This window comes from Gossypium arboreum, chromosome 5, assembly GCF_025698485.1.
Source record: "Gossypium arboreum isolate Shixiya-1 chromosome 5, ASM2569848v2, whole genome shotgun sequence".
Taxonomy (NCBI): domain Eukaryota; kingdom Viridiplantae; phylum Streptophyta; class Magnoliopsida; order Malvales; family Malvaceae; genus Gossypium; species Gossypium arboreum.
The window spans coordinates 84,259,180-84,320,127 of record NC_069074.1 but is presented as its reverse complement, the minus strand read 5'-3'; the positions used below and the strand labels follow the sequence as shown (position 1 = coordinate 84,320,127).

At 33.3% G+C, this 60,948-nt stretch overlaps 3 protein-coding genes and 1 long non-coding RNA gene across 4 annotated transcripts; 2 read left to right on the top strand and 2 right to left on the bottom strand.

The window, feature by feature from the left end:
• The first annotated feature begins 1,176 nt into the window (after positions 1-1,176).
• LOC108451429 (probable disease resistance protein At4g27220) lies at positions 1,177-2,782 on the top strand. Its single transcript, XM_017749121.1, has 3 exons — positions 1,177-1,791; positions 1,901-1,986; positions 2,083-2,782. Exons 1-3 carry the CDS (start codon positions 1,177-1,179, stop codon positions 2,780-2,782), a joined length of 1,401 nt encoding a protein of 466 aa, XP_017604610.1.
• An 8,165-nt stretch (positions 2,783-10,947) lies between these two features.
• On the bottom strand, positions 10,948-11,667 carry LOC108452870 (amino acid permease 2-like). Its single transcript, XM_053028828.1, has 2 exons — positions 11,550-11,667; positions 10,948-11,436 (listed from the first exon to the last, which is right to left on the bottom strand). Exons 1-2 carry the CDS (start codon positions 11,653-11,655, stop codon positions 11,240-11,242), a joined length of 303 nt encoding a protein of 100 aa, XP_052884788.1. The 5' UTR covers positions 11,656-11,667; the 3' UTR covers positions 10,948-11,239.
• A 1,690-nt stretch (positions 11,668-13,357) lies between these two features.
• LOC108452867 (uncharacterized) lies at positions 13,358-22,168 on the top strand. The gene is made up of 8 exons (XM_017750646.2): positions 13,358-13,906; positions 14,012-14,080; positions 15,106-17,954; positions 18,047-18,793; positions 18,886-19,020; positions 19,699-20,478; positions 21,095-21,541; positions 21,918-22,168. The coding sequence occupies exons 3-8, from the start codon at positions 15,891-15,893 to the stop codon at positions 22,041-22,043; spliced, it is 4,299 nt and encodes a 1,432-aa protein (XP_017606135.2). The 5' UTR covers positions 13,358-13,906; positions 14,012-14,080; positions 15,106-15,890; the 3' UTR covers positions 22,044-22,168.
• LOC128293071 (uncharacterized) lies at positions 21,939-22,770 on the bottom strand. The gene is made up of 2 exons (XR_008283109.1): positions 22,688-22,770; positions 21,939-22,497 (listed from the first exon to the last, which is right to left on the bottom strand). It is a non-coding gene; the product is annotated as an uncharacterized LOC128293071 (long non-coding RNA).
• Positions 22,771-60,948: the final 38,178 nt, after the last annotated feature.

Here is a 60,948-nt window from a genome sequence, read left to right as displayed (position 1 = left end):
AGCCATTTGGCTAAGGAAAATCTTATCAGATTTGAACCTTTATCAAAAGGAAGCAACAGAGATACTTTGTGACAACAAGTCTGCTGTTGCAATTGCAAAGAACCTTGTCTTCCATGGTAGAACTAAGCACTTTGACATAAAGTTGCATGTGATAAGGGAGATGGAGCAAGCTTGTGAAATAAAGCTGGTTCATTGCAATTCGGAGGATCAAACCGCTGACATTTTGACCAAGGGTCTTTGTGCATCGAAATTTAACAAGCTAAGAAGACTTATGGGTGTTTGAAGCATGGAGCTCAAGGAGAAGTGTTGAAGCTGATCTCCATGCAGCTGGTATGAAAAATGTGCAGCTGGAAGTTGGCCATGCAAGCTCGTGACAAGCATGCAGCAACTTTGGTTTCTTGTTGCTATTGGATTTGAACTAATGTTTTGTTATTTTGTAATCTAGTTTGTATCTTCAACTTAGTTGGTAATTTTTTGATGTAATCCATTGATTGATTGACTGAAATTTCAGCAATACAACTTGGACAATTAACTTAGCTATTTTCAATGTAATAGAGTGGGGTTAGGTATGTGATTTGGTAGTCTTTTTTACTTGTACACTTCATCTTTAGTTTTTCATATGTAATGGCAATATGCTGATGATGTATTATGTAATTACACATCTTTTTCATCAAGTTTTCTTAACTAATTCCATTGCTTCTTCTTCTGTTTTCTTTTTTCTTCTTTTCTTTTTGCTCGAATTCTTCTTGCTTGGTTAGCAAGAATCGTGACTTGTTGCTAAAGCTATAGTTAGACCAGTTTCTTGCACGCTCATTGACACCAACAGAGGGGTGGGCAAGACCACCTTGGCTCGTGAAGTTAGATGTCAAGCTCCAAAATTGAATTTGTTTGACAAATTTGTGATTACGATTGTGTCTCAAAAGCCAAATCTTGAGAGAATTCAAGATCAAATTGCACAATACATAGGCTTTGATATGAAAAATGAACGAGGAAGAAGATCCGAGCAAGAATTATGGTTAAGGCTGAAGAATGAACCGAGGATTCTTGTCATCCTTGATGGTACAACTTGACTGTTTGGATGATGATGAAGCTTGGACTCTGTTTGAAAAAAAAAGCAGGTCTAAATGACTTTTCTGATGATTCTATTAAAATCCTAGCAAATCAAATTGTCAAAAAATGCAGGGGTTCGCCTATAGCTATAGTTCCGCTGGGAAGTGCCTTGAAAGTAAAACCCATCATGAGTGGCAAGTTGCAAACTGGAGACTCAAAGATCGTAGATTGACTAAAATTGAGGATGTTAATGAAGAAAATACCTATATATGTCTTGAGGCTAGCTTCGACTACTTGAAGAATATGGAGACCAAGACATGTTTCTTGTTGTACTCTTTATTTCCTGAAGATGATAAGATTTATGTGGAGAACTTGGTAGGATATGCATGGGGACTGGAGTTGTACTCAATTAAAGATGTTAGAAGTGAAGTGCTTGCATCAATTGAGACCCTCAAGAGCTCCGGTTTGTTGCTAGATTGCGGAAAAATGCATGTCAAAATGCATGATGTGGTTTGCCAATTTGCTTTATGGATAGCATTTTCAAGAAAGGAGATATCTTTTGGGACTGTTGAAACACTCCTGATGGATGAAAGTTTCAAGCATTACATAGCAATCTCCTTCGAAACTGATCAAACGGATAAACTTCCTAAAGGAGTGGGTTTTCCATACCTCAAACTTCTTTTAGTTGGCAGTTTCATGGAATGTTCAAGCAAATTCTTTGAGGGTGTGAAAGCATTACAAGTTTGTGCTTTGGAAGATCATATCTCTAGATGCGTTTAAGTTTAATATGAACATTCGAACTTTGTGTTTGATTGATTGTGAACTCTCTGACATCTCAATGCTTGGAAAGCTAAAGACACTTAATAATCTCTCTTTAAGTCAATCTGATATCACTGAATTGCCGACTGAAGCTGGTGATCTGGAAAATCTAAGGCTGTTGGATTTATCGCATTGCTATGAACTATGAAGAATCGCTCCTAATTTAATACGAAGATTGTCCAATTTAGAAGAACTATACTTGCATGGGTGTAGTTCATTAAAATGGGCGACTGAGAACACAACTCAAAGAGAAAGCTATTCTAGCCTGTCGGAGTTGGATTTATTGCCAAAGTTGGTTGTAATATCATTGGATATTTCTTCTAAACATCTTCTGGATGGCTTTGTGTTTCGTAGATTATGGAGCTTTGATTTTTGCATTGGCATAGAAAGAGAAATGTGGTACCAAAAGGGGGAAGCTTATCCAATCTCAAGATCTTTGAGAATCAATAACTCTATAGATGCATGCAAGCAGCTATTTGAAGATGTAGAATCTCTTCAATTGAATGATGTGGAGGGTCACCCAAACCTTATTCCAAGCTTGGACTTGAGATTTAGTAAGTTGAATTTTCTAGATCTTGATTGGTGCGACTCTATGCAATGCCTAATTGATGCATCAAAGCAACTGGTGCCAATCACTGTATTCTCTAATTTGAGAAAGTTATCATTAATTAATATGTTTGATTTGGAAGAGATGTGCAATGTTCCCCAGCCGCAAGGTTTCTTACAAAAGCTTGAAGAGGTTATAGTTTCAGATTGTGATAAGATGCAAATGTTATTCCCAATTGCTGAATTGAGGAGCCTAGAACAAGAAGCGCCCAGCCGTCATTTAAGCCTCCAAAGTCTGAAGATCGTTGAAATAGAGAGATGCAATAATTTGAAATATATCTTCCCAGTTGCTAATAGCCCTGGGTAATTGCATGCTTTGAAGATAAAGAGTTTTCGGAGCTTGGAAGGTATAATCCAAGACTCACAAGTGCCATACATAAGTATTCAAAGTTTAATGGAAATTGAAGTTGAAAAATACGATAATTTAAAGTGTCTCTTCCCAATGTCTGTTGCTAATAGCCTTGGGCAACTACATACTTTGAAGATAAAGAGTTGCCGGAGCTTGGAAGGCATAATCCAAGACTCACAAGTGCCATACATAAGCCTCTAAAGTTTAAGAGAAATAGAAGTTGAAAAATGCAATAATTTAAAATATCTCTTCCCACTTTTTGTTGCTAATAGCCTTGGGCAAATGCATACTTTGAAGATAAAGAGTTGCTAGAGCTTGGAAGGCATAATTCAAGACTCACAAGTGCCATACCTCCAAATTTTAAGGGAAATAAAAGTTGAAAAATGCGATAATTTGAAGTATCTCTTCCCACTGTCTATTGCTAATACCCTTGCGTAATTACATACTTTGAAGATAAAAAGTTGCTCGCAATTGGAAGATATAATCGAAGATCCACAAGTGGCATACATATGTCTACTCCAAAGTCTAAGGGAAGTATGTGTATCTCATTGCAAGAACTTGACATCTGTTTTCCTTATTGTCCTATGGTCAAAGATTGAGAAATTTGATTATGCTTTTCATTTCAAGTTTCGTTGATTGGTTTGCCTCGAAGGGGTTTGAATGACATTATACTCACACAATCGTCTTTGCAAAAGTTAAAAGTGTACAATTGTTCTCAATTGACACATTTTATTATTTCGACTAAGATACAAATAAGATTTTTCTTTTTGTTTTATATTATTTATTTATATATTTGTTTCTCTTTTTTTAATAATTCGTTGTTTGAATAGTTATTTAAAATAAATTTTATTCTATAATTTATTGAGATCTTCACCTTTTCATAATTTGTTGTCCAAAATAAGTAAATGTTTGTATAACACTTTAAAAGATAGTTTTCATTTTAGAATTTTAGTTTAAAAACTAATCTAATTAAACCTTTTAAGTAGTTTAGTTAATTACAATACCAATTAGTAACATAAATAAAATTTCATTGAATAAATGGTTAAGACATTTTATTCTTATGTTGCAAACTCTATCTAGTATGACATAATATTATTTATGTTGTGTTTTTGCACCATTATTTTGGTGATTTTTCATTTTTCAAAAACAAAATTGAATTCTTTTGACTATAAAAGATTGAAAAAGAAATCTTGGTTAATGTTCAAACTGTAAGAATCTAATAAGTAAAATAAATTAAACCTTAATTCTTTTTAAAAAAGTTAAAATAGGAGTTACATAAGTAAATGAATTAATAAAATGATAGGTGAGATGTTAATCGCTTTGAATACTTCGAAATTGATGATTGATGATATGTTTATAGGTATTGGAGTTGTCGGAGATGACAGAAAAGTTAGTCCCTGAAATGAGAGGAGAAACATCAACAATTTCCAATTTTGAAGAGTTATTTGATTTTAGATATAATCTTTCAAGTCTGAAGATCCTAAACTTGTCCGAACTAACTGAATAGCGGGTGATATGGAGTGCTCCCATCCAAGTTGATTACTTTGAAAATCTCTATCAATTGACAGTCCAAGATTACAGAAGGTTAAGATACATCTTCTCACCTACCATCGTTCGAAATTTGCCACAATTGTCCAGGTTGGGTATATTTAACTGTGAGGAATTGGAGCAAATAATTGATAAGGATCAAACTCCGTCACAACATCATCTCCAACCTATTTGCTTCCCTAATTTGAAGCAGATTACAATCAAGAGGTGTGAAAACTTGAAATGTTTGTTCCCAATTACTCTCGCTGATGGCTGCCTTCAAAAACTAGAAGAACTAACGCTTAGCGGGGTCTCCAAATTAGAGCATGTGTTTGAAGGAGATGAGGGAAATGTGAGTAAGGACAAAGAGAAAGTGATACACCTACCTCAGCTCGGCTTCTTAGAGCTAGATGGGATACCAAACCCCGTGAGCTTCAGCCCTGTGGGTTATCATTTTATTTTCAAATCTTTGTGTAGTTTGGAAGTCACATATTGTCCCAACATAACCACAAGATTTAGTGTTGATTCAGAGAAATCAGTGCATGCCAGAACACAGGTACACTACTCTTCCAAACTCAATAATAAGCTTTAAAACAGAAATTCATCCATCGAATTATTTTCTCTATGCATTCTCTCAAACTCTTTATTTACTAAGCTTTAATTTCTATGCATTAAAACAATATTTTTATTTTGGTTGTCTGAGAGAAATTCTTTTCTTATGCTTTAAATGACTGTAAATGGTTTCTGTTGGCTGTCAATATTTCTTTATAGATATCCTTGTTGCATTATTATTTTCATTTCACAGTTCTTGGTCTTAATACGTCATCCTTTGTCCAATTTTGGAAAATTGTCTTTTCTTTCTTCACCACCAATCATCAGAAGCAAACCGTAATAAGTCAAGGTTTACATTGTGTTGCAGGCAAGCCAATCAGTTGATGAAGTTAATGGAGAAACTCCATTTCCAATTGGTCGTGATATAGATTGGTATAAAATTTTCAATTGAATGTCATTTCTTTATTAAAAGGAGTACAAAAGTGGTAGCCATATAGACTGGCAGAAGCATTCAATTGAATGCCATTTCTTTCTTACTAGATTAATTTCAATGATTAATATATTAAAAAACCCTTAAACATGTCCTTAAATTTTTTATTTGCCTTCATCCTCATGAGTTGCAGTTTTCTCACCTTCTTCTTTGCTCTCACCCAACACTGCCGAGAACAACTTCTCATCTTCCATCCTATGCTGATGACTAAAATTTGAATCCTCTTCAGAATCCAGCGGCTCTTCGACTAAGTCTAGCATTACGGAACGTAAATATAAATATTTTGTTTCTTTACAAGTCCTTCCAAAGGATAACAAAGTCTTTGCCGATTTTCTTAGCGAATATGGACTCTTCCCAGCGTTAGAAGAAAAGAAGGCTTGGTTAATGACAATTTCAGCCTTTTGTCTAGCTTTCCTTTAGTACTCTTGGGTTCTTCTAAGCTACCTTCAAGTTTCAAATAAATGTGAATTAATCCATATGTTTTAAAAAAAAAGGGTAAATTCCACTACTAGTCCCTTAATTATATCTCATTTAATAAAAAAAGTTATAATTTGATGACTAACATTTTCAAAATTATTTTTTTGTCGCCGACCAATAAATGACTAAAAGTTACACTTTTTTAGTTTCTCCATTTTTGTTCCCTAGGCCTTGTGGAAACAACCGAAGGTTTTGTGATGCGTTCCATGCTGTTGAAAAACATATTTCAAAACTAATCTCATTTAGACTTGTGAAATTGACTTTGATGCCATTCTTTTAATAAAAAAAATACAAAATATACAAAAAAAAAATTCTTTTTCAAGTTCCATAAAAAAAAGTAATTTTTGTTGACTTGAAATAGTTGCTAAGCAACAAGCAAAGTATGAGCATAAGTGACTGCAGAAGTGGTACTTTTGCAAGCATTGTGATTAGCAAAAAGAAAATATGAAACAATTACAATAGTGAACCTAAATATATCACACTCCAATGATGATTCCTTACTCTTATTCCTTCAAAGATTAGATCACTCGCCACTAAATTCTCCCTTGGAGAACGTTGCTTGTAAAATCATAATGCAAAAGTTTACAATCACAAATGCACTTTCACAAATAATGTTCCTCACATATAAATGGTCTTAATAATTAGTGCATCAACCTATATAAGTCTCTTAATTATATAGAAATTTTGAGACTTGCTAACATAATAAAGATTTATCTTCGTCCCTACTAAATAATAGCTAAACACAATATAATATTAACAACAACGGAAAACATGGACTATTCGCAGCTAAGTCTTCACTTTTTCGATCCGATCCAACTTCCTCTATCCATAGGATCTGATATAAGTGATCTAATCCGATCTGATCTTCTAAATAAGTTTCTCCAAGTGATATGATCTTTATTGATGAGTTTGATTCATCCCACAATATCATCTTAGCCCAAAGATACAATTCAATAAATTGTCAGTCTTCCAAATATGACAAGTGTTTGTTTTGTCGTAGTGGTTGGGTTAGTGGGCAACTCCATTGACACATTGCAAGAATTTCAAATATTTCAATATTTTTCAAAACTCGAATCGTAAAAACAAGTTATATTCCAAATTTGTTCACTTTCTTTTCTTATACAAAAAAATATTTTCACTAATTTTCTCAGTTAATTTATTTTTAAAATTTTTATCTATTTTATTTAATTCTATTTAATTTTCTATATATTTTAGAATTTTATAAATTTTTAAAAGTCACTTTTTATCGTTTTATATAGAATGAAGGTCAAATTGATTGTCTGTTCACATTTAGTTGGTTTGATGTAAAAGAGGAGTATTTTGTTAAATAACATTCAAGTTCCATAATGATGAATAAGAGATAGATTCTAATACATAAAATTGTTTGGTTGTTGAAAATTGTGATATATATATATATATAGGGCGGAGTAAAAAAAAATAGGAGGCAAAATTAAATTGTAATTTTACCATAATAAAATATAAATTTATCATTTTAATAGTCTATATCTTTATAATTATTAAATGATTAAATCAAACTTTATCATTTTTAGAGGGTCCAAAGTGCTTACCTTTATTAATTTAAAATTTTAAAGAGCTTAAACGAAAAAATTTCTATTTTAGGAGGAGTAGACCCTGCTAGCCCCTTAGCTACGCCCTATATATATATATATATATATTACTCTTCTTACCATGTGTTTACAGCTTTATTTTTATATATAGTTTAAAATAAAATATAAAAAATATTTACATTAAAATATATATAATAAAATATAAAATATTATAACATTTAATTTTACTTAAATTAAAACAATAAAATAAAGTTATTATTGTTTAAAAATAATATATTAATATTGTTACTTTTAAAAAAATAAAATATTTATATATTAATGTATATAAATAAAAAATTAAAATATATGATTTTATATTAATATTAATGCTAATATATTAATATAAATATTAAAATGCATAATTTTAATATTGATATAATAAACCGAACATAAACATAAAACGGGATGGAGAATAACAAAAAAATATTTATATAATTTTATATTAAATATATAAAATAATAAAACATTACTTTTAAAAATAACTAGTTTTTTAAAGGAAAAATAACTTAGTTTTAACCCCTCCTTTGTATATGAATATATAAAATAATATTGATATATAAAAAAATAATATATAAATAATAATAATAAATTTAAAATTTTATATTAATATTAATATTAATATTAATATTCAATACAAATCATAATATTAATATTAATAAATTAAAAATATTTATGTATTTTATTTAATGTTAATATAATTATTTGTATTTAATAATTATATCCCTTTCTCTCTCCTCCTCTGCCACTCCAATTTTTTCCTTCCCTCCCCTAATCTCTCGACTCAAATGAAAAGAAAAGAAAGAATAACAAAATCGGATCAGATCTAGGCTTAGTTTGGATGGGCGTTGTATTTACCTTCGGTGAGGTTAAAAACAGCGGTGGCGGTGAGATTAGTTACTGTAGCGGTGAGATTAGAAACAATGGTGGAGTGTGTATTTGGATTCAAACGCAGTTGTAGCGGTGATGTGAAAATAAAAAATGACTATTAGAATTGATATATAATAGAAGTTGTTAAATTATTTTACTTATATAAAATTATTAAAATATGTGAATTTATAAATTCATTTAATAAAATATTAAAATTTATCTTCCAATATTTTATTATAAATATTTTAATAAATTATTGATAAAGGTTGAGAAGGATGAACGCGAAAGCGGATCGTAAAGTTTGTCAAAGTCGCGGATTTGACTTAGGGCTCTAGACGTTCGAAAAGAAACTTGGATTTTTCTTGACACAACCTGAAACGAAATTAAATCCAAGTTAGATAAAATAATTAAAACAAATAATAAATCAAGGATTCAGGAAGTGAATAAAGAAAATAAATGGAAAGATAGAACGTGGCGTGTAGAAGTCCTAAGAAGCCTTGGAAACACGAAGAATCCACAACCCCCTTCAAGCGGCTCTAATTTCCCCTCCAAGATAAAAACCTTGGCAAGAAAAAGTTTGAAGATGATCCCCACAATCTAAAAAGATTGTTAAAACTCTTCTAAAAGAAACTCAAGAGAAATTCTTGAAAAGAAAAACTCAAAGAGAATTTATTAACTCAAAAGAGAAATAGAATAATAATCAATTGTCCTCCTGTACAATGCAAAGGCCTATATATAGGCTAGATAAATAAATCTAAATAAAACTCCTAAGTATACTAGAACTCTAATTTAATCTAAACAAGAAGTAGTTTTAAACTAAACTTTCTTGTTAACATAAAATTCTAAATAACTTAAAATACTTAATAATTATCAAAATTCGGAATAAAATAATAATAAAATAATAAGAGCTAATAAACAAAATATTGTGCTTATATATAATAAAAATAAGCCTAAAACTTAAACCCAATATGAAATGTCTAAGCTTGTAAGATCAATTGGGGTTCTTAAAGTGAAATGCTTAAGCTTGTTAGCATTTTCCACATGGGCTTGTCGTCATAGATTGAGATTTTAGGCCCACAAACATAATTAGTCTCTTCTAATTCATCATTACTCCGAATTTATTGTCTTGAAACTTCAACTCTTCTTCTTGAATTTTTTCGTGATAAAGTCTTGAACCACTAAGTTGAGTTTTGACTTTATTTGTTTGGATTTGGATCTCGTAATTGGGCCTTGAGGAAAACTAAACTCATCTCTATTATGGCCTTTGAATTGGGCTGAGTTACTCGTATCAATTATATAATCAATTTAAATTATTTATTAGATAAAATGATAATTATTTTAATTTTTATAGTTAAATATTCTTTTATAACAATGATAAATATTATTTTCACAAATAGTAACATTATACTTGGATCAAATTTTGAAGTATCTAAACGAATGATTTTAATTAAAAATAGTAACATAAGACATAACAAGTTTCATTATTACTAGAAATTAGGTTATGATACAAAATTGTTTTTACAAATATTGATTCATTAAACTATTTGCAATGGTTTCCCTTAACATTGATAAAGAAATTTGGCTGCCAAATCTGAAAAAAATTAAGATTGATAAAGAAACTTTCAAGGATAAAATGGTAAATTAATAAATAAAAGTAATACCTCTGCTGCACCAGTGAACTTATTGCTGCTTTCAGCTCCAGTTGGTTTTTGGGATATCAGTATGGTAAAAATTGATTTTGGTTGCATTGAAATGCTCAACCAAATAGGTTGCCAGTGAGGTTGGTAGCCCAACTGCACCTCGTTGGCGTTAATCGGTGAACCAAAGGCAACCCTAGACAACTTACGCTTCCCAGTTTCTAGATTTGAAATAACGATTCATCAGAAAACGGATGATTCGACAACGAAAATGGAAGAAAAGTGGGCAATAAGGGTGCGACAATGGCAGAAAAATCAGCAAGAAAAAATCGGCCAAAGAGATAGAAGAATAGATGATCAAGAAATAGAAAACAAGATGAGAAGATGAACAATGGGGCAACACAATAACTAAATTTTGGAGTTTTAGGGGCGGCACAAAGAAGAAGAAAAGAGAGAAAATTGAGAGAAACAGAGAGGAAAAGGGAGAGGACGGCAAGGAGGCAACAAAATTAGAAAAAAAATTGACAAAGAGGAGAAAAAATAACATTTGTACCTAGATTTCTTAGGGAGGGGTGTCACACTAGGGTTTTTAAGGAAAAATACAGTAAATAAAAATTATACAAGAGAGGAGAATCAAACAAAGGTCTAAACGGAAGTTACATTACTTTTTCACCACTAAGCCGGAACTTATTCTTATTTTATTTCTTACAACATTTATTTTTAAAATAGGACTTCATGCTCATTAGCGCTTGAAGCAAGGGAATAGATTCAAACTTAGGTTTTATGGACAATTTCACTAACAATTAAATCATTAGACTAATAATTCATTTTTATAACAAATGCACAAAGATAACCTTAAAAATTCGGGACACGATCACACTCGATTCTATTAACTTGATTTTTTAGATGTGACATTTTATCTTTTTATATTTTTATAAATCAATAAAAAAATTGTTCATAATGAAATTTGAATAATGTAGACCATCCATATAAATTATTTTTATTTACCATTTGAAATAAAGTAATTTTTTAATTTTACATAAAAGTTTAATAAAAATATTTTGGTACATTATCCTAATTTTTCCAACACTTGTCCAAGTCAGTCTTTCCCTAATTTTACCATTCGCTGGTATATTATCCAAACAAAGCACCTTAAGTCAGCTCAACCATACCCATTTTGCTTTCTAAAAAGTTCACCTCAACAACATAGGCTGCTTGCATTTTAAGCGTCTAAATGAAAGCTGTTAAGACCTACTACTTATAATATGAACAAGAACATAACTGCTGGAACAAGCAGCAAGAAGAGTAGAGGTATAGTAAGTTGCAAAAGAGAACAAGAACATAACTGCTGGAACAATCCATCCAAGCTGAGCAGTGGCCAAGCCAGAAAGAGGACGACGCCTAAACCAATCACAGCTGTTATAATATGAGCACTTGCAGTCGATACAGGTCCTCCTGGCAAACGAAAACAGTGACATCATTCACTTTTCCATCTTTCTTCTAACAACTGTGATAAAAGCAAACATAAGGCAAAGGGATATGTTGCCATAAAACTTGATGGAATTTACCAGTTTGGGTTGTGAGTCGGCATTTGAAGCCACCTTGTGGAAGCACGGAGAGATCAAAAACTTGGCTGCTGTGAAGGTGAGTTTTCCCAGCACACTTCTCTCCCATCTTTGTTAAGTAACACTGAGATTTACAGACAAAATATATAATCTGACAAAAAAATATTTACTTTTCTAAAAAACTAATATTTTCTGGTGTTTAGATGAATCTGTGTAAAATATTTTTATTGTTTGGTAGATTTCTTAAAAATATTTCATAAAAATTGTTTTTAATTAAACAAACATACATTTGACATTTTTTTATTTTTCATTGTTTAATTGAATTCATTTTATCTATAATTTTATATTTTACATTGTTTTTGCATATATTAAAAATATTATGTTAAATTCAGATTCATTACAATCTCATTTTTTAATTACATGACTACTAAGTGAGTATTTTTATTTAAAATGTGACATCAATAAAATTGACAAAAAAATTAACGATGTCAACAATTATACTTGATTTTCAAATTTGACAAAATAAATGAATTAAATTCTTGAAAATAAAAGTATAAACACTAAATTACAAATATGTAAAGTGTACATAAACTTATGACATATTTTAACCATTATACTACAAAATATTTATTATTAATATATTTATAATTGTAATAAATATTTATTATTAAAATATTAATATAGAATCTTTTCAATAATATGTAAATAATATTATTTAAAATTATTATTTTTAAAATTTATTTTAATATTAAATAATTTATTAAAATAATAAATTATATTTATTATATTAATAATTTATTATATCACTAAATATAAATACTTAAATATGTATTTTAATAATATTAAAAATATAATATTTTAAATATTTTTAAAATAAAAATAAAAATTATTATTAATATAATAATATTAAACTTAATTTAAAATAATTTTATATAAAATAAAATTAACCATAAATAAACTCTTTCGTAATTCGTCCTCATCATTTCATGTCATGTGACTGTTAATTCCCAAACAAATGCACAGGTCATTGGCAAACCAATCAGAACCAACTTGTAGCAAAGGAAGATTCCCCTTTCCTTTTCAATCCACTAAAATACAGAAACAAAAACAAATACTCAGATTTAGATCCAATATTGTAACAATCTCATAATTAAGGCACCAAATCCACTCACGCAATTACTGAAACTTCAAGGAAAATGTGAGAGCATCGATTTATTATTTTTTAATGACTTAATTGCAATATAATTAATCCATAAACTTTAAATTATTTTAATTATATATCCAAATTAATCGGATTATATCAATTAAGTTTTTTATTACTAAAATCATTAATTTAATGGAAAATTATCTCTCGAGACTCTCTCTCAATTTTAAAATTGAGTAAACTAATCCCTCTCAAAAAATTAAACCAATTTAAACACTATTAAATTTGAAAGTAAGCAATTGAAGACAATTAATCACAAATTAAATTACTTTGATTTTTTAAAAGGGACTACTGAGGTCGTTTTAGCCAATTTAATCGTTAAATTACATGTTAGATCTTATGTGACATGATTTAAAATAATTTTTTAAAATGAATATTATAAAACATAGATGTTTTATAAATATTAATTTTGAGATTTTGAAATTTTTACATTGTTTACTTTTTTTTTTAGTTTTACTTAAAATTGTTTTTATTTTTAAAAATCATGCAACATCATTCTATTTATTTAAAATTTTCATTTTAAATTTCTTTACATAATATTTGATGTGTCATTTAATAATTTTAATAATAGAAAGACGTAATTGATATATCCAATTTAAATCCCACTTCAACAATTTTTTTATGACAAACACTTCAATAATATTAGTTTGCGGTAAGTGGGGCCATTTTTTCAAATAGGAAAAAAAAAAAAGCATGGGGTGACTGGTAAACCAATCAGCACCAACTTGTTGCAAAGGAAGATTCCCCTTTCCGTTCCAATCCTCTAAAATACAATTAGAAAAACAAATCCTCATAATTTAGATCTAAGACTGCAGTAATCTCATAACACAAATCCTTTGGCTACTAAACCAAGAAAACCCAGTTGTGTTTCCGAGTGGTTGAATCTTCCAGGCAGATAAACTTCCATTTCTTTCTGAAAGTTTCTCCTTATTTCTGAAAGTTGTGTTTCCATTTCTTTCCGATGGTTCAACCTTGATTTCTACTTTGTTCTTTTTTCTTTTTATTTCGCTTTCTTCAAGTTCCTTTCTTTTTGTATTCAGTTTTACTTACTTTTGCTCAAAAAAGAAAAAAAAAAAAACCCAACCTTCAAATCCCTTTTGATTGATTTGAAGTAGTAAGAATCTTCTCAACACAAAGTGTATAGTTTGATTTTGAGGTAAATCAATTTATATTTGTATTTATATATATATATATATATATTAAATTTGTTATATATTTTTTTGATCTCATCTCATCTCATCTTTTTATGTTCTTCTTGAAGCAAATTAGAGGTAAAGGAGTGTTTGGATTGACGATCAAATTCTTGGAGTTACAACTTCATATTGAAGTGGTAAGTGGATATGTTTCCATCATTCTTATAACTAATTATATGCCTTTTTTTATTTATAATTACATCACATTACACACATGTATATGATTTTTATTTAGGGATGAAGGTTGGATCAAATTGAGTCGAACATTTTTAAATTAATCGAGTTGACGAGTGTTATTTTATCATCCTCAAATCGAGTAAAATTATTAGAGTTAAATTAAAAAAATTAAACATATCAAATTAAAATATTGTTACCCTATGACTAATTACATGTTAAACCAATTAAATTTAAAACTATATATATTTGAAATTTTTTAAATTAAAATAAATAAAACTTCAATCATTAATTAACTTATTTAGGTTACAAAATTATTATTTTAGAAATTTTTTAAAATTATTAAAAAATTAGAAATTTTATAAATATTTTAAAATTTTGAAAATTATTTTATTTTTATTTTTGTAATTTTTTAAAGAAACTAATATGTTCATTTTCAAAATTGATAGGGATTAAAGATGTATTTATACCAATCTATTATTCGAATTGTAAAATTTAAATCGATTCAATTAACTTAAAATTTAATTTTTCAAATCGAATCGAGTTTTACCCACTATTAATTTTATAAATTTAAATGAATTGACAAAATAAAACAAAGAAAATGAAATAAAAGCTATAAAGTTCATTTCATTAAATAAAATAGAGAAACCAATTCTAAATGTTCTATATCTACTAGATTTTATCACAAAAGAAATATTTTATATTAAAAATATATTTATAAATATGTCAACTGGTTTTGTGATTGATTCTTAAATATTAAATAAAAGTATGAAAAGATAAAATATCCTTATAGTAATATTAAAATAATATTAATTAATTTTTAAAGTAAAAGTATTTTAATTATTTTACGATCGAGTTAGTATTTAATTGACTTGTGACACTAACTTAATCAAACACGATATATATAATTATTTTACATTTAGTTTTCAAGTCATGATTTTTTTTATTAAGTTTCTAATAATATTCGCATTTTGTGTTATGTTTTCAGCTGGACTAAGCTGGAAGAATAGCCCATTGATTCTCATACTTCGAATCCTTCTTCAATTTGAGCTTGTCAAGCATGGGTTGCGGATTTTGTGAGGCTGCTCTTTCTAACACAGTTGGAACACTGGTTGTGGACTGTGTGGTGAAGCCGGTAGGACGTCAACTTGATTATGTCCGTCGCTTTCAAGACAATGTTGAAAAGCTCCTAAAGAAAAAGCGTGAACTTGCAGATGCACGAAAGCGTCTACAACATGAGATTGAGGAAGCTAAAAACCGGCTTCTACTAATTGAAGATGATGTACATAACTTACAATCAAGGGCAGACGAAACACTGTCGGATATGGGAACTCTGGAGGAGGAAATCCAACTGAATAAGAGGTGTCTCAATTGGTGTCCTAATTGGAGTTGGAGATATCAATTAAGCAAGAAAGCAATGAAGAAAATCCAGGATATCTCTGAGCTTTTGGACAAATTTGGTGAACTTGGACCAGTCGGTTACCGTGATCTTACTGCCCTTCCCACTATAGACTTCCTATGTTCTAAGGAATTTGTGGTTTCGGAATCTTCGAAGGCTGCTTTCAATCAAATCATTGAAGCCTTAAAAGATGAGAATATCAACATGATTGGGTTGTGGGGGATGGGAGGGTGGGCAAGACCACCCTGGCTCGTGAAGTTGGAAGTCAAGCTCAAAAACTGAATTTGTTTGACAAAGTTGTGATTACGGTTGTGTCTCAAAATCCAAAATTTGAGAGAATTCAAGATCAAATTGCACAATACATACGCTTTGATATGAAGAATGAACAAGGAAGAAGATCAGAGCAAGACTTATGGTTAAGGCTGAAGAATGAACCGAGGATTCTTATCATCCTTGATGATATTTGGGAATCTATCAACTTAAAGGAGAAGATAGGAATTCCAATTGGGGATGATCATAAAGGCTGCAAAGTTCTTTTAACAACACGCCGTCAACAAGTATGTCGAGCTATGGATTGTCAAAACGTGGTACAACTTGGCTGTTTGGATGATGATGAAGCTTGGACTCTGTTTGAAAAGAAAGCAGGTCTAGATGACTTTTCTGATGATTCTATTAGAACCCCAGCAAAGAAAATTGTCAAAAAGTGTGGGGGTTTGCCTATAGCTATAGTTCCGCTGGCAAGTGCCTTGAAAGGTAAAACCCATCATGAGTGGCAAGCTGCATACCGGAGACTCAAAGATCGTAGATTGACTGAAATTGAGGATGTTGAAGAAAATGCCTATGTATGTCTTGAGGCGAGCTTCGACTACTTGAAGAATATGGAGACCAAGACATGTTTCTTGTTGTGCTCTTTATTTCCTGAAGATGATGAGATTTATGTGGAGAACTTGGTAGGCTATGCATGGGGACTGGAGTTGTATAAAGGCATGGACTCAATTAAAGATGTTAGAAGTGAAGTGCTTGCATCAATTGAGGCCCTCAAGAACTCCGGTTTGTTGCTAGATTGCGGAGAAAGGCATGTCAAAATGCATGATGTGGTTCGCCAATTTGCTTTGTGGATAGCATCTTCAAGAAAGGAGATTTCTTTTGGGACTGTTGAAACACTCCCGATGGATGAAAGTTTCAAGTATTACACAGCAATCTCCTTCGAAACTGATCAAACGGATGAACTTCCTAAAGAAGTGGGTTTTCCATACCTCAAACTTCTTTTACATGGTGGCAATCGTTTCACGGAAACTTCAAGCGAATTCTTTGAGGGTATGAAGGCATTACAAGTTTGTGCTTTGAATTATCGATTGATATCTCTGGCTGCATTTAAGTTTAATATGAACCTTCGAACTTTGTGTTTGATTAATTGTGAACTCTCTGACATCTCGATGCTTGGGAAGCTGAAGTCACTTCATATTCTCTCTTTAAGTCTATCTGATGTCACTGAATTGCCGACTGAAGCTGGTGATTTGGAAAATCTAAGACGGTTGGATTTATCGTATTGCGATAATCTACGACGAATCGCTCCTAATTTAATACAAAGATTGTCCAATTTAGAAGAACTATACTTGCATGGTTGTAGTTCATTAAAATGGGCGACTGAGAATTCAACTAAAAAGGAAAGCTATTCCAGCCTATCAGAGTTGAATTCATTGCCAGAGTGGATTGTAATATCATTGGATATTTCTTCTAAACATCTTCCAGATGGCTTTGTGTTTCGTAGATTTTGGAGCTTTGATTTTTGCATTGGCATAAGAAGAGAAAGTTGGTATGAAAAGAGGCACCTTGAAATTTGTCCAATCTCAAGATCTTTGAGAATCGGTAAGTCTGTAGATGCATGCAAGCAACTATTTGAAGATGTAGAATCTCTTGAATTGGGTGATGTGAAGGGTCACCCAAACCTTATTCCGAGCTTGGACTTGGGATTTAGTAAGTTGACTTCTCTAGATCTTCGATGGTGCAACTCTATGCAATGCCTAATTGATGCATCAAAGCAACAGGTGCCAATCACTGCATTCTCTAATTTGAGAAAGTTATCATTAAGTTGTATGTTTGATTTGGAAGAGATGTGCAATGTTCCCCAGCCGCAAGGTTTTTTACAAAAGCTTGAAGAGGTTAAAGTTGAAGGTTGTTATAATATGCAAGTTTTATTCCCGATTGTTGAATTTAGGGGCATAGAACAGGAAGGGCCCAGTCGTCATTTAAGCCTCCAAAGTCTGAAGATTGTTGAAATAGAGGGATGCGTTAATTTGAAATATATCTTCCCAATGTCAGTTGCTAATAGCCTTGGGCAATTGCATACTTTGAAGATAAAGAGTTGCTCACAATTGGAAGATATAATCCAAGACAGACCATTGGCATACAAATGTCTACTCCAAAGTCTAAGGGATGTATGTGTGTCTCATTGCAATAACTTGACATCTCTTTTCCTTATTGTTCTATGGTCAAAGATTGGGAAATTTGATTATACTTTTCATTTCAGGTTTCGTTGATTGATTTGCCTCAATTGAAAGGAAGGGATGTGAACGACATTATGTTCACACAATCATCTTTGCAGAAGTTAAAAGTGCACAATTGTCCATGCATTAGCACAAGAAGAGAAAGTTGGTACGAAAAGAGGGACCTTGAAACTTGTTCAATCTCAAGATCTTTGAGAATCGATAAGTCTGAAGATGCATGCAAGCAACTATTTGAAGATGTAGAATCTCTTGAATTGGATGATGTGGAGGGTCACCCAAAACTTATTCCGAGCTTGGACTTGGGATTTAGTAAGTTGACTTCTCTAGATCTTGGTTGTTACCACTCTAAGCAATGCCTAATTGATGCATCAAAGCAACAGGTGCCAATCACTGCATTCTCTAATTTGAGAAAGTTATCCTTAAGTGATATGTTTGATTTGGAAGAGATGTGCAATGTTCCCCAGCTGCAAGGTTTTTTACAAAAGCTTGAAGAGGTTAAAGTTGAAAGCTGTTATAATATGCAAGTTTTATTCCCGATTGTTGAATTGAGGAGCATAGAACAAGAAGGGCACATTCGTCATTTAAGCCTCCAAAGTCTGAAGATTGTTGAAATAGAGGGATGCGATAATTTGAAATATATCTTCCCAATGTCAGTTGCTAATAGCCTTGGGCAATTGCATACTTTGAAGATAAAGAGTTGCTCGCAATTGGAAGATATAATCCAAGACCGACCAGTGGCATACAAATGTCTACTCCAAAGTCTAAGGGATGTATGTGTATCTCATTGCAATAACTTGACATCTGTTTTCCTTATTGTTCTATGGTCAAAGATTGGGAAATTTGATTATGCTTTTCATTTCAGGTTTCATTGATTGACTTGCCTCAATTGAAAAAAAGGGATGTGAAAGGCATTTTGCTGACACAGTCGTCTTTGCAGAAGTTAAAAGTGCACAATTGTCCTCAATTGACACATTTTTTTATTTCGACTACGATACAAGTAAGATTTTTGTTTTTGTTGTTGGAATAGTTGTTTAAAAGATAGAATTTATTTTATAATTTTGGTCTAAAACTAATCTAAATAACCTTTTAAACAAATTAGTTGATTATAATACCATATAATAAGATTAATAAAATTTTCAAAAAAATATTATCCAAACTATGTTTTAGATATGTTGCAAACTATTTATCTAATATTAAATTATATTATACCTATTATGTAGCTATATAAAATTATATATAAGTTTTAGTTTGGTTGGTATCGATATTGTTGTTTGAATAGGAGGATGTGGGTTTGAGCACACTCAAGCACATTTATCTTTCTATTTAAATGTGAGAAGGAATTATGGATGATTTTAGAATTTGTATTAAAAATAAACTAGAAAAATATATTTAAATTTTTTAAATATAGCTTTTACACAGGTGGTTTTTTTATTTTGTATTAATATATGAAAATGAGTTTAAGTAATTTTCAATTGCGTTGTTACACCTGTCCAATAATTTATATGTACAGATTATGTGATATTATTTATGACTATTTTTGTACCACATTTTTGGAGTATAATATTGATTTAAGGTAAAATAAATTTTTTTGTCAGGAAATTAATTGATGAAATGTTAAGTTAGTTGTTGACGTCTTTGAACATTTTGAAATTGAAAATTGATGATATGTTTGTAGGAATTGGTGTTTGGGAAGATGACAAATCAACAATTGAGCAATTTGCATTCATGTAAATACGAGGAATTGGAGCAAGATCAAACATCACCACAACATCATCTTCTACCTATTTGCTTTCCAAATCTGATTCTAATTGATATCTTGGAATGTGAAAGCTTGAAATCTCTCTTTCCAATTATTGTTGCTCAAGGTAGCTCTAAAAAATTAAATGCGCCCAATTTACAAATTCTGAAGATAAAGAGGTGCTTTGGAATGGAAGAAATAATTCAAAACTCACCAGTATCAACCATAAGCTTCCAATGTCTAAGGGAAGTACAAGTTACAGAATGCAATAATTTGAAATTTCTCTTCCCAATGTGTGTTGCTAATAATCTTGGGAGATTGCAAACCTTGAAGATAGAGAGATGCTTTGGAATGGCAGAAATAATCCAAGTCTCACAAGTATCAACCATAAACTTTCAATGTCTAAGGAAAGTACAAGTCACAGAATGCAATAATTTGAAATTTCTCTTTCCGATGTGTGTTGCTAATAGTCTTGGGCAATTGCAAACTTTGAAGATATGGAGTTGTTCTCAATTGCAAGAAATAATCCAAGGATCAGAAGTGTTAATCTCAATGGCTCAAGGTCTTCCACGATTGAATGAAGTTGAGTTGATTAATTTGCCTCAATTGAAAGGAATGGATAGAAACAACATCGTGCTGACATCGCCATCTTTGCACGTGTTAAAAGTGAGAGATTGTCCTCAATTGACACCTTCTATCGTTTCACCTAATATACAAGTAAGACCTTCTTATATATATTATTTATTAAAATTTTCACCTTTTGATTTTTTTTTTATAAAATAAGTAAATGCTTGTATTACTCTTTAAAAATAATTTTCATTTTAGAATTTTGGTCTAAAAACTAATTTAATAAACCATTAAGTAGTTTAATTAGTTAACTACAATACCAATTAGTAACATAAATAACATTTCAATTGAATACTTTTTATAATCTATATGAGAAAATATATATATTATTTATAAAGAATAAATTGTGAAGACATTTTAGTTTCTTTTATATATATATATATATATATATATATATGTTCCAAACACTATCTAGTACTACGTAATATATTTGGAGATTTTTCCTGTAAATTTTTAGAAAAATTGAATTCTTTGACTATAAAAGATTGAAAAAGAAATCTTGTGCTTATTCTTAAAGGAGAGAATCTAGTTTTGAATATTAGCGTTCAATCTTAAAAATCTATTTAGTAAACTAAATTAAAACTTAATTTTAATAAAATAAATTGTTAAAATAAAAGTTCCATAAGAAAATGAAGTAATAAAATGATAGGTGTGAAGTAAATGGCTTTCAACACTTTGAAATTCATGATTCATGATATGTTCATAGATATTGGAGTTCTCGGGGATGACAGAAAAGAAGCAAATAAGCAACGTGACAGTCCCTGAAAGGAGAGAAGGAACATCAATATGTATGGAATATTTAACAATTTCCAATTTTGAAGAGTTATTTGAATATCCTGGATATAATCTTTCAAGTCTGGAGATCCTAACGTTGTCCGATCTCACTGAATTGCGGGTGATATGGAGTGGTCCAAAATTAGAGCAGGTGTTTGAAGGAGATGAGTCAAATGTGAGTAAGGACAAAGAGAAAGTGATACACCTACCTCGATTAACCGACTTAGTGCTTCGTAACCTACCAAATCTCGCGAGCTTCAGCCCTGTGGGTTATCATTTTGTTTTCCCATCTTTGACGTACTTAATAGTAAAAGGTTGTCCCAACATAACCACAAGATTTAGTGTTGATTCAGAGAAATCAGTGCATGCCAAAACACAGGTACACTACTCTTCCAAACTCAACAATAAGCTTTAAAACAGATTCATCCATTCAATTATTTTCTCATGTATTCTCCCAAACTCCTTATTTACTAAGCTTTAATTTCTATGCATTAACATAATATTTTATTTTGGCTGTCTGAGAGATTCTCTTTTTATGCTTTAAATGACTAAATGAAATTTCATCAAATGTAATTGGTTTCTGCTGGCTGTCAATATTTCTTTCTAGATATCATTGTTGCATTATTATTTTCAATTCACAGTTGTTGTTCTTAATATGTCATCCTTTGTCCAATTTTGGAAAACTGTCTTCGCTTTCTTCATCATCAATCATCAAAAGCAAACAGTAATAAGTGAAGGTTTAATTTGCTTTGCAGGCAAGCCAATCAGTTGATGAAATTACAGTGGAAGAATCTGCTACAGCTCAAGATACTGCATGGCCAATTGGTAGTGATATAGACTGGTGGACCAAAGAGGAAGATGAAAGAGATTTTGAATTTTAAAATGAATGGAGCAGTAAATGAAGTTATTTCTATTTAAGGAGTTAATTTGAAAATTAATCATTGTGATGCCATTTATTCGTTATTTTATACTAATGTGAATTTGAAGAGAATAGTTTAACCATAAACTTTCTATCCCATCCATAGCCTTTGTGTTTGCAAAACAATTGACTCCCTATTGGACGCGACCGCAACAATCACTGCAAACTCACTTGTTCATCTCTACGCGCTTCCCAGATCATAGAATTATTGCATAAGTTAGACCCAGAATCTAAGAGTCCTATTCACAATTCTGTCATCTACCAATTTCTGATTTGCCTTCATCCTCTTAAGTTGCAGTCTTCTTACCTTCTCCTTTGCTCTCCCAACACTGCCGACAGCAACTTCTCATCTTCCATCCTATGCTGATGACTAAAATTTGATTCCGCTTCAGAATCTGACGACTCTTCAACTAATTCTAACATTACAGAAGGTAAATTTAGAAACATCAATAATGTTAATATGAAAAACATTACAGAACGTAAATATAAAAATTTGTTTCTTTACAAGTCCTTCCAAAAGATAACAAAGTCTGCCGATTTTCACAACAAATATGGACTCTTCCCGGCGTTAGAAAAAATAAAGGCTTGGTTAATGATGATTTCAACCTTTTGTCTAGCTTTCGTTTATTGCTTTTGGATTCTTCTAAGCTACCTTCATGTTTCTCCATTTTTTTTCTGCTCAAGGTTTTGTGATGTGTATTCAAACATAAATACATGTGATGATATTTCAACCATATAAAAAAAATCCGACACACGCGGGAAAGGACACGTGATATGTGTTCGATCAAGTGGTAGAGCCAAGGGTGCTGATTAATAGAAAATTTTTCATTTAAGTCTTTTATAATTTATAAAATTTTAAATTAATAATAGTGAAATTTACTTTAATCCTAAAATGATAAAAATTAATTTAATCCTTTAAAATTATAAAGATATAGATTATTAAAATGATGAAATTACATTCTTATTATCATAAAAATATACAATTTAATTTTCACCCCAAAAATATTTTTTAGCTCCACCACTAGTTAAATCCATATGTAAATTAATAAGACATTCCAAATAAACGTGAATTAATCCATATGTTTAAAAAGATAAGGGTAAATTACACTATTAATCCCTCAATTATGTGTCATTTAATTAAAAGAGTTACAATTTGGCCACTAACGTTTCAAATTATATTTTTCACCCTACTATTAAATAGCTAACAATCATACTTTTTAATTAGTATAATAACAATTTTAACCCTTAGCTTTTATACTCTCTCTATTTAACCCTAATTCTATATAAAAATTAATTTTAAAACTCATAAATCATGAAAATGGATAAAAAAATAGATCAATTTCAATATCTTAATATAATATTTCTTTTGTACAAAGCTTAAATGTGATTAGAAACTAATGTTCATACAAGAAAACTTAATATTATATTGCAGTAAAGCTCAAGATTGTTCAATATTGAGACATAAGAAAGAAAAAGATTATTCAATATAATCCAATAATAAATTTAAAACAAAATAGGACCAAATTAGTAATGCCTTCGAGTCGAGTTCCACTCTATTGAAGAACTTCTTTCAAACTAATCTCACTAAGACTTATAAAATTTAATTCATTTAAATGATTTCTTGTTGATCTAAAAAAGTTTCTAAGTAACAAGCAAAGTATGAGCAGAAGTGACTACAAAAGTGTGTACTTCTGCAAGCACTGTGATAAGCAAAAACAAAATAGGAAACATCAAAGTTTGTTTATGCAGTTCAGTTTCCCTATATTTGTGAAGCCTTGCTCAGTGAGAAGAATCACTATATTTAAACAATTACAACTAGTGAACTGAATGTATCACACCCCAATGATGATTCCTGACTCTTGTACCTTCGAAGGCTAATCACTCACCACTAAATTCTCCCTCAGAGAACTTAGTTTGCAAAACCACAATACAAAATTTTACAATCACAAATGCACTTTTGCAAAATAATGTTCTCACTTGAACATATAAATACTCTTAATAATTTGTACATCAACCTATACAAGTCTCTTAATTACATAGAGATTTCAAGACTTGTTAATACAATGAAGATCTATCACAATCCTTACTAAACAACAACTAAAATAGCTAAATACAATATAATATTAACAACCACAGTAAACATGGACGGTTGGTAGCTAACTCTTTACTTTTTCGATCTGATCCAACTTCCTTTATCCATAGGATTTGGTATAAGCGATCCAATTCAACCCAATCCAATATTCTAAAATAAGTTTCTTCAACTGATATAATCTTTATTGATGAACTTGATTCACCCCACAATATTAGCTCAGCCCAAAGATACGGATCAATAAATTGTCAATCTTCCAAATATAGCAAGTTGTTTTGTCATAGTGGTTGGGGTAGTGGGCAATTCCCATAATACACTGCAACAACTTCAAATATTTCAACATTTTTCAAAATCCAAACTGAAAAAACAAATCCAATCTTTTTTCTCATTCTTTTCTCATAATGAAAAATAATTTTCCTAATTTTCTCTCACTTATCTATTTTTAAAATTTTTATCTATTTTTATTTAATTTTTCAAATTTATGTATTTTTAAGATTTTCTAAATTTTTTTAAAAAAACTCACTTTTTTTTATCGAATCAATGCCATATTAATAGTCTAGTCATGTTTGGTAGGCTTGATGTAAAATAGGAGTGTTATGTTAAATAACACTCAACTCTCAAATGATGGATAAAAGATAGATGCTACTACATCAAATTGTTTGGTTGTTGAAAATTGTGATATATATTACTCTTCTTACCATGTGTTTTTTGATACAATATTAGGGGTAAGGGATGGGGGTAACACGGTTCGCACTTGTGCCAAACAGGTGTTCCATACAATATATTAATCTTCTTACCATGTGTTTTCTATAAGTTAAAACATAAGTGTTATTTATTAATTTATTATCTTACCCTTAGCATCTTTTTTATGTAGTCTAAAATAAAATATAAAATATAGTATTTACAAAATATTTACATTAAAATATAATAAAATAACAAAATAAAAATATTATAACAATTAAATTTATAAAATATTAAAACAATAAAATAAAATTCTTATTGTTTAAAAATAATATATTAATATTATTACTTTTTAAAAATAATAAAAATGTTTATATATTAATTTATATAAATAAAAAATTAAAATATATGTTTTATATTAATGTAAATATTAAAATGCATAATTTTAATATTAGTTTAATAAACCGAACATGAACATAAAACATATGTAGAGAATAACAAAAATAAAATAAAAATTTATATAATTTTATATTAAATATATAAAATAATAAGACATACTTTTTAAAAATAACTAGATTTTTAAAAGGAAAAATAACTAGTTTTAACCTCTGCTTTGGACGGGGTTTCTAATTTTCTTTATAAAATTTTAGTTAGTTAATGTAAAAATTAATTGTAAATTAAATTTTATTAATTATAAAATTAAAATTTTCTCAGATCAAGTATAAATATAAGTTAATGCGTGAGTTAACTTGTAGATCAATCACTTTAAATAAATTATTTAAATATAAAAAACTCCTTACATGTTATATATATATATATATATATATATATTGAATATTCACTTGTTGATTATCAATTCCTTGAACAGAGGCAACTAATATTAGGTTGTTGCCCGACACTTGTTTGTTTGTTTGAAACAAGGATCAGTGGCTGGCAGTAGAGCTGATAGAATCTTTGCAAAATTATGTCCCCTTAACTCTCGAAGCTAATGGTTTTGCGGGTGGGGTTTGGGTTCTATGGAGCGATGATATTATGGTGGATATTTTGAGTTTACATTCGTAGATGGTTCGCATGAAGGTTAGGAGTAGGCAAGGCGGTGCTAGTTTTCTTTGTTCTGCAATATACGTTAGTTCGCATCCAATGTTGAGATGTAAGTTGTGGAGTTTTTTTTGGAGAACTTGGCAAAGTCGGTTGTCGAACCTTGGGTTTTAGCTTGCTGACTTTTATGCGATCTTGGATGGCTCAGAAAGGATCAAGGGTAGTCCATCTTCGTGAGCGGGCTGCAAACAGTTTCAATCGTTCATTTTTTAAAGTGGCTACGCAATTTGGGATTTAGTGCCCACTGTCGAAATCATTTTTAAATCGAGTTTTGGAAAATGGGAATCGACTTTAAGAAAACGAGAGTCGCCACCAATCTTTTTAGGTGCGATTGGGTCACCTTATAAAATGTTTTGTTTTAAAACATTAATTTTGGTCTGCAAAAGTCGAGAAAATAGATTCGGGAGTCGGTTACGTACGAGGAAGGGTTAGCACCCTCGTAACGTCCAAAAATTGGTACCTAATTGATTATCAAGTGTCTTTAATGTCGGAAATTAAAAAAAATTTAAGATGCAATCCTCTTTTAATATTTTTGATTTTGAAAATTAGGGTTCACTTGTATCAAATGAATCAAAATATTACATCCAATAAGTTAGGACACAATATTTTTAAGACATTTGACACTAAGTTAGCCTTTTTGGAAATCCCTATCTCGAAACAACAAAACGCCATATCCAGTAAGTTAGGACACAACGCCTTGAAATTGCGAAACAGTCGCTTGCACTTTGAAAACCTTAAAAATTTAGAAGGGTGCTTGACTATTCGAACTCAACGAGAAAAGTTACAACCCAATAAGTTAGGGCACTACTTTTCTCGAAATTTTCAAACACTAAGCATTGCCTTTATTTTTTTTAAAACTTTAGAGTCTCGTTTTTAAAATCGATGCATGAAGGAGCATATTAACATTATAGAACATCATACAAGATAACATATTATCTTAATAGGCAAGTAAAAGCATGAACTTAAACAAATTCTAAACAATAAACATGGCGAATTTAAAGCATGTAAAACATACATACAAACATATATGACATACATTAAAAATGAATAAGTAAGCATATAAAGATATAAGGTATACTCTATATATATTTTAAAAAATAATAGACAAAAGATGATGCAAGGCATACAATTTAACATAAACATGCCTAAAATAATACCAATATACATGTCAATTCTAAAATACAACCCTTAACAATAATTATAAATGATATGTAAGATTTAATCAACTAAACAATATCAAAATAAGAGAAATACAAAGACAAATAAGTAAAAAAATGTAAAATAAAACAAAATAAAAAATAATTAGAAATAAGACATTTAAAAGTATAATATAAGAATATTATAAGGTATAATAGCTATACATAAAATGTACTAAGTATTAACATTACATTTATTTATAAGGTTTTGAAAATATAATTAATAAATAATAATGCATGCTTTATAATAAAATAAAGGTAATGTAAAGAAATATAGTATAACATATAGTGTATAACACAATTTACAAATAAAAATATATAATGATATAAATTATGAAAATATATAATACAATGTATATAATATAATATATAAAAAAATATCATGAAATATAATAAAATATAATATGTGATGAATGTATAAATAGAATATAATATGATGAGGGATATATAAAATAATAATAATAATAATAATAATAATAATAATAATAATAATAATAATAATAATAATAATAAGTGTTTTACATATAAAAATATAGTAATATAAACAATATGCAAAACATATAAAAAATGGAATGAATATATATATATATAAAAAATAAAATTTTAAAAAAGTATAATAATAATCTAATGAATAATATATATACTATTTATATTACTAATATTTTTAAAATAAAAGGATTAAAATTGAATTTAATTAAGAAATGGGGTTAATTTTTGAAATAATAAATATTCTGAGCCTGATTGAAATGCGCGTTAAATTCAGAGGACTCATTGGGCAATTTAGCCCTAATCCTAAAACGACGCCGTTTCTCAAATATCATTTTAAAACTACAGTGAGGACTAAATTGAAACAAAATTAAATCCTTAGGGCTAAATTTGAAATAAATAAAAATGGAATTATAAATATTAAAAATGCAAGAGGACCAATTGAGTAATTAACCCAATCCCCAAAAACACGCGGATCCTCTCTGGGTAATCGGGTCAGCGCGCGGATCCTTAATTTAAAAACGATTCCGTTTTAAACTTATTAGGTTAAACCAAAACGACACCGTTTCGTTGGGGCTATATAAACCAAAACTTAAGCCCAAAATTCATTTTACACCGGTTTTTAAAAAAAAAAAAGGTTTGAAAATCTTTGCAGATAGGAAGAGAGGGGTTCTGATCCTCGGCCTTCGGCCTCTGAGCAACTCAGGCTCGTGTGCCTCACGCGCCACCATACACGGTGATCAGAGGGTTAAACCCTCGCCTTTTTCGATGCAGACTTCGGTATATCATCACTCTTTCTTTATTTTTATCTGTAAACTAAGCAAACTACATGTAAAAATCATAAATAATAAAGTAGATCTGAAGAGGAAAATCACCTTTCTCAAAAAGAAAACTACTTTTTTTTATATATCAGTAGTAAACTATTACAACTGTTTGTAAAATCCTTGTGTACAAGTTTGAAATTTCTCTCTCTCCCTCATTTTTTTTTTTTTGCTCTCTGTGTTTGTGTGTAAAATCCCCCCTTCTTTTACAGATTTGAAGAAAGGCTTTATAGCCTTAGGCTGTTATGTTTTAGGAAAGAAATCAAAGATTTCTTTCCATATTTGCCTTGGTTTTCTGTCTTTGTTTCCTCTTTTGTTTGCAGGTAATCCACGAGAATCTCGCTCAATCACCTGATGGAGCCAACGCCGGATTCTGACGTGTCTTGCACATCGATGGTGGCGTGACTTGGAGCCTGGAATCGTGGCTGTGATGAGTAGCTGGAACGACAGGCAGAGCCTTGAATGGTGGCCTCGATTCGGAAGCTGAACAGACGCTCCCTGAACCTTCTAGAATCAGTGGCAGCTCGAGGAGAAGGAGAGCTAGGGTTTCTAACCCTATCTGAAAGTCATTTGGGCCCCTACTATTTGGGCCTTCGGGTTTGGGTCTGTTGTAGGTTAAGTTTGGGTTTGTAAGTTATTTGGGTTAAGGTTGTAACTGGTATAGGGTAATGGGTCTAAGGTATTTGGGCTTAACGGGCCTTGGCTGTAAATGGACTATGGACTGTTAAATAAATAAATATTTATTTATTTATTTTCTTTTGTTTTATTTAAGCCCGGTCAAATTTGGGCTATTACACCTACAATTTACTTGGAGTAGAGGAAATTTATCATAGCGTTTGGATAGGGCTATTTGTAATTTGGCTTGGGATTCGTTTTACTAACAATCAGACTAAACAATGCATGTAAAGGCCATACTCTGATATCCATTAATGAATGAACTCACGTATTTAATACAAGAGAGACTTTAAGTGTTTAACTAATCTTAACAAATTAACTGTAGTTGCTAACAGACTGACTAACTAACTGCTAACTCTTAACTCTATCATGCCCCGAGCTTGTCAAACTCCTCTCCACATTTCCAGTTTAACTGACTGAAACTCGAAGCTGACTTGTAAACTTGTTGTGTTGACTGGCTGATAAGGGTTTGGTTAATATATCTGCAACCTGTTCTTGCCCTGGAACATGTCCAATCAGAAACAGTCCTTGTGCGACTTTTTCCCTTACAAAAAAAAAGATCCAACTCAACGTGTTTAAACTTTGAGTGTAGAACTGGATTCCCTGCAACAGCCACAGCGGCTGAACTATCACACCATACAAGAGGCTTGCCCCGGGGAGTAACACTTAGCTCAGCTAGCAAGGACTGAATCCAGACCATCTCAGTAAAAATATGAGCGAGACTCCTATATTCAGCTTCTGCAGACGAGCGAGAGACCACCTGCTATTTTTTCGAGCTCCAAGACACCGGATTACTGCCAAGAAACACACAGTAGCCTGCGTGGATCTCTAATCATCGACATCAAACCCCCAACTAGCATCGGAGAACCCTTCGAACATGAGTTTTGAAGTCTTTGTAAAGGTAAGACCATAATCCAGCGTACCATGCAAGTAGCGCAGTATCCTTTTTACAGCCTTAAAGTGTATATCCAGTGGTTGATGCATAAATTGACAAACTTTGTCCACAGCATAAGCTATGTCTAGTCGCGTAATGACTACATATTGCAATGCCCCTACTAAGCTTCTGTAGAGATGAACATCAGCAACAGGAGTACCTGCATAAGCTGACAGCTGAACTATTGTTACCATAGGTGTTGGTGCAGCATTCGACTTTTCCATAGAAGCTTTTCGCAAAAGATCAAAAATGTACTTTCGTTGGTTAAGAGAAATCCCAGTGGACGTATACTGAACCTCTATACCAAGAAAATAATTTACTCGACCAAGATCCTTCAACGAGAACTGGGCATCAAGTCTTCGAACGAACCCATCAATGATTACAGAGTCATTCCCAGTGACTATAATATCATCGACATACACCAGCACAAACAATAGATGTGACCCTGATCGTTGGACAAAAAGGGAGTTGTCGGCCTTAAAAACAACAAAATCAGTAGCTAACAAAAAATATTTCAATTTATGAAACCAGGCCCTAGGCACTTGCTTGATGCCATAGAGAGCTTTCCTTAAGCGACACACCAGCTGCTGTCCCTCATGCCCTTGTTGCTTAAACCCCGGGGGCTGCACCATATAGATTTCCTCCTGAAGATCTCCATTGAGGAAGGCATTGTTAATGTCCACCTGTCTAAAAGACCAACCCATTGAGACTGCAAGAGCCAGGACAACCCGAATGGTGGTTGGTTTGACCACTGGGCTGAAAGTTTCCTGAAAATCCACCCCAGCTTCTTGTAGATAGCCTTTTACCACTAAGGGACCTTTATACTGTGCAATAGACCCATCAACATTGCGCTTGAGCTTAAAAATCCACTTATATCCCACTGCTCTCTTTCCTGTAGGTAGGGGCACAACATCCCATGTATGGTTAGCAAGCAATGCAGCATACTCAGCATGAGCAGCTGCAGACCAGGCCGAATGTTGAAGAACAGCTGTAATAGAAGTAGGTTCCTCATCTCCCAGAACAGAAGTGAATAGTTTTGGCTTGAATATCCCACTTTTAGACCTTGTCTACATAGGATGAGCATTAAGAAGGGGCATAGACTGTATAAGAGAGGCAGCTGAAAGCACTATAGCAGCTAATGTAGATGAGCTTTGTGCACCTGAGGAGTGAGTAGGAACCTCCACGACTGAGGAGTGAGTAGGAACCTCCATGGCTAATAAAAACTGCCCATTATTATTGTCATGAGAAGACATTGGTGGAGGTATAGGCGAAGATACAACAGGAACAGAAATAGGTCCAGCTTGCACCACTGGAAAATGTAACTGACAGCGAGCTGGCTTGTCAACTTGTGATGAGGATTCGAGGAAAAACCCTCTTTTAAATGAAATAATGATTCATCAAAAGTAACATGCCTGAAGACAAAAACGCTACTGCTGCTGTCGAGACATTTATAACCCTTCTGATTCGTCCCAACTCCAAGAAACACATATTGAGCAGACCGAAACTGTAACTTATGGTGATGATAGGACCTCAAGCGTGGATAACACGCACAACCAAAAACTTTGAGATATGAGTAGGACGGTCTGACTTAATACAATACCTCATAAGGACTCCGTTTTTGTAAAATAGGCGTTGGTAGTCTATTAATAAGATGAACACTATGGGCAAAGGCATAGTACCAGAAGTCCAAGGGCAAGCCAGCTTAAGCAATAAGGGTCAACCCTATATCCACAACTTGCCTATGCTTCCTACCCCATTCTGCTCAGAAGTGTGAGGACAAGTGATTCGATGCTGAATCCCAAGACAGGCAAGCACTTTGGAAAGTGATCGATACTCCCCACCTGTAACGCCCCAATTTTCGGGAATCCTGTGAATGTTGGCATAGGTTTAATTATGTTAGTGGGCCTCTAGAAAGCCTAAGCTTAAGATAGAACCCGACAATTTTAGTTAATTTTTGTTCCATAAGAAAAAGGGGGTGAAATTATGAAATAGGACCTATGTGAAAATGTTTGAAAATGCTATAGGCTAAATTGAAGTGGCCAAATAAATAGGAGTGCAAAATAGGAGGATTTGCATGACAAACCTCCCATTTTACATGAAGTGGCTAGCCATCATGTTGTTGTAGACAAAATGTACACTTGATATCCATAATTTATGGTACAAATTGATACAAATTGATAATAGGTTAGGTAAATGTTCCATGATAATGGGTTAGGTAAATGTTTCATGATAATAGGTTAGGTAAATGTTCCATGATAATGGGTTAGGTAAATGTTTCATGATAATGGGTTAGGTAAATGTTTCATGATAAGAATATCATGTCTTTTGTATTAAAGAATTAAATGGATGAAATATGAAGTTTTATTAAAAGAAAAAGGGGTGAAAAGAACAAAGTTTTGTCCATCTTTGTTCATCATAGCTGAAAGTTAGAGAAGAGAAAGGAGAGGAGAAAGCTCTTGAGTATTCGGTCATTAGAAGGAGGAAAATTGAAGGTAAGTTCTTGGTACCTTGCTTCTATTTTGAGGTTCATGAGTTCTTCTTGATTCTACCTTAACTCTTGAAGTATATTTTGATTTTTGGTTGTGTTGTGAGCATTTGGTCATGAATTAAAATGAAGGAAATGGTTGTTGTTTCATGTTCTTTTGATGAAAAATGGAAGATATGTGAAGTTGAGCCAAACAAATGAGCATGCATGTGCCTTAGATGCTAAAGGGAAAAATCGCTAACATGTTGTGCTTTAAAATGATGAAATAGAGATTATGCTTAAGTAAAAATCATAGATATGTGATGATTGATTGGTGATATACATGTTTAAATAACATGCATGCAAGATAGGTGTTTGAAAGAGTGATTTGGTAATAAATCTGCTTGGGACAGCAGCAGTAATGTGACTTTGGAAAATCACCATAAATTGTGGGAGAAGAATTAGAAGCTGAATAAATTATGTAATTAAAGCTTATTGAGTCTAGTTTCTAATGAAATAAACAAGAACATATTTTGAATTCTGTACAATGAGAAATTTGATTCGTAATGAAGGGTGGTCAGATTAGTCAAATAGTGAAACATGGGAAACTTTGAGAAAAATCTGGTATTGATCGGCTAAACCAAAAATTCTGAAAATTTTATGGATAGAAGATATATGAGTCTATTTTCAAGGAAAATTAACGGCACTTGATTTGGAGTTTCGTAGCTCCAGTTATAAATAATTTAGTGACTGTTGCTTAGGAAGACAGCTTGCAGTGAAATTATGATTATGTGGTAAATATTGACAAAAATTTGTTAATGAGTTGCTTATTGATTTCTTATAAGCTTACTATGATCTGTAGGTGTGGTTGGCCTAATATTGTAAGGGGTTAATACGTAGTTTGTATTTGAATAGTTAGATTAACGTGTTAGTAATCCAATTGTAGGCGGTTCGTGTGTGGATCTCGTCAGCATATCGTAGCAAACAGGTGTGTAACTAACACCCTCTTTCTTAGTCTAGATCGGCAAAAGCCGAAAAGCCGAAATGCCGAAAACTGGTATTTTGTAGATTTGCGAGTGTACGAATGCTCGTGAGGTAAATCGATTAATGTTTTTGGTAAGCTGCAATGTTTGGACTGCAAAGTGCATGATTTCTATGCCCTCGATATTTTTGGGCTTAATGGGCCAAAATTGGAATGATAAGCCAACGGGCCTAATTCGGTAAGAACCCTCGGTACGTGATTCTGTTAGTACGTGAAAAGTAGGAATATGCATGAAAACCCTAAAATAGATAAATTACTGAAATACCTTTAAAAGTGGAAAATTTACGTTTTACCCTAGTAGATAAATTACCAAATACCCTAGGGTTAAATTGACCTAAATGCATGTTTGATCGTTGTTATTATCGATGCATGGGACCGGATATTGACGGAGGAAGTACTGAAAGTGGCTTATCCACGATTGGAGGCTTTGCCTCAATTTATCGATAATCGAGTGCAAAGGCCGCAAGAATGTGGGAGTGTTAATTTGGGTGGGTTGAGCTATTCCCACATGGAGTGTATGGGTCGGTACGGTGGAGTGTAGTGGTTGGTGGGTTGAGTAGTCTCCCAAATGGGCTTGCATATGTTTACCGATGTTGCATGTATTTTGAAATGGGCCTATGGGCTATCTTGGGATATTGACGAGGAAGTATCTGAAAGTGGCTTATCCACGATTGGAGGCTTTGCCTCAATTTATCGTTAAGCGAGCAGCAAGGTGCAAGCTGTGGAGTGTTAAATGGGTGGGTTGAGCTATTCCCACATGGAGTGTATGGCTGGTACGGGTGGAGTGTAGTGGTTGGTGGGTTGAGTAATCTCCCAAATGGGCTTGCATATGTTTACCGATGTTGCATGTATTTTGAAATGGGCCTATGGGCTATATCGTTATTTGAATAAGGGCTAAGGCCCGTTTATTATAATCTGAAAAGGGCTTTGGCCCAAGATCACCATTACCCAAATGGGCTTGCATATGTTATTGATGTTGCATGTATTTTGAAATGGGCCTATGGGTCATATCATTATCTGAATAAGGGCTAAGGCCCGGTTTATTGTAATCTGAAAAGGGCTCGCCCAAGACCATCATTACTGAATGGGCTTAGGCCCAATGGGCTTGAGTGACTTGGACTTTGAATGGGTTTTCCTTACACACGAGTTTCCCAAACTCACCCTTTTATTTTCATCCACGCAGAAATCCCCAACCATAGTGGGCTTGGAGTGTGAGGGAATTTGAGTGGCCACCCGCTCGAAAGTTTGATTTTCTTCCGTGAACTGGACATCCTTTTATTTACGTTTGAAGTTTTTGGGCTTTTAAATGTAATAAGGCAACTTAATTATTTTTATGGTTTTAATATGTATTACTAAGATAGGTAATACTTATTTTAACTGTTGAAATTGGATAGCTTTAGGTGCGTTTTCAAAAATAACAGTTGATTTCAAAATATCATGACAACAAGCAAAGCTTCCGAATGAAAGTATTTTCCAAAATTAATCACTTTTCCTAAAAATGACTTAATCAAATCGGTTTCTAGAAATATCCATGACGTTAAGGTGTGGCAATGGCGGTATGCATGTCTAGGATTGGATCCGAAGGAGCTTGGTACTTAAGCAATCAGATGGACTCACCACCTCTTTTCCGGTTTCTTACCGGTGCATGCTTCCATTCACCTTAACCCTTAATGAATTAATCTTTTGAACATCAAGTACGATTTTATGGACTTAGAATGAATTTTTTTTTTACGTTTTTGATGTGGCATGTCAGATCCGGCCATAACTTCTGGGCCGGGTTTGAGGTGCTACATTTAGTGGTATCAGAGCCTAGGTTGCAACAACTCGGCTGTGGAATGGGTTTACAAAAACAAAGATTTTCGAAAGCGAAAATTTTATAAAGAATGCGAAAAACTCGATTTTCAAAATTTAGATCTTTAGAAGGTGGCATTCCGAATCTCCGGCTCAAGTCTGTAAGTATTACTCTGAACTTTTTTGAATATTTTCCTGAATTATCTGTCTGTACTGAAACCCTACTAGGACACTCTAGATAGGATGATACTGAAAGCATAGGAAAATCTGATAAGAGACTAAAACTGTAGCTAGACTTTGATTCTGCGAAAACAAACTCTAAACTACTGTTTGATTCATAAAACATCTGTAATAAACATTAGAATATTAATTGATGTATAAAAATTCGTAATCAAGATAATACGATATGAGTACAAGAGGCCGTGGACGGAGCCGAGGATTTGCTCGAGCGAAATCTTCGTCTTCGAGACATATGCGGCGGTGGATGCACCGTACCACCGCAATGAGAGGTAGAGTCTCATGACCATGTGCGAGGATAATGCCCTATCACAGGTAATGCTTCGTGTTCTGAAAAGGGTTGCCGGAGCAAGTTCGGGCAACGAAATTCAGGGATCTATTTCTGAATGACTTCGGGACTAACGAAACGGAGATCTTTAAGGGCATGTCTGGTATAGCCTCGAATGTGGCGGAATATTGGTTGGAGGCCACAGAACGGATTATGGACGACTTGGACTGCTCTGAGGAGATTGTGAGTGGGGTATCTGTACTAAGTCCCTTGAGTCACTCGGTTAGGGTAGACAAACTGTATAGGAATGTACCCTTAGAAACTCAAGGCAATATTTTTCCTGAAGATCTGATGGAGTTACCGTTCGGAGAGTTTGACCTCATTCTGGGAATGGATTGGCTTGTTAAGCATAAGGCGACTCTGGATTGTGCTTCTAAACAAATGGTGTTAAGAACTACAAAGGATGAGGAGGTTATGGTGATAGGTGAGAGAAGGGATTATTTGTCCAATGTGGTGTCGGTATTAAGAGCCGAAAAGTGGATTCGAAAAGGTTGTGAGGCCTAATTGGTATTTGTAAGTCAGTCGGAAGAGCAGGGACTGACAGTGGAAAAGGTTAGGACCCGAAAAGGAGTTCCAAGATGTTTTTCCGGAGGAGCTTCCAGGATTGCCTCCGAATCAAGAAGTTGAGTTTGGAATAGACTTGTTGCCTGGAATGGCGCCTGTGTCTATCGCACCGTATAGGATGGCACCGAAGGAGTTAGTAGAGTTAAATGCTCAAATTTAAGAGTTGTTGGATAGGGGCTTTATTAGGCCAAGCGTGTCTCCATGGGGAGCACCATTGCTATTCATGAAAAAGAAGGATGGTACGATGCGGATGTGCATTGATTATCGCCAGTTGAACAAACTGACGATTAAGAATAAGTATCCACTGCCAAGGATTGACGATCTATTCGACCGGTTTAGAGGAGCTTCAGATTTTCCAAGATCGACCTTCGATCCGGATATCATCGATTAAGGGCCAAGGAGGCGATATCCATAAGACAAAGATTCGGGACTCGGTATGGTCATTACGAGTTTCGTTATGCCATTTGGACTAATGAACGCCTCTGCAGCGTTTATGGATCTGATGAATCGTGTGTTCCAACCATTTTGGATCAGTTCAGAGTCGTCTTTATTGACGATATCTGGTATATTCAAACCGAAACGAAACATGATGAACATCTCCGTATAGTGCTATAAGTATTAAGGGAGAAGGAACTCTTTGCGAAGTTCAGCAAGTGTGAATTTTGGTTGAGAGAGGTAACTTTCTTAGGACATGTGGTCTCTGCTGAGGGGATTAAGGTGGACCCTTGGAAAATTGAAGCGATTTTGGAGTGGATGCTGCCTAGGTCAGTGTCAAAAATACGGAGTTTTCTAGGACTGGCAGGATACTACAGAAGGTTTGTGGAAGGTTTTTTTGTGATGGCAGCACCTCTGACAAAACTCATAAGGAAAGGAGTACCGTTTGTATGGACTGAGAAGCAGCAGGAAGCTTTTGAGAAGTTGAAGAAAGTTCTGACTGAAGCACCTGTGTTAATTCAGCCGAAGTCTGGGAAGGATTTTAGTGTGTACAGTGACGCATCACACGTGGGTTTGGGCTACGTGTTAATGTAAGAGGGTAAGGTGGTTGCATATGCATCAATATAGCTTAAGCCTCATGAGGGAAACTATTTGACTCATGATTTAGAGTTGGCAGCAGTGATATTTGCACTTAAGATTTGGAGACATTACTTGTACGGAGAAAGGTGTATTATATACACTGACCATAAGAGTCTTAAGTATTTGTTGACTCAGAAGGAGCTGAACCTTAGGCAAAGGAAATGGATTGAGTTGCTTAAGGATTATGGCTGTTCGATCGAGTATCACCCCAGCAAGGCTAATGTGGTAGCCGATGCTCTAAGTCGTAGAGTTGTATCTGATCTGAGAGCAATGTTTGCTCGTTTGAGTCTGTATGATGATGGAAGTCTGTTGGCTGAGTTGCAAGTGAGGCCAACCTGGGTGGATCAGATTAAGGAAAAATAGTTGAACGATGAGTCTTTGGTCGCTCGTTTTCAACAAGTTAAGGAAGGGGAAACTTCTGAGTTTGAGAGCCAGAAGAGACGTTGCAACAGCAATACCCTCATCTGTTTGGATTACGTAAATTTCGAGGACGAAATTTCTTTAAGGAGGGTAGAGTTGTAACGCCCCAATTTTCGGGAACTCGTGAATGTTGGCATAGGTTTAATTATGTTAGTGGGCCTCTAGAAAGCCTAAGCTTAAGATAGAACCCGACAATTTTAGTTAATTTTTGTTCCATAAGAAAAAGGGGGTGAAATTATGAAATAGGACCTATGTGAAAATGTTTGAAAATGCTATAGGCTAAATTGAAGTGGCCAAATAAATAGGAGTGCAAAATAGGAGGATTTGCATGACAAACCTCCCATTTTACATGAAGTGGCTAGCCATCATGTTGTTGTAGACAAAATGTACACTTGATATCCATAATTTATGGTACAAATTGATACAAATTGATAATAGGTTAGGTAAATGTTCCATGATAATGGGTTAGGTAAATGTTTCATGATAATAGGTTAGGTAAATGTTCCATGATAATGGGTTAGGTAAATGTTTCATGATAATGGGTTAGGTAAATGTTTCATGATAAGAATATCATGTCTTTTGTATTAAAGAATTAAATGGATGAAATATGAAGTTTTATTAAAAGAAAAGGGTGAAAAGAACAAAGTTTTGTCCATCTTTGTTCATCATAGCTGAAAGTTAGAGAAGAGAAAGGAGAGGAGAAAGCTCTTGAGTATTCGGTCATTAGAAGGAGGAAAATTGAAGGTAAGTTCTTGGTACCTTGCTTCTATTTTGAGGTTCATGAGTTCTTCTTGATTCTACCTTAACTCTTGAAGTATATTTTGATTTTTGGTTGTGTTGTGAGCATTTGGTCATGAATTAAAATGAAGGAAATGGTTGTTGTTTCATGTTCTTTTGATGAAAAATGGAAGATATGTGAAGTTGAGCCAAACAAATGAGCATGCATGTGCCTTAGATGCTAAAGGGAAAAATCGGCTAACATGTTGTGCTTTAAAATGATGAAATGGAGATTATGCTTAAGTAAAAATCATAGATACGTGATGATTGATTGGTGATATACATGTTTAAATAACATGCATGCAAGATAGGTGTTTGAAAGAGTGATTTGGTAATAAATCTACTTGGGACAGCAGCAGTAATGTGACTTTGGAAAATCACCATAAATTGTGGGAGAAGAATTAGAAGCTGAATAAATTATGTAATTAAAGCTTATTGAGTCTAGTTTCTAATGAAATAAACAAGAACATATTTTGAATTCTGTACAATGAGAAATTTGATTCGTAATGAAGGGTGGTCAGATTAGTCAAACAGTGAAACATGGGAAACTTTGAGAAAAATCTGGTATTGATCGGCTAAACCAAAATTCTGAAAATTTTATGGATAGAAGATATATGAGTCTATTTTCAAGGAAAATTAACGGCACTTGATTTGGAGTTTCGTAGCTCCAGTTATAAATAATTTAGTGACTGTTGCTTAGGAAGACAGCTTGCAGTGAAATTATGATTATGTGGTAAATATTGACAAAAATTTGTTAATGAGTTGCTTATTGATTTCTTATAAGCTTACTATGATCTGTAGGTGTGGTTGGCCTAATATTGTAAGGGGTTAATACGTAGTTTGTATTTGAATAGTTAGATTAACGTGTTAGTAATCCAATTGTAGGCGGTTCGTGTGTGGATCTCGTCAGCATATCGTCGCAAACAGGTGTGTAACTAACACCCTCTTTCTTAGTCTAGATCGGCAAAAGCGAAAAGTCAAATGCCGAAAACCGGTATTTTGTAGATTTATGAAAAGCGAATGCTCGTGAGGTAAATCGATTAATGTTTTGGTAAGCTGCAATGTTTGGACCGCAAAGTGCATGATTTCTATGCCCTCGATATTTTTGGGCTTAATGGGCCAAAATTGGAATGATGGGCCAACTGCCCAATTCGGTAAGAACCCTCGATGACGTGATTCGTTAGTACGTGAAAAGTAGGAATATGCATGAAAAACCCTAAAATAGATAAATTACTGAAATACCTTTAAAAGTGGAAAATTTACGATTTTACCCCTAGTAGATAAATTACCAAATACCCCTAGGGTTAAATTGACCTAAATGCATGTTTGATCGTTGTTATTATCGATGCATGGGATTTGGGATATTGACGGAGGAAGTACTGAAAGTGGCTTGTCCACGATCTTGGAGGCTTTGCCTCAATTTATCGTTAATCGAGCAAAAAGGTCAAGAATCTGTGGAGTGTTAATGGGTGGGTTGAGCTATTCCTACATGGAGTGTATGGTGGTACGGATGGAGTGTAGTGGTTGGTGGGTTGAGTAGTCTCCCAAATGGGCTTGCATATGTTTCTTGATATGCATGTATTTTGAAATGGGCCTATGGGCTATCTTGTTATTTGAATAAGGGCTAAGGCCCGGTTTATTGTAATCAAAAGGGCTTTGGCCCAAGATCATTTATTACCCAAATGGGCTTGCATATGTTATTGATGTTGCATGTATTTTGAAATGGGCCTATGAGCCATATTGTTATCTGAATAAGGGCTAAGGCCCGCTTTATTGTAATCTGAAAAGGGCTCGCCCAAGACCATGTTACTGAATGGGCTTAGGCCCAATGGGCTTGAGTGACTTGGACTTTGAATGGGTTTTCCTTACACATTGAGTTTCCCAAACTCACCCCTTTTATTTTCATCCACGCAGAAATCCCCAACCATAGTGGGCTTGGAGTCGTGAGGGAATTTGAGTGGCCACCCGTTCTGAAAGTTTGATTTTCTTCTGGTGAACTGGACATCCTTTTATTTACGTTTGAAGTTTTTGGGCTTTTAAATGTAATAAGGCAACTTAATTATTTTTTATGGTTTTAATATGTATTACTAAGATAGGTAATACTTATTTTAACTGTTGAAATTGGATAGCTTTAGGGCGCGTTTTCAAAAATAACAGTTGATTTCAAAATATCATGACAACAAGCAAAGCTTCCGCAATGAAAGTATTTTCCAAAATTAATCACTTTTCCTAAAAATGACTTAATCAAATCGGTTTCCTAGAAATATCCATGACGTTAAGGTGTGGCAATGGCGGTATGCATGTCTAGGATTGGATCCGAAGGGAGCTTGGTACTTAAGCAGTCCGATGGACTCACCACCTCTTTTCCGGTTTCTTACCTGGTGCACAGCTTCCATTCACCTTAACCCTTAATGAATTAATCTTTTGAACATCAAGTACGATTTTATGGACTTAGAATGAATTTTTTTTTTACGTTTTTGATGTGGCATGTCAGATCCGGATATAACTTCTGGGCCGGGTTTGAGGTGCTACACCACCCTAGTCAGATTGAAGACTCTTGATGGTACGACCAAACTGAACATACACCATTTGTTTAAACTGAAAAAAACATTGCAAGACCTCAGCTTTGGACTTAAGAAAATAAATCCATGTATAGTGACTGTGCATATCAACAAAGGTAACATAGTAAAGAAATCCATTCGATTTTACATGGGAAGGACCCCAAACATCAGATGCTACTAATTCAAATGGTGTAGAATACACAGTTTTAGATGAGCTGAAAGGAAGCTTATGCACTTTGCCTATTTGGCAAGCTGAACAAACAGAAGAAACAATGTTGTTATGGAAAGAAATGTTACAGTTACGTAAAGCAACACCAAGAACACTAGAACACGAGTGTCCAAGCCTCTTGTGCCATAACTCTGTGGGGGAAGAATGCTGTGCAGTACACAAGTGAGCAGAGACAGACTGAGAAGTAACTCTAGTAGGAAGAAGTGATGGTTTAGAAACATCGAACCGATAAAGACCCTCATGCATGTGGCCCACTAGAAGCATGTTCCTTGTCTGTATATCCTTCACAAAGCACATGAAAGGATGAAACTCAAAATATACTACATTATCTCTAGCAAATTGACTAACGGACATCAAGTTTTTACAGACATTAGGTACATGAAGAACACTTTGCAGACGCAAAAGTCGAGAACCAGCCACCATATGAGTTGTACCTACATTAGCAATAGGAACAGAAACACCATTACCCATAAAGACATGATTTGTACCTGTATAAGGAGCAACATTCGAGAGTGAAGTCACATCTGGAGTTACATGATTCGTCTCCCCAGAATCCGGATACCAAACTTGGTTAGAATGTCGAGAAGACGGATGAGAAAACGAGGATGTGGTGGATGGAAAATAGTGGCTACACGTGGGTACAGAGAAAAAACCATGACCATTAACCTGATGATAGTTGACTGAAACTTGCTGATTGAAACTAACCCCCGAATATGTTTCATCAAACCGGTGGTAGCAAGTCTGAACCAAATGCCCAAATTTCCCACATAACTGACACTGGGGCCTAGAGTGAGACCATCCACGACCATTTGTACGACCCTTGCCACGAGACCACCCTCAACCACTTCTACGATGACCAGGTTTATACTCTCACGGATAACTTCCTGAAGACTCAACAGGTTTCAAATGATCAGCAGTATCATGCTTCGAATGAGAAACCACATTTTCTTGCAAAGATGCCTCTGTTAAGAGATCTACTTGTCTTTTCTCACAATCAAGAAACATCTCAGTGAAGAGATCAAGAGATATGGGAGTAGCTGATGCAAATATACGAATTAATTTATACTCTATTGATAGACCAGCTAAAACAACACTGGCCTGTTCTTGCTCAGAGATATGACTCTCAGCAGCAATGAGAGCATCACTTAAATTCTTTACTTTTGCCAAATAATCTTTGATTGAAAGATTGGCTTTCTTGATCGAATACAAAGCATGACGCATGCTTGAAATTTTGACATTCGACTTAGCACCAAACCTTCGCTCAATAGTTGTCTAGACATCAAAACTTGTCTTAGCCATCATAAGATGCACAAGTATTTCATCAGTAACTGTAGAAAGCAGCCAAGAAGCAAGAAATTTATCCTACTTCTTATGAAGAAGAGACAATGGATTAGCCACGAGTTGCCCATCAGGTCTAGAAACAAAAGGCTCAGGAACAGAGACCGTGCCTAGTACAAACCCTTCAAGTTCGTACCCTTCAAGAATTAGTAAAATCTGATGCTTCCATCGCAAGAAGTTACTTTCACCAAGCTTGACTGTCTCATGTTTAGAGAAGTACTGAATATTCGAAAAACAAGAAGAACTCTGACCGTGTGAAGGGGACTCCCCTTCTGTGTTGGAAGATGGTGTAGTACTCATGAGAAAACCTCAGTAACCAGGATTGCAAACAAGAAGAAAGAAGAACAGAAAAAAATATTTGTGGCTCTTGATACCATGTTAACAACCAGACTAAACAATGCATGGAAAGGCCATACTCTGATATCCATTAATGAATGAACTCACGTATTTAATACAAGAGAGACTTTAAGTGTTTAACTAATCTTAATAGATTAACTGTAATTGCTAACAGACTGACTAACTAACTGCTAACTCTTAACTCTATCACGTTTCTGCCTAGTTCTTTGATGCGTAAATCTTCACTATTTGAAGTCGGATCATCGTTCGATTCTGCTTTTGCTTTGTCCTACGCAAAAAAAAGGTAATTGGCCATTAAGATGTCTAGCAAGTTCGATGTTACATGCTGAATTCAAGTCTCTTTGCTAGAGATTGTTGGAAAAATGAGTAGGAGGTGGGGTTGAACTTAGAGCGATTCCAAGAGGTGGTTTAGGTATGGATGATAACATCTTTGTGGGGTTTTTTACCCTAATATTATAAAAAAAAATTTATACACCAAAATGAGTTGTCAGTCAGATTAATTACGAAAATGGTATACTTTTTGGGGTCGTGCCACCGACAGCACAACCCATTATTTTATTATTAAATTTATTTTTTGTTTTAAAAATTATTATTATATTATTTTAATATTTATATTAATATATAGATAAAATACGGGTTTTACGGATAAAAATACCGAAACAAGTCGAGCTCATCGGTAGGCACGACTAGTCGTGTACTGACAGTGCAGGCACAACACACCGCACATTTCCTTTTCTTTCTTTGCATTTTACAAAAATTGGTCTTATATCACTTTTGGTCCTCTACTAGGCCTAAAATTAAAATTCAATCTTTATACTTGAATTTCTACAATAATATTTGGTTCTATTTTTATAATTTTTTTCCAAATAATTAATATTGTTAATTACTCGATAAAATTTTGGCGTGTTTTTTAAACAAAAATTAGTTTAACAAAACAATGATATGTTAAGTTAGAATAAGTTTTAAATAATAAAATTTCTAGCAAAATTGTATTAAAATTTTTGTTAATTACTCTATAAAATTTTGATTAGTTTAACAAAACAATGATATGTTAAGTTGAATAAGTTTTAAATAATAAAATTTCTAACAAAATTGTATTAAAATTTTTGTTAATTACTCGATAAAATTTTGGCGTGTTTTTAAACAAAATATTAGTTTAACAAAACAATGATATGTTAAGTTGGAATACATTTTGTTAGAAATTTTATTATTTAAAACTTATTACACTTAACATACCATTGTTTTGTTAAACTAATATTTTGTTTAAAAAACACGTTAAAAACTTTAATGAGTAATTAACAATATTAATTATTTGGAAAAAATTATAAAAAATAGGACCAATATTATTGTAGAAATTCAAGTATAAAGATTGAATTTTAATTTTAGGCCTAGTAGAGGGACCAAAAGTGATATAAGACCAATTTTTGTAAAATGCAAAGAAAGAAAAGGAAATGTGTAGAGGTTGTGCTCATCATAGGCACGACTAGTCATGCCTACCGATGTGCTCAACCTGCTTCGGATATTTTTATCAAGATAAAACCCATATTTTTATCCATATATTAATATAAATATTAAAATAATATAATAATAATTTTTAAAACAAAAAAATAATAATAAAATAATAGGTTGTGCCTGCTTGCAAGCACGACCCCAAAAAGTATATCATTTTCGTAATTAATCTGGCTGACAACCCATTTTGATGTATAATTTTTTTTTATAATATTGGGGTAAAAAACCCCATCTTTGTGCAGAATAGGAAGCTAGTGTCAGAACTAGAGTGGGTGCAAAGAGTATTGGATTTGGGACCTTCATTGAGAATTCGAGCTTGTGAATTAGAATTGCGCCATGTAACATCCCCAACTCAGCTTAAACGTTAGACCCGAATTTGGAAGATTACATTGGCCACTGAGATGGCCTAAACAGAGTTATTGGAGTTTTAAAATGGTCAATTTTAAAACTTTTGTTTATTTTAGAACAAAAATTAGTTTATTTTCGGAAAGCCATATGAGTTAGTAATAACTGATTTTTTTAATGTATTTCATGTAACGGTGTCCATCTTAGTTAGTTTATTATCTTTCCAAAACTTATTTTCAACTTTAATAGCGAAAAAGTTATATTAACGTAATTTTAATAAAAATCATGCTTCATACATAATTAAGTAAAAATTCATATTCTAATAGCTTAAATGATTTATATGTCATGCATGCCTAAGTAAAAATCATAAACTAAGTCTTGTGCCACAATTCAAAATAAAATATTATAGTTTTTAAATAATAATAAAATTTCAAATATTAACTTAAAAATATTTATTAAAATCAAGCCGGGCACCTCCGAATGTCGAGTCCACGTCCTAACCTTGCAGGCTATCTAAAAAGATAGGAATAAAAAGGGAGTGAGCTATGAAGCTTAGTGTGATTTCCATCACAAGAAAAATCGGTGCAAACCGTAGACAAATCGTATAGAAAATTAATTCATTAATTACATGACATTTACTTAGTCAGATAGAATATCGATAATTCAGAATACCAATCAACAAAACAACTCAATGTTTGTAGCCATGTAATTGCTTATGAATACAATGCAAGTTCAGTTTAACAGTAAAAAGGTTTTACCTTACCGTTACACACCAAAATAGGAGCTCCCCAGAAATCCTCTACCTTCACACCACATTGTGGATAAACCATTGATCGTTGCAGATAATTGCTAACGATAAGATATTAGTGGATGAACAATCCGTCAGTGCAGATAAAAGCTGCTAGTACATTGTAGATGAACCATCAGTCGTGCAAGTGACTACCGACTAGAATACATTGTTGATAAACCATTGGTCAAACAGATAAACTATCGACTACTTCCTTGTTCAAATCATCTCACCCCATACAATGCATCAAGACATGTTATACAATTCAATATGGTACCAAATAGTTTGCTTTTAACAAATCAATTCAATCGCAAAAGTCATGCTTACTAAGCGTTCGATTTAATAGTAGCATAAGGTATGCTTAAACGGATTGAAAACTGATATGGCAGCAATATTTATGTTCTCAACTAATCGATACAGTGGCCAAATATATACTTTTCAAAAAGAATCCAATCTAACGATATCTTAAAACATGTTATACGAATATCAACAAATACAGATTCAATCAACACAATTATACACAATTTATGCAAGTATAAATTAATAAACAAATAATTCAGTCAATTAGGGCATGTATTGTAGCATCATTTATGTTATTAAGGGCTTAATTGAATAAATTAAACACTAAAAATAATTTGGGAACCAATTAAGGACTAAATTTTACAGTTTGAAAAAATTTTGGGTTAAAATTGTAAGGCTATATTATAGGGGACACAAGGTCGTGTGGGTCACATGAGCGTGTGGTTTAGGCTAGGTTCGATTTTGCCTCAAATTTCTAACAAAAGAACACGCATATAACTTTCGAGGTTTCGTACGATGATCTTTATGTCCAAAATTGATCTGGGATACCTACAATGGGTCTTTCAATCGACGAAAATGTAATAATTACTATTGATGTTTAAGATTTATTGAGTTTTAACAAGATTTCAGGAAAACCCATCAAAGATTTAGAATTGATTTTAGAAAAATTATCAAGAACGATATTATTCTAGATTTCTAAGGTTCTACAAAATTAAAAATAGGAATTCTTACTAATCTTGGCACATTAGAAACAGATTTTGATGGCTTTACGCTAAAACATTATGAAGAACAGATTGAATGAGGTTGATTTTGTGTACGAGATTTGAATATAACATTTTCAACAAAAGATGATGAACATTTTTATGAAAAATAAAAGAAGTAATAGAAAAAAAGATGTATTTAATATAACTAGGAAATGACTTAAAAGGCTAAGTTATGCAAATTTTAGGGGTTGTTTTGACAAATAAACCTTCATGTTGAAATTTAAAACAAAAGGAAGGGTATTGACATGGATAAAACTTAAGACTCTAAGGAGGATGGGGTGATGCTTAGCCATTGGTCTATTGCACATTTTTTAAATATTTCCTACCACATTTATTTGTTTTACTAACTTAGTTTTCATCTTTAATTGCTGAAAAATAAAAAGGAAAAATGCAAAAGGTGGGTTAGTGAAACCTAGAGGGGTCATACTGTGATTTTTGAGTTAAGATTATGAAATTATGCTACATAATTTGTTCTAGTTAAGTGGTTAAGGGTTGTGCTTGTGTGAGGAAGGTTCTAGGTTTGAATCCTTTCGCTTCTATTTTTGTAAATTTTGTCTAAATCCCTAGTTTTTGGTATTTGGTTTAAGAAATATTTAAGTGCATATATTGTCAAGAATGAACCAATTGTTTTGATGGTAAGGTGTCAGCTTACCCTTTGGTCTTGTGTCAAATCCTTTCATGCTTTTTTTCTCTCCTTTTTTTTTTATTCTTTTGTTAATTTGTGTATCGTTCGTCCTTTGTGTTATCAGTTTTAGTCATTAAGGGTAAGGTTGCTTCATCTTCCATTTTTCCAGTCATGTATTGAAATTATTTCACTTGGCATTTGAGGTTTCAAAGTTTTAGTAGTGTGATATTAATGTGTATTTTGTGTACTTAATGAGTTCGATGCATTTTTAGAAGAAGAACAAGAGGTGTTGGGTGTTCCTTAGACGACTTAGATATTGTTGTTGTTTTCTTTATGGTAGGTGCTTTAATGTTATGTTGTGAGTCAATCTTGATTTAGTGTTGCATTTTGTTACTAATTATATACGTTTGGAATATTGATTTTAAGTTCTGGTGTGTTCTTTCGTGAATCTACATCAAAATCAGCAATCAGGCGTGTGATCTAACTCGAAAAACTTGTCAAAAATTCAAAAAATATGCGAATGTAACACGAAATTGGTGTCAAGAGAACTGATTTTCAGAAGCAATCATTCAATTTTGAAAATTAGAAGAAAGAAAACAAGATTTTCTAGTCAAAAGAAAGAAGAGAAAAGAAAACAAAAGTAGAAAACGTGGGATGGGGAAAAAAAAAACAAAACGTGCAACATTTGGGGGAGTTTTTCTTTCCAACACAAATTTAAAATAATAAAAAAACTAAAAATAATAACTATTTTAAGACTCAAAAACAAAAATTACTTCCTTAAAACACATATGAGGATTTGAACCCAAAACCCAAAGGTAAACCAACATACAACCAACCACTAAACCAACAGGCTCATTCTGATATCAAAATGCGACTACAAACTCAACTACTCAGCCTACTCACTGACTTTACTACAAACCCCAAAACTTCTAACCCCAAATTCTAGGATGTTACAGTTAAACTACAATATATATTTGGTAGCTCAGCTGCACTATTATGAGTGGCATACCACCACGATCTGGTGTGATTTGGATGGATGGACTCTTGAAGTCCTAATTGGTGTGATTGGTTGGATGGAGTTGGAATGTAGCAGATAGAGGTAAGATTTATGTCTGCATTTGTTCTGATTTGGTATGACATATGTACTTATGAAAACATGACATTCTGGTATGATATATTTGTATATGAAATTAAGATATTTCAAACCAAAATATGTTCCAGTTATATGATATTATGATCTGAAATATATATGTTTCTAGTAATACAACATTCTGATATGTTATTGATACATTAAAGTAAAATTTTGAGATCATATTTATGTATGTGCTTGTTAAATAAAAATTATACTTGTGGGTTGAGGTACACACTGTGCTCCTAGCTCATTTGTATGTTTAATACGTTTCAGGTTAACTTTTTACTCAGGACCAGACGGCGTGCGAGAGCTCGAATTGGTTACCAGATAAAATATTTGTGGGTTTATGATTTAATTATTTTTGGACTGTAATATGTTTTTGGTCTTTGTTTTGGTTTTTGTTTTATTCATCGGCATTTATTATTTTTGAGCATTAAACTGCAAATCACATGAGCTAACAAGTTAGATTTCAGTTTTCAAAACTAAAACAAACTTTGAAATTTTTTTGCTGCAAGGTTAGGTAATCATTTAAGCATTTTTTGAAAATAAAATATATGGTTTGTAACGAATAATTGTTTTAATACTAGAAATGATCTCCTTGCGTTAGTACTTTCAAAACATGTGATTTTGAATGTGAATTATGGGTTTTAAATAAGTGTTTTCGAACACAGTTTTTCTAACCATCTATGGGTGTTTTGTCAAAATTTTATGTTTTTGAAGCATGCATTGAGTTTGATTTGAACCGAAGCTTTGAACAAGTTGATGTAATCCCTTAGTATCTAGTCATAACTTCTAGGTCGGGTTTTGAGGTGTTACAACCCAAGCGTGTTGTTCTTTTTAGACTTCAGTTGAATCCTTATCAAGCCCACCAAAATTTCTTCTTAACCAACTCATATCTATCTAGGCTCCAAAATCGTCTCTAGAACCCTTCTTAAAAGTTCCTCGCATACGTCTCTCCAATCGGTTGCTTGAACTGACACAGTCACTTCTAGCCCATCCACCGGTAACCTAAGCTATAGTTGCATGTCCTCCAAAGTGATAGTACACATGTTCCATGGAAGATGAAATGTGTGCGTCTCCGGTCTCCACCTTTTCACCAACGCGTTTACGAGTGTCGGGTCCAACTTACACCCCTTACCTACAAGCGCCACGTGCAAAAACAGACATCTCTCAAGTAGGGTTCAATCAAGGGCGATGGAGGAGAGGATAGATTACGAATATACGTCTCCAAAATTTGATAATCTTCCTATTGAGGTAAAAAAAATACAAAATATTAAATTCAAATATAATAAGAAAATAGTAAAATTATACAACATTGAAATATAATAAAAAATATTCTTACCATTTGCAATTGGTCGACGGAAATGTGGTTGTCATCAAAACGAATTAGAGATTTTGTTATTGCTAATTTCGAAAAATGCTAAATAATTTGTAATAGAAAAATAATTTATGAAAATGTTAAGATAATTGTAATAAAAATTAAAGTTGAGAGAGAAATAATTTTTGAGTGGGAATTGAAGAAGGAATTTAGAGAAATTTGAGAGAGATTTATGAATGTGAGAGAGAGTTGAGATTGAATTGGAAGAAAAATGAAATGGGGAGGGGTTATATAGGAAACACAATGGGACTGTAAGGGGTGGGTGGGGGGTCCAATGGCTAATTAAATAGTCGTTGGAGAAAGTAATCATTGGAGTTATCGTTGGGAGAAAACGCTTCTAGCTAGAGGCATTTTCAGTTGATTTGGTAGAAAGCACTCTCAGTTGGAAGTGTTTTTCAGGCAACACATTGAAAATGCTTCGAACTAGAAGCGCTTTTCTATAAATTAGCTAAAAACACTTATAGCTGGGATTGTTTTTGTAAAATTGAGCTACCCTGTAATTTTTACAAAGACTTCCTATTCAAGTAATTTTGCTTTTCGGCATTTTTAGATAATTTAGTCCGAATCCATAATTTTGACATTGGAATTTTTGAAAGTCTATGGTATGAGTTTGAAATTTCAAAAGCTCTATTGTTATTTATAGTTAATTTGGAGGAAAATAACTTTCTATATAATAAAATAAATAAATTTTAACAAGTATACTTACATTTGTCTCTAAAATTTGCAAACAAATAAATAATAGAAAATACACCTTAAATGTATAAAATGAATAAAGAAAACCATTTTCATTTCTAATAACAAATGAAAATTAAGAAAAAGAAGCTGAAGAAAAGTAGATATTTTAAATGTAGTGAAAATCATCATATAAATAATTAAAACAAATCAATTATTGAAACTTGAAGGACAATATATGACACAAAGACTCAGTTTTTTCTAAGTCGTCCTCTATCATTTCATGTCATGTAGCTGTTAATTCCCACACAAGTGCATGGGTCTTTGGCAAACCAATTAGCACCAACTTGTTGCAATGGAAGATTCCCCTTTCCTTTTCAATCCACTAAAATACAATTGAGAAAAACAAATCATCATAATTTAGATCCAATACTGCACTAATCTCATAACACAAATCCTTTGGCTACTAAACTAAGAAAACCCAGTTGTGTTAGAGTTTATGCTTTCCGAGTGGTTGAATCTTCCAGGCAGATAAACTTCCTTCTATCAAATCATTGAAGCCTTAAAAGATGAGAATATCAACATGATTGGGTTATGCGGGATGGGAGGGGTGGGCAGGACCACCCTGGTTCATGAAGTTGGAAGTCAAGCTCAAAAGCTGAATTTGTTTGATAAAGTTGTGATTACTACAGTGTCTCAAAAGCCAAATTTTGAGAGAATTCAAGATCAAATTGCACAATACATAGGCTTTGATATGAAGAATGAACAACGAAGAAGATCCGAGCAAGAATTATGGTCAAGGCTGAAGAATGAATAGAGGATTCTTATCATCCTTGATGATATTTCAGAATCTATCAACTTAAAGGAGGAGATAAGAATTCCAATTGGTGGTGATCATAAAGGCTGTAAAGTTCTTTTAACAACACGTCGTCAACAAGTATGTCAAACTATGGATTGTCGACAGGTGGTACAACTTGACTGTTTGGATGATGATGAAGCTTGAACTCTGTTTGAAAAGAAAGCAGGTCTAGATGATTTTTCTCGTTATTCTATTAAAATCCTAGGAAAGCAAATTGTCAAAAAATGCAGAGGTTTGCCAATAGCTATAGTTCCGCTGGGAAGTACCTTGAAAGGTGAAAGTTATCATGAATGGCAAGCAGCATATTGGAGACTCAAGGGTCGTAGATTGACTGAAATAGAAGATGTTAATGAAAGAAATGCCTATAAATGTCTTGAGGCAAGCTTCGATTACTTGAAGTATAAGGAGACCAAGACAAGTTTCTTGTTGTGCTCTCTATTTCCCGAAGATTATGAGATTTATGTGGAGGACTTGGTAAGATATGCATGGGGAATAGAGTTGTATAAAGGCATCGACTCTATTAAAGATGTTAGAAGCGAAGTTCTTGCATCGATTGAGATCCTCAAGAACTCTGGTTTGATGCTAGATTGCGGAGAAAGGCATGTCAAAATGCATGATGTGGTTCACCAATTTGCTTTGTGGATAGCATCTTCAAGAAAGGAGATTTCTTTTGGGATTGTTGAAACAGTACTGATGGATGAAAGTTTCAAGCATTACACAACAATCTCCTCCGAAACTGATCAAATGGAAGAACTTCCTAAATGAGTGGTTTTCCCAAATCTCAAATTTCTTTCACTTGTTGGTGATTGTTTCATGGAAACTTCACTTGAAATTTCAAGCGAATTCGTTGAGAGTGTGAAAGCATTACAAGTATAGCCCAAATTTGACTGGGCCTTAAAACCAAAAATAAATGAATGTTTATTTTTAAACAGTCCATTTACAGACAAGGCACATTAAGCCCCGTAGTCTAGACTACCCGTATACCCAAATACACCCGTAGCCCAAACCTAAACCAGACCCAAATAGCAGAGGCTCGAAATTTAAAATTACTAGCTAGGGTTTCTAACCCTAGCTCTTTCTACTTGTGCCGCAAATGGAAGATTCCAGAGGCCATCCCAACGGACGCGTCTGCTCATCTCTCACATCGTTCCAGTGACCCCCCCATCAGTGCTGTGACTCTGCCCCCGAAATTAGCGCGCGAATTTACACCAGCCCTCGTCACTACCAGATTTCTCGCAAGTATCTGCAAAAGAAAAGGAAACACAGTAGATACGGAAAAACAAAAAAAGGAAACTAAAAATGAAGGAATTTTAGCAGATCACGATCGAAGATACGGTGGATACAGTAGACAAGAAATGGAAAGAAATCGAAGATTTCTTTCCTAGTTTATGTAATAACAACAGTGGCTATAAAAGCCCGAATCAAAACAATGTAAAGGGACCGAATTGTTTTTTGGGGAATAAAAAGTATATTTGCATATATTCATTCAGAGGAATACAAACAGTTTCAAAAAAAAAGGTGATTTAATCGTGTATCTTATTCTTTATTTTTAAACGCATGTATATATGAACTGTTTTAGCATATAGTAGTAACGTTTAAAAGCAAAAAGGTTACTTGTGGAAGGACGAAGCCCTAGAATGGTCAAATACCCTTCCAAATTTTTAAAGATTTTCAAAATACGAGTAATTATCTTGGAATTTCAAAGCGTTGTGTCCTAACTTATTGGATGTGGCGTTTTGTCGTTTCGAGATAGGGATTTAAAAAAAAAAGGCCAACTTAGTGTCAATATTTTGATACAAGTGAATCTCAATTTTCAAAATCAAAATATTTTAAAGAGGATTGCATCTTGAAATTTTTAAATTTCCGACCTTAAAGGCATTTGATAATTAATTAGGTACCAATATTTGGGCGCTACGAGGGTGCTAATCCTTCCTCGAACGTAACCGACTCCCGAACCCATTCTTTTATTTCGCAGACCAAAACTAATGATTTTAAAACAAAATGTTTTAAAGGTGATCCAATCACACCTAAAAAGATTGGTGGCGACTCCCGTCTTCGTTTTTTTAGAATCGATTCCCATTTTCCTAAAACTCGATTTAAAAATGGTTTCGACAGCTTGGCGACTCCGCTGGGGACACCTTAAAGAGAGTCAAGCTGTGTAATTGATTATCTCTTGTCTTAATGTCAAAAATTAATAATTTTAAAATTTAATTCTCTTTGCATTACATGTGTTTGTATTATTGCATGTGTTGCTATATCCTGATACGTATTGCATTTGCATGACCGTTGTGGTCACACCCTTAAGTGGGAGTGAGAAGCTACGCCTTCGCGAGGTTTTCGCCCCCGTGCAAGATAGTGGATCACTTTCGGGATACATCTGTACCTATCGTTTCGTGAGATTTTCATCTCCGTGTAGCTATAGGGAAATGTATTCCCTTGAACTGAACTCGATTCAAATGAGCCAATAATGGGTGAGGATCGAGGAATCTGCTGGTTCGAGTACCTCAAACTTTAGAAACAAACCACATATAGAAAAACCATAAGATCTCAACCTAGATAGAATTATACCGTAATTATTACCCTTGCAGGTTATCTTTGAGTTTATTGTTATCATGTGATACTAACTATTTCCTTTCTTTTGTTGCATATCATTTCGCATTTAAAAGGTATCGATTTTCGGTCAATTTCTAAGTTAGAGAGTTTTATTATGGAGAACAGACTTCTTGATAGAGTGGAAGACAACGCTAACGTCCATATATGGTCAGAGCAAACTCAGTTAGTAAAAGAAAATAGTCTAGCCATGGGATATGTGTCAGAGCTGTCAGACTACATTCGTATCAGCGTCACATAGGATAATCAGCATGAGTTAAAGGAAATATGGGATCGATGGGGTAGCAAAGCCAAGCAGTTATTCTACAACAACCTTGGGGACTTACAGTACTTGCTTGACTTGGGAATAGACGAGAATTTGTTTCGGGCCATCACTCAGTATTGGAATCTTGCATACAGTTGTTTTATGTTTGGAAAAGCCAATATGGTACCCGTGGTGGAGGAATATTCGGTTTTATGGCGTTGTCCTATGATTCAAGTTAATAAAGTTTACTCAAGGGCTGACTGTATTCCAACTTTTGTGAGGAAGTTGATGAACGTCATGGGGAGAGGGAGTGAGCTAAAATGGAAAAAACAGGAAGAAAAAGGGGCAGTCTTGGAATTCCTGCCTCTTTTGCCACTGGTGTGTCTTAATGTTGTTTCCAATCAAAGTAGAATTGGATATAAGGAAGATTGTTCGATACCCTATGGCAAGGCATGCTGTAGGAACTAAAGGGCAGAAGGTAATGTACTCACCAATCATTTCAATGTGAACAAGAAGAATACTGATGGACCTTTCCACCATTACAACATTTCTCTTTCATATGAAGATGGTCGATGGTAAGAGTGTTGGAAGGAAAGTGATTGACAGAATGCATGGACCTACAAAGGTGAGTTGGATGGAAAGAATTGTGCCTATGATGGTAAAAGGTTTATTTATTATAGAACCAAACAACAAGCATGAGTTTACTATGTTGCACTTATCAGAGACAATGGAAATGCAAAAGAATAAGATTAAAGAAGACCATATCATTTAAAGACCTTTAAAGTGGAGATTAACTATGCTGAGAAGATACCCATGTAAGCATTTCAAAATGCTTTGCGTGGACGGGAATCTGAAAGCTCTCAAGAAACACTAAAGGTGCTGGATATCATTTTAAGGCAGCATGTTAAGCAGGAATGCCTACTTGTTTGCCAATCTTTCTTTCAAGATAATCAAAACAACTTCATAGACGTTGGAAGAGGTGTCCATAAATGTAGGGATTATTTCATGGGTAAAGCCATAGCTTAATTTCGGGATGGTAGTAGATTATTTACGGACCATGAAAGTACAAGCTGATACATTGAGCACGAAATACAAGCTACAGTCAGATCATGGTCAAAAGTTAGTTTTGTTGAGTTAAAACTTTGGGCCATTGGACGAAGGCGTATTTGTAATCCATTCATATGTAAAGATATTCTTTTTCTAAATAAAGTTTTTTAAATGAAATTGAGTCGAGATCGATACCTTTTTGCATTCATGCATTTGCATTACATCACATCGCATCATATGCATTTAAGTCCATAAAAAGACCCTAATTAGTTAAAGTTATTAAAAAGAGAAAGAAAAAGAGAGAGAGAGAAGAGGGTTACGGTTGAGTGAAAAAGAAGTTGAATGGGAATTAACGACATTCCCTTACATATCCCCGACTTTTGTGTCAGGAGGGATAGCTTACCCGGAGAAAGGGATGTTTGGAAATGAAAATTATCCCATCAATGTCATACATGAGGAAAGGACTGAATAAAGAAACCTTGAGGGCATTCGCCCTTACGAACCGGGAAGTTCTTTAAACAATTGGACTGCAGAAGAACTTCCTGTAATCTTTAGGAATTTTACGGAATAATATTCGAACACTCTTGTTGCTCTAAAGCCTAGGAGTAATGAGATTTCTTTTGAGAAGTGGGCTCATGTTCAGACATTTTTATTTTCAATAAAACATACTTTTATTATTTATTCGAGTAAATATTATTTCATTCTTATTCTTTTGACCTTTGACATTCTTTATAAATTTTCATTTCATGTAAATAGTCATTCTTGAATTCATTTATTCCTTGTATATTCTTTTGTGTGCCTATCATAGATCCCTAGATATCAATTGCACAGGCAACGATACTACAGATTTAGAGTTCCTTTTGAGTGCGATATGTGTTTAGAGGAATCTCAGTACTTTGAAGGTGACAGAAATTGTGACTTGTTTCTGAATTTGTTGAAAATGGTTTTTACCCCATGAAGTGGTGGTAGGAAATATAGCCTTAGAGGAAGGAAAGATTGCAAAATTGGAATTAGCTGAGGAGACAAAACAAGACCTTGTTGAGACTATTATGGGAATTCAAAAATGTGGTCCAAAGACACATGCAGGAGGATTTGCAATTGCCAGGATAAACATGAGGTTTTGGGGCACTGTTGGTCCACCATGGAAAGGGATCGCATCAGTTGTACAATGAATGCCAAATTTAGAGGAGTCAAGACTTATGGGGCATGTATGTTATGGGCCCGAGCTCGTCAAAAGTTTCAAGCTGACAATAACTCATTTTTCTAGACATCAACTACTCCATTAAGAGGGGGAGATAGCTTCATATGCCAATATTACAAAGTCAAAAGTCATCCATTTCAAAAAAAAAGATTATATATAACTGCACAATGCCAAAAGTTTGCAGTCTTTTCAAAGATAATCGTCATACCACAGTACAACAAAGGTTGCCAAAAGAAAAGAAAAAGAAGGAAAAAAAATTACAAAAGATGACCGAGACTGGTAAAAATTGGAATAAGAAATTACCGCCTACTCTCTATGCTTACGCTGGGGCAAACACCTTCAATTCTAGTTGTTTCAAAGGTTCCAACCATCATCCTTGGAATGGGTGCATTGTTTGGCTTTCCTGAGCAGTCTGATGTGCCGTCAATAGCTGGGATGGTTTGCTCCAGGCGGTGGCCATTGATTTCCAGCTATGGGGCATCAGGTCGTACACAGTCTCTGAAGCTTAAAATGATAGATTCTTTCTTCAAAACCAGTTTCTGACAAAGTGGATGATGGTATCATGAAGGAAGCTCTCTTGGACTTCTATACAAGTTTAGGGAAGAGGAAACCTGATCAAATCATTATTTTCAGGGATGAGGTTAGCGAGTCTCAATTCAATGAAGTTTTGATCAAGTTATTGAGGCTTGCAAGTTCCTTGACGAGAAGTGGGACCCTAAAGATTGTGGTTATTGTTGTATGAAAAACCATCATACCAAGTTTTTTCAGTAGGGATCTCCTGACAATGTGCTACATGGTACTGTCATTGACAACAAAGTATGCCATCCAAAGAACAATAATTTTTACCTTGGTACCCATGCTGGAATGATTGGAATCACGAGGCAGACCCACTATCATGTTGTCTTAGACCAGGCTGGGTTTTCGGCTGATGATCTGCAAGAGTTTGTTCATTCTCTATCCTATATGTATCAAAGGAGCACCACAGCCATATTTGTTATGGCTCCTATTTGCTACGCTCATTTGGAAGCTTCACAGTTGGGGGCAATTTATGAAGATTAGGGATGCTTCAGAAACATCATCGAGTCATGGTGGGATGTATGCTCTGGGAGTAATCTTTGTACCTCAGCTTTCCAGGTTGAAGGATAAAGTCAGAAACTTCATTCTTGTCTTCTGAGAATCACTGAACCATCTTTTTGTAGGGTTTGACAAACAACAGCTAGGACTGCTGCTGGGGCAATCCCTTTCTCATGGGTTTATAAATCAAGATTTTTCCTCCAAGCTTTGATGGAGTCAAGAATTGAATACCTCTAGTAAACTTAACTTGAAAGTATTCATCCTAAGCAAATGTACCAAGAATGGATGACACAAACTTATGACAAAGAAGGTTTGTCCAAAAGAATTTCATAAAGGAAACCTTGTGCTAAAAGAGATCCTTCCCATGCAAAAGGATGCCGAATTGAGAAGGGCCATATATTGCGAAGAGGGCTTTCTCTAGAGGTGCACTGATTTTGACAAGAAATAGATAGGAAGAATTTATCCGATCCAGTGAATTCGGACTCGGTCAAGGAGTACTTTGTCTGAAGGAGAAGGGAAGCCAAGGTGAAAACCCGCAAAGGGCACTTTGGGACTTCTATTTCAAGAAAAAAAAAAGAAAAAAAGAATGTTTATTTTTAAACAGTCCATTTACAGACAAGGCCCATTAAGCCCAATAGTCTAGACTACCCGTATACCCAAATACACCCATAGCCCAAACCTAAACCAGACCCAAATAGCAGAGGCCCGAAATTTAAAATTACCAGCTAGGGTTTCTAACCCTAGCTCTTTCTCCTCACCGCAAATGGAAGATTCAGAGGCCATCCCAACGGACGCTGCTCGCTCATCTCTCACATCGTTCCAAAGGACCCCCATCGGTCTTGTGACTCGCCTCAAATCGTAGCGAATCTACACCAGCCCTCGTCACCACTAGATTTCTCACAAATATCTGCAAAAGAAAAGGAAACACAGCAGATATGGAAAAACAAGAAAAGGAAACTAAAAATGAAAGAATTTCAGCAGATCACGATCGAAGATACGGTGGATACAGTAGACAAGAAATGGAAAGAAATCGAAGATTTCTTTCCCAGTTTATGTAATAACAACAGTGGCTATAAAAGCCCGAATCAAAACAATGTAAAGGGACCGGATTTTTTTTTTGGGAATAAAAAGTATATTTGCATATATTCATTCAGAGGAATACAAACAGTTTCAAAAAAAAAAGGTGATTTAATCGTGTGTCTTATTCTTTATTTTTAAACGCATGTATATATGAACTGTTTTAGCATATACTAGTAACGTTTAAAAGCAAAAAGGTTACCTGTGGAAGGACGAAGGCTTTTAAACCTTCAGACCACCGCGTACAACGGTGTGTGAGGTGCGTGAGGCGCGTGTACAAGCACTGCACCGTAGCCGGAGGCCAGAGCCGAGGACCTCTCTCATCCCCTCTGCAGAGCATTTTAGGCATTTTTTTTAAGACCGGTGTTAAAATGATTTGTTAAGTTGTGAAATTGGCTTATATAGCCTCAATGAAACGGCATCGTTTCTGCTTAATCTAATAAGCTCAAAACGGTGTCGTTTTAAAACGCAGGATCTGCGCGTTGACCCGTGACCCGGGGAGGATCCACATGTTTTTGGAGTATGGGAAAATTGCCCGATTGATCCTCTTGGGTTTTCTGAATTTTCAGTTTGATTTTATTTTATTTCTTAATTTAGCCCTAGTATTCTAATGTTGTTTCAATTTGGTCCTATAAGTGATTTTTAAAACAATACCCAGAAAACGGCGTCGTTTAGGATTAGGGCAAATTGCCCAGTGAGTCCTTTGTCTTTTTAACTCTTGCAAATCAAGCCCAGAATTGTTACGATTTTGCAAATTAGCCTTATGATTTCAATTTTAGCCTTTTCTTTATTATTTTAATTTTTTTGTATATATAATTTATTTATTAAAAACCATACATATATTATATTATAAATACTATTTATACATTTATATAAAAATTCTTATTTATCATATATTATTTTCTTATACATATTTATATTATATTTTATTATATAACATTTATTACCTTTATTATATGCTACTTATTATTTTTATATGTTATTATATTATTTATGTACTATATATATCGTTCATAGTTTAAAATTTGTAAATTATTATTATTAAATTATATTTTTATCTCATAATATATACATATTTAATTATTAATTACTTATTTATTATATATTATTTCATTTTAAACGGACATTTTTTATATATTATAATTATTTTATAAATTCTTTTACATACTTTTATTTTATATATTTTAAAACCGATATATTTTTTATATAATTATTATTCTTTTATAAATATTTTGTTATTATATCTTATATATTGTATATCAAATTATTATAAAATATCATGTTTCTATTACATATATATTTTGCTAACAATTACTCATTTCCTTTTTTTATACCAATTTTTTATTGCATATATCATTTATGTATTAAATGTTATTTTATATTTATTATATGATATTACATTTTATGAACATGTACATTAATATTGTATCGCTTTTATATATATATATATATATCATGCATCATTTTAATTATTACTTTGTATGTTTGTATGTTTTGTTTATTCGTCTTCAATATATGCTATGAATATTTTTGTATGTATGTTGTTAAGATTGGTTATGTTTATATGTATGTATCCAATGCATGATCTTTATATTATTGTTATCATATTGTTTAAATTCATGCTTTTACTTACCTATTATGATGATATGCCATCTTGTATGTCATCCCATAATGTTAATATGCTCCTTCATGCATCGGTTTTAAAAACTAGACTTCAAAGTTTTCAAAAATAAAAAGGCAATGCTTGATGTTTGGAAGCTTCAAGAAAAGTAGGGCCCTAACTTATTGGGTTGCAACTTTTCTCATTGAGTTCGAATGGTCAAATACCCTTCTAAATTTTTAAAGATTTTCAAAATACGAGCAACTGTCTTGGAATTTCAAAGCGTTGTATCCTAACTTATTGGATGTGGCGTTTTGTCGTTTCGAGATAGGGATTTCAAAAAAAAAGGCTAACTTAGTGTCAATATTTTGATACAAGTGAATCTCAATTTTTAAAATCAAAATATTTTAAAGAGGATTGCATCTTGAAATTTTTAAATTTCCGACCTTAAAGACATTTGATAATTAATTAGGTACCAATT

Bases quoted from the DNA above. Each gene is read 5' to 3' on its own strand.
- LOC108451429 (XM_017749121.1), top strand. From the start codon at position 1,177: ATGCAGGGGTTCGCCTATAGCTATAGTTCCGCTGGGAAGTGCCTTGAA. The intron at 1,792-1,900 runs GTTTGTGCTTTG...ATGCTTGGAAAG, and splicing joins AGGGTGTGAAAGCATTACAA to CTAAAGACACTTAATAATCT. The intron at 1,987-2,082 runs GTTGGATTTATC...GCATGGGTGTAG, and splicing joins GATCTGGAAAATCTAAGGCT to TTCATTAAAATGGGCGACTG.
- LOC108452867 (XM_017750646.2), top strand. From the start codon at position 15,891: ATGAAGAATGAACAAGGAAGAAGATCAGAGCAAGACTTATGGTTAAGG. The intron at 17,955-18,046 runs GTATGTGTGTCT...TTTTCATTTCAG, and splicing joins TACTCCAAAGTCTAAGGGAT to GTTTCGTTGATTGATTTGCC. The intron at 19,021-19,698 runs GTAAGATTTTTG...ATATGTTTGTAG, and splicing joins TTATTTCGACTACGATACAA to GAATTGGTGTTTGGGAAGAT.
- LOC108452870 (XM_053028828.1), bottom strand. From the start codon at position 11,655: ATGGGAGAGAAGTGTGCTGGGAAAACTCACCTTCACAGCAGCCAAGTT. The intron at 11,437-11,549 runs GTAAATTCCATC...TTCGTTTGCCAG, and splicing joins CCGACTCACAACCCAAACTG to GAGGACCTGTATCGACTGCA.